This window comes from Salarias fasciatus, assembly GCF_902148845.1.
Source record: "Salarias fasciatus chromosome 7 unlocalized genomic scaffold, fSalaFa1.1 super_scaffold_4, whole genome shotgun sequence".
Taxonomy (NCBI): domain Eukaryota; kingdom Metazoa; phylum Chordata; class Actinopteri; order Blenniiformes; family Blenniidae; genus Salarias; species Salarias fasciatus.
This window is the reverse complement of record NW_021941229.1, coordinates 4,711,787-4,772,295: the sequence shown is the minus strand read 5'-3', so window position 1 is coordinate 4,772,295 and position 60,509 is coordinate 4,711,787. Positions and strand designations below refer to the sequence as shown.

The 60,509-nt window shown below is 46.8% G+C and overlaps 3 protein-coding genes and 6 non-coding genes across 10 annotated transcripts; 4 read left to right on the top strand and 5 right to left on the bottom strand.

Moving 5' to 3' along the window:
- Positions 1-7,483: 7,483 nt before the first annotated feature.
- On the bottom strand, positions 7,484-10,337 carry LOC115383117 (piggyBac transposable element-derived protein 4-like). 2 transcript variants are annotated; one of them, XM_030085177.1, is made up of 3 exons: positions 10,029-10,337; positions 9,628-9,720; positions 7,484-9,482 (listed from the first exon to the last, which is right to left on the bottom strand). In XM_030085177.1, the coding sequence occupies exons 1-3, from the start codon at positions 10,126-10,128 to the stop codon at positions 7,702-7,704; spliced, it is 1,974 nt and encodes a 657-aa protein (XP_029941037.1). In that variant the 5' UTR covers positions 10,129-10,337; the 3' UTR covers positions 7,484-7,701. The 2 variants fall into 2 exon arrangements, with proteins under 2 accessions (XP_029941037.1, XP_029941039.1); XM_030085179.1 differs by lacking the exon at positions 10,029-10,337 and having other exon boundaries at positions 9,628-9,724.
- Positions 10,338-11,960: 1,623 nt separating this feature from the next.
- Positions 11,961-12,032, top strand: trnag-ucc (transfer RNA glycine (anticodon UCC)). Its single transcript has one exon. It is a non-coding gene; the product is annotated as a tRNA-Gly (tRNA).
- Positions 12,033-15,073: 3,041 nt separating this feature from the next.
- Positions 15,074-15,145, bottom strand: trnag-ucc (transfer RNA glycine (anticodon UCC)). The gene has a single exon. It is a non-coding gene; the product is annotated as a tRNA-Gly (tRNA).
- A 5,211-nt stretch (positions 15,146-20,356) lies between these two features.
- Positions 20,357-20,428, top strand: trnar-ucu (transfer RNA arginine (anticodon UCU)). Its single transcript has one exon. It is a non-coding gene; the product is annotated as a tRNA-Arg (tRNA).
- Positions 20,429-26,812: 6,384 nt separating this feature from the next.
- On the top strand, positions 26,813-26,884 carry trnag-ucc (transfer RNA glycine (anticodon UCC)). The gene has a single exon. It is a non-coding gene; the product is annotated as a tRNA-Gly (tRNA).
- Positions 26,885-30,913: 4,029 nt separating this feature from the next.
- Positions 30,914-30,985, bottom strand: trnag-ucc (transfer RNA glycine (anticodon UCC)). Its single transcript has one exon. It is a non-coding gene; the product is annotated as a tRNA-Gly (tRNA).
- A 1,134-nt stretch (positions 30,986-32,119) lies between these two features.
- trnag-ucc (transfer RNA glycine (anticodon UCC)) lies at positions 32,120-32,191 on the bottom strand. The gene has a single exon. It is a non-coding gene; the product is annotated as a tRNA-Gly (tRNA).
- Positions 32,192-32,920: 729 nt separating this feature from the next.
- Positions 32,921-40,694, bottom strand: fpgs (folylpolyglutamate synthase). The gene is made up of 15 exons (XM_030085664.1): positions 40,529-40,694; positions 37,571-37,699; positions 37,351-37,404; positions 37,041-37,105; positions 36,790-36,904; positions 36,401-36,478; positions 36,222-36,283; positions 35,976-36,078; positions 35,817-35,894; positions 35,586-35,733; positions 35,400-35,483; positions 35,132-35,282; positions 34,684-34,759; positions 34,551-34,617; positions 32,921-34,463 (listed from the first exon to the last, which is right to left on the bottom strand). The coding sequence occupies exons 1-15, from the start codon at positions 40,685-40,687 to the stop codon at positions 34,102-34,104; spliced, it is 1,731 nt and encodes a 576-aa protein (XP_029941524.1). The 5' UTR covers positions 40,688-40,694; the 3' UTR covers positions 32,921-34,101.
- Positions 40,695-43,252: 2,558 nt separating this feature from the next.
- cdk9 (cyclin-dependent kinase 9 (CDC2-related kinase)) lies at positions 43,253-47,685 on the top strand. The gene is made up of 8 exons (XM_030085539.1): positions 43,253-43,316; positions 43,455-43,568; positions 44,271-44,352; positions 45,242-45,332; positions 45,421-45,587; positions 45,960-46,131; positions 46,239-46,387; positions 46,465-47,685. Exons 1-8 carry the CDS (start codon positions 43,279-43,281, stop codon positions 46,825-46,827), a joined length of 1,176 nt encoding a protein of 391 aa, XP_029941399.1. The 5' UTR covers positions 43,253-43,278; the 3' UTR covers positions 46,828-47,685.
- The last annotated feature ends 12,824 nt before the right edge of the window (positions 47,686-60,509 follow it).

Genomic DNA, 60,509 nt, shown 5'->3' with positions numbered 1-60,509 from the left:
AAACAGCACAGTTCTGTTAAATTTGGAACCATTGGAGCCTACACAATAAATTGGTTTATTAACCAAGAGGAGGCATCCTTTGCAGAAGAGGAAGCAGACCTCCTGCTCTCCCCTGCCTGCATGCTGCTTCGGGAGCCGAGGGTGGGGTGCTGGATTCTCAGTCACCTTTTCTCGCTGCTCTTTGTTTATTTCTGTTGAGTTTTGCTCCTGGACAAATAAAAGAATGGAAAACACACCTGAGATTGATGGTTATCTGTCTGACACACCTCGGATGTTCAGTAATGTTTGTTATTGTGTCGATGGTACAGTTGATTTACTAGCTGATTTCAACATGAAGTTCAACATTGTTGGGTTTGTAATTCATATAAAAGTGTCAGGCCACAGGTTTTTATTCAACACGTGACAATTGCCCACAATATGAAATAATTCTGAGCATCTTAAAGGTGCCTTAAGGAGTTTGCACGTTTTATGCGAAACAGCGCCCCCTGCAGGCCTTGGGCGTAATGCAGCTTAGTGAAAAACACGTCCCTGCGGCTCGCGTGCACGGAAGAGGGGGACTCCGTCTTCGCTCGTTTAGAAGCGCTCAAGTAAGATTTAAGTTTCTTTTACCTGGTGGAGTCTGTGCTGGAGCTGTGGCAGTGCTAGAAGCTGGTCTTTTCTTACTTTCTGGAAGCTCCTGCTCAGTTGTTGCTCACTAAGCATCTGGCGGAGTAATGGCGGACATAACGAAACCTAACCAGCCGGAGCGAGCATTACGTCATTCCTTTCAAATTCTCCCCAAAAAAATGCTGGTGCCGGACCGGCACTGCAACTTTGAAGTGACAATTTAGCGCTGTTAGAGGTACTTGTAATGAATATATCAGGGCACATTGTACACATCATCAAATATGTGTAACATATTTATGGTGGAAAATAAGTATTTTTAAGGTTGTAAAACTCCTTAATGCACCTTTAAGGTAGCCATACCAAAAGTAAAATCAATTGTAGTCATCATCTCAAGCACTTCTGTGAAGCAGTGGTGACTGGTCATTAGGGGCAGGTGGAGCACAGCGCCACCAGGAGTCAACAGAAATGACTGCAGGCAAACTATGATATGAATTCTTTAAGATTGTCTCAGGGCTCAGACTGCAGCTTCATTTCCAAACTGAGAGCTGATTGGCTGCCACTGATGTAGGCGGGTCCTGATTAGTGATTGACAGATTGAGAGAGACGTGACAGTTCGATGCTGCTAAAGCCAACAGTCGGAAATCAAGATAAACGAATGAAAGTCGCTTGAACGAATGAAAGTCATTTCAAAGCTTATCCAGAAGAAGAACTGCCGTGCGCCTTTCTTTTAAAGTGAGTCCTCAGCAGTTGGTGATTGAAAGCATATTTTGTCAGTCTTGTGCTCAGTCTTGCTCAGGCGCACACAGCTCCAAAGTCACTTTTGCCTGCAGGTGCAGAACTGCCACAGTGAAGAAATAAATTTCTGAGCTGTATCTCGTAATAACGAGATAGTTAATAGTTAATTGCACTTTAAGACTCGTGTAATTACACAACACATGTAATTACACTTCAAAATGCATGTAATTACAATTTAAAACGCATGTAATTACACAATGCATGTAATTACACTTTGAAACACATGTAATTATACTGTAACATGCATATAATTACACTGTAAAATGCATTTAATTACACTTCATAGCTTGATATAGCACTTTTACAAGAAACCCACCTTACTGATGAGGAACACAAAAAGCTCCAAAGAGAATGGGTTGGGCAAGTTTATCTATCTTTCATCTTTTTCATGTAGCAAAAGAGGTTTGGTAATTTTAATTCTTAAAAAAATACTCCATTTACCGTACAACAGCATTTCAGATGATCAGGGCAGATATGTTATTATCAAGGGTTATTTATACGGTGAAAATATTTCAATCGCTTGTGTTTATGCCCCAAATATCGAAGGATTTTTATTCCAAACTCTTGTCTGACAGCTCTTTTATTATGACTGTGTAACCCCCTGGGTTATAAGTGCATGAGTGCACACATAATTTCTAATAAACCTCTCAGAAATACGAAACACAATGCATTGTAATACTGTTCACTTATCCACAGATGTATTACTACATTAGCATCTTTTATTTTATGTTCACACATAGTGTAACATTTATTTATTTATTTATTTATTTATTTGAAATAGGCTTTACATAGTGTATTAAGTTTTACTCATAATTTACCAGTGCAAGTAAATGGGTCATTTCCTCCCCGCTTCCTATTCGCTGTCATTTGGTGCAATGCGGATGTGAAATGATTGTGATTGATTGTTGCCGGTTGGGGGCGGGACTTGGGCGTGGCAACAGAGTGTCGCAGTCTGGTTACTTTTGGGTGACAGTCCGCTCCGGGGAGAACGGTGCTGCCCGTGGATGTCGCGTTTTGGAACCTGCTAAACTAACGGTGTGTTATTTTGCTAAACTTTTGTTTACTTCTAAAACTTGTGGATCGTCCTGCGTTTCGGAGCAGCTTGTTCAGGAGAACTTTTGTGGGATCTCTACTTTTGTGAACTGTTCGGTGGGTGCCGTGTTCCCACGAGCCAACGTTTCCTCTGGCGCCACTGCGGCCTGGATATATATTGATTGCTTTCACTCGCTGAGGACGTCGATGGATGTTTTTTTGATTTGTTTCACTCACTGAGGACATCGTGGGACTTCTTCAAGAGCCGTTTTGCCCCCCCCACCCCCCCCCACCCCCCCCCACCCCACCCCACCCCACCCCCCCGATCGTTTACACGCCACCTTCTTCGTCCGCCCGCCATGACAGACGGTGACGCTGGTATAGAGGTGAGTACGTGCTCCGTTCCCGGTGTGGTTAGCGGCGGCCACCATTTTGAAGCAATCCATTAGGTGGCGCTCCAGGATAAATACAGGCCTGCAACGGTCGGAGATTGCAGTATCACTCGGTACCGAGTAGGGACGAATTAAGTCATTAAATATGCCAGCTTAGGTTTTTTTTGAGAGCTCTCTGTGTTTTGTGGCTCCACTGATGATGTGAATTATTTCCTGTTCACTTTTGAGCGTTTTCAGCTGTGTCATTTTCTTCAATAGTGTGTTTGATATTTGAAGCATTGATATTTGCAGTTTCATACATAGCTACTGCTATTTTGTGTTGTGGTAGCCCTTGGTTCATTTGCTGACCAGTTTGTTAAATACTGGCTATTTGAAATGAACACATCCTTCCACAGCCTTCGGCCGGCCCCCGGATAGGTCGCCCATTTCGGCTGTATTTTTTTTCCTCCATCGCCAGTGTTTTCATAAAGTCAGCTCATCCGCCGTCTTCAGGTGGGTCAGCTGACGAGCTGACAGTTTTTGCTAACTTAGCCACAGTTAGCTCGGATGGGAACATAGCAGCAGAGAGGCACTTTGAGTCGGCCGCGGCTGTGACGGCGCCTGGGGGTCTGACTTCGAGTTGGGGCCGATTGGGTAAACGGCCCGGAGCTTCTCCACGGAAGCTGGTCCCGAAGCCGGCAGAGACGCACGGCCCGCGCGCGGCCGCTCCTCTCCTTGCCGGGAGGCTGTTGAGCTGCGGAGCCCAGCGGAGGCGCACTGCGCGCGGGGTGCAAAGTCACCACACACCGGCAGCGCCGTCCGGATGAAGAGGGCTGCTCCTGTGAGAGGCTCTCTGCTCTCGATGTCACACGAACAACACATGATATAAACAGAAAATAAAAAAAACACACCTCATTTCACTTCTGCAAGGTTGCTCTGCTCATCCAGCCACATTGATCTGTAATTTATACTACCACCAAGGATGAGTACATGGTTTATGTTTTGATCTCAAATGAGTGCTTTTCTTTATCCAATAGTTCCTTTTGTATGGTTCATTTTATATAAAAACGATAATTTCCGCATTTGCTACTGTCTGGGACCCTGTTCAGCTGATTCTCGTGCCTCCCGAGGCAGCGTAATAACAACACATAGGAAAAAGTTTACGTCCGTGAGGTCATGCATTGTGTTTTATTTTGAAACTTCCGATGTAACTTCCTGTAAGGTGCTTTCTTAATGACAGTGAATTTACGAGGTGGGCGTGGCCAGATGCGTTCAAGTTCATCATGGAAAATAGGCTGTCAAAAACAGGCTGTTCTGAAGAAGGCTCCTCAGAGCCAGTTTTTAGACCACTCAAACTCCGAACATAGGACGAATTTGGGGCAAACAAACTTATATACTATGTTTTTGGGCGTCCGTGACCTATATGACGTGACTGAAAAATAGCATAATATGACTCCTTTAAAGTAGCTTATCACGCACTCTGCAGTCACTAGGCTATTTAGTTGTGTTACTGTGGTTTAGTCTGGCCTAGCCTAGGATTTTAGAGTGCAAGTACATGAACTGGGGCACTGTTCATAGCAGTAAAGCAGAACAGCGTTACAACTGCATACATAACTTTATGCTGGTGATTTCAATTGTACTGTGGATTCGGATTTGGATCAGAATCCTCCAGCTAAAAATACAACGTTTAGAATGAGAGACGCAACTAAAAAACTATGCTGTGAGCTACAGCCGTTTGATGTATGGCAAATTGCCCATCCTCTTGAAAAACATTACATATTTTTTTCAAATCCACATCACAGTTTCTCCCATACTGATCATTTTTTTGCGTCGAGGCATATTTTGGATGGAGTTAAAGAATGTTGTATCTGCTCACGTTTTTTACGTGATCATGCAGATGTTTCCATGTTGGTGCTCCCACCTCAGCCACTACAAAAGTCACACAATTAGCGGCTCAATCGTCACTTCTAAACAATCCATTTTGTGTTACTTTTATTAAAAACGAGATTGAACTTTTTATGCCAAGAAATGATAATGAAGATACAAACCCATCAACTCCTTGGGAGGCCTGAAAGGCTTTTTTGCGTTTAGCCATAATTTCTTACAGCACAGCCAGGAAATATGAAGCGGCCAAACAACAATTACACCTTGAAAAAGAGTGGAATAAATTGGAAGCTCAACTTCAGACTGGTTTTACGCCAGATTGTATAAAAAGACAGAAGCTACACGTTCAGCCTTAAACTCAGAAACTGAGGCAAGTATTTTCTATGCTCCACACAGGCTCTTTGAAATGGGAGATAAACCTGGTCGGCTGTTGGCCCATCCAGCAGCCGGTAGACAAGTCAAGGCCTCAGTATGCTCCCCCGTCGCCGCCACGGCGTTCCTACGCCGACAACCCTACACCGCTACTGAACATATCTTGCTCCTGCGTCAAGGGAACGCCCTCCTCTGCCAAGCCGCTGGCAGTCACAACAACAATGCGGCTTCCGTAGCTCCGGCTTTACCTAGACATAGATCTATAGAAATAGATTTCTAGACGTACGTATCTAGACACGCGTGCATTTACCGAACATATATCTGCATATATGACATATCTGGCGACACCGAGCTGTCGTGGAGGAGAGGCTGAGCGGACCGTGATGAAATATTGGTGAAACTAATGAGCTTTTGGACGATTAAAGCCGTTTGAGGAGCGGCTATACACATAGCCCCGTCTGCTAACAGTGCTAACACTAACAGTATAGGGATGTGCACTGCTCAATTTTGGATCTATATTTCTCCCGAAGCACTGTTCGGGCCAGAACAGTTTTCCGGGTGAGTTCTACTTTATTCTATAAACAACGCGAAAGCGGACCAATCACAGCCCTCGACGTTCACGTCACCACGCGTCGAAACGACGCGAAGTCACAATTTTCGGGAGGCGCACGTCAAGCCCCGACGTAGCCCGACGTAGCCCGTCGTAGGGCTACGACGTCTACGTCGTAGGAACGACGTAGCGGCGACGGGGAAGTATACTGAGGCCTTTACTCATTCTCACTGAAAGACAAACAGCCAAACCCATTATGAAAGTAGGAAGCTATTAAAAATAATGGAAGACTTTTATCAAAAAATATATTCATCAGAAGTTTCTGTGTTTTTTTCTCATTAATGGAAATTCATCATTTTTATTTTGTAGTTGCCATGGAGAGGTATTTCTTTTATTGTATTTTTTTTTATGTGTACAGTGCAAAAGACCTATTTTGAAGTTCAACTAGCACTGCGTGGTTAAAGAGTTATGATTGGTTGTGAAGCTGTCAAGTCAGTTGTGAGGTTTTCTGATTGGCTGGGGGGCGGGATCAAGGTGGTGTGAGAGGAGGCCGCAGCTGCACTCATGGAGGAGTTACGGTGAAAAACACGGCTTCAGCCCAAAGATATTGGGCTGAAAAGTGACCACACTCTAGCTGCAACCGTGAAAAGACTGTAGCAGTTTAGAAAACTTTGGAACAGACGTCCAGAGAGGACTACAGTGCTGAGTTAGCAGGCTATGCTAACGGCTACAGCTAACTACAGAGAGCACACGTGGAACCCAGATAGCGCTCCAGGTGACCGGAAAGCCTGGTCGCTCCTCTGGGCGAGGGAGTTGGCTTGATTCCCATTGTGAACATCTCTCCTCCTCATCTCATTTCTGCTTCTTCAACCAAAATCTCCACTCCAAGCTGTCTGGAGGTGAAAACAAGGACACTGACATTGACTCTTCAGAGACTATGAGTACTGCAACCTCTCTCTTTGCTCAAGTTGATAAAGGGCCTCTACATTTTCTTTGGCTCCCACGTGCTCCAGCGTCGTTCAGGCCTGCAACGGGATTTTGTTTTGCTGTTATTTTGTTTATTAATCAGCTGGTGTTTAACTTGTTGCCCCCGAGGGTTTTTTGAGGCAAGGTTCGCCTAAGAACACCGATCCATATTAAATCAACAATATCTCCACAATTATTAGGACAATATGCATAATCTCAGTCTCAATTTATAGCTGAGACCTTACAGAATATAATTACAGTGTAAGGAACACTGTAAATCTTAACATTCCTGAGCAAATTTTGATAAAGTTAAGGAAAAAAGTTAAATTTTTACCCTTGCCTAATTTTTTTTTTAATTCTACACATTGAAAAACACCATGATAACAAAGAAGCCAGCCATAATGATGCCACTGTCTGCATTCAGCAACTCCCTGACTACAACTGTACCAAGTTTCATGGGAATAGCACAAAGCACATAGATTTCATGAAGCGTTTAGTTGGGATAGTACCAGGCAAACCCTCCATTTGGCCACTTGGATACCCAAATTGTGCCAAACAGTGCCAAATAGGTTTCTTACCTCTCTGAAGTGAATCTGACAGTAAAATACTTGTGATTTCCCTTATAGGAGTCTGTGTGTATACAATGCACCCTTTGGTCTTGGCATTTAGCAATGATATTATCAGTTTCTACCATTGTGCACAGCATACAATAAAATAACTGAACTGCAACATATAGTTTCTTCTTGAAATGTATTTATTTCAGCAATAAATGCTGTAATATGTCAAATAGAAATGTAAAAAACACACAAAATATGCAATGTGTATTAGAAAAACACAAAATGTGTATTTTTTAATGTACGAAAAGAACATTGACAAATAACTCCCAATATGTAATAACTAAATAATAACTAATGAATGTACTACCAATATGTAAACACTCAGAACATGTGCATAAACTGTATAAATCAAACAATAAAAAAAATTGAACAAAGTGAACAAGTAATGAGCAATAACAAAAAATGGTCAAATATGCTGGGATGTCAGACGAAAGTAAAGTCTGTGCAATATGTAAAAAAAAAATAAGTGACATCCCAACGAGCGCGCTAGTGTATGCTGAAATACAGCTCAGTAACTTAGCTGAGGACAATGTTTCAGGTGGAACTCACGAAAGCAGTTCCTCGCTGAGGTGAGACAGAGGGCCACATTGCACTTGCTGCAACACATCGGTGTCTTCATCTTCCTCCCCTCGGATTTGCACCACACGCAAACTCTCCGATCCTCTGTTGCTGTTCCCCCAAAGTATATTGGGAGGCAGATGGTGCTGGGGGTGGGTTGGGGGGAAGAAGAAGCAGCTATGGCTTCACCTTCTTCCATCAGCTCCTTCATCAGGACTTCCCTGAATCTTTTTTGAGTTATGGGAGTCTCGCCCCTGCCGATGACCAGCTGCTTGTGGAGGATGAAGGAGTTCACAATGGCGATGTGCAGGAAATGGTGAAAAAAAAAAAAAAAAGTTTTGTACCACTTCATTGTCTTTCCATGGACAGAGTAATACTGGATTAGGACATCGGAAAGGTCCACTCCACCCATGTGTATATTGTAGTCCCTCACAGCATCAGGGATAGGGATGTTCTTCACTTGCCACTGTCCAGCCTCCTTCACCCTCCTTTGTGCGGTGTGCCCAGTGAAAGCCTTGTGGAAAGAGCTGCACACAGTTACCTCCTTGGTGTCTTTCCATTTCACGAAGAGGAGGTTGTCTTTCCTCATCAACCTCATGTCTCTCCTCTCAGCTTTCTTTGGCAAGTCATTCACAGTTGTTGTTGGGAATCCTATCCTTGTTTGTCTGATGGTGCCGCAGGCCACTGTGTTGTGGGCAGAGAGCTTGTTGAATAGTGCAGAGCTTAAATAAAAGTTGTCAGCATAAAGATGATAGCCATCTCCCAGCAGGTTGAAGTTCATCAGGTCCATTACAGATGTGTAAGTGAGGCCCTCACCCTGTGGATTTGTTGTTTTTCCTTGATAGATGAAAAAGTTCCAAGTATAACCGGTGCTGGAATCTGCAAGCACAAAAAGTTTGTAGCCAAACCTGGTCGGCTTGTCTTTCATATATTGTCTGAAACCAATTCTGGCTTTGCTTGCCACCATCCTCTCGTTGATTGTGATTTCCCTCCCTGGTTGGTATAGTGACGTGCATGCAGTAATGATCTGATTGTAGAGTGGTTTTATTTTGACAAGCCGGTCATGAGCTGATGTTCCTTTTCTTCGTTTATTGGCTTCATCCTCTTCAATGCTGCAAAGATGAAGAGACCAAAAAATGGCCTCAAATCTGTCCCTGGTCATGCTGCTTCCAGGAAAGCCAAAGTTGTATGGCCACTCTTTACACCACATATCTGATCTTGCATGCACCTGTACCAAACCAGAAAAAATGATGATTGCCAGAAACACACACATTTCTTGTGCTGAGAGGGGAGACCACCTAAATTTAATTCCTGCTGCATTTCTTTTCTCTGCATTGGCATTTGTATTGTTCATGATGGTGTGCAACACACTGGAGCTGAAAAAAAGCTTGAACAGGCTCAGCGGTGACCATGATGTTGTGGTGTTGATTCTGGGCCCCACTGGATGCTTCGGCTGAAATTTGGGTGACGTCGGCTCCACATCAGGCTCCTCTGCAGTATGCCACATTTCCAGTGAATCAGAAGATCTGGTTGCAGCCTGTTTTGACCGTTTACTTGCAGCTCCACGTCCTCCCTGCCGGGTCCTCTTGGCCTGTTTTGATGTTCCTGGAATGGGGGATGGAGACCTTGACGTTTGTCCTGTCACGGAGGCTCCCCGTGAGAGGCGTGTCAGACCTCGAGGTGGATGAGCTTCTGGAGGTTTGGCTTCGAGTTGGAACAAACTCTTCATCACTACAGAAACAAATAATATGGAGAAGAGTCAGTTTGCATTTGATCATTAAAATAACTGGCCCAAAATCAACTGCATAAAAACTTCATAACATATTTCTGAAATGTCCCGGTGTTTCAAACAAAAAGGATAACCCAATATGAAAACCTTGAAGGAGATGTTTCAGCTGGATGCCGGGCGGCTGCTGCACTTTTGGGATGGGCTCCACCAGGGGTCTCATCTGTGTAACTGGCTTCATGACAATGATAAATGCAAAAAAAAAAAACAGAGTTATATAAATGGCATAATAAAATGAATACACAATCAGTCAGAATACACAAATATATTTACCATGTAAAAAATATATGTACCAATGCCAAAATGTAAAACTAAAAATCTGTAAATATTAGAGTAAATTATATATGTGTGTGTATGTATATATATATATATATATATATATATATATATATATATATGTGTGTGTGTGTGTGTGTGTAACTGGGAAACTAGGAAAACTATACAGCAAATGATTCAAAATGATTCAAAATACAGGAAAGTTTTATACTTACTCATAAACAGGGTCAACGTTGGACCGAAAGTTTTCCTCCTCCTCTGAGTCATAATTTGCAATGGAGTTGCTGCTGTCCTCGGATGTTGAAATCTCCACATCACTTCGTCTGAGTATTTCCTCCAGAGCCTCCGTGACGGCGTGTTTAGTTTTCTGTGGTCTCTTGGACGTCCCAATAGTTTTTTCTATCCGTTATGGATGGAAAAACAATGTTTTTATCCATGCGATTTTCTCCGTATACTTTCCTTTGCTCATCCGCATGCGTCTTTCTATGCAGTGCGCCCCCGTGCGTAACTGCTCTAAAATGGTGGAGGCGCTCCTTTGTTTACGTAGGTTGCTAGCATGGCCGGTCCATCCTACAGGCGAAACAATACCCTGCCTGGGGCGCCACGTACTGGGGGGGGCACCGTGGCCGTCCAAGGGGCGCCCCGACGCTCCGTGTGAGCAGCGCACTTCTCGGCATCTCTCGGCATCGCTCGGGGCTGAAAGAAACGAGCTGCGGTGAGAACGGTGGCAAGCCGAGGAGACGGTGGCGGCCTGACCTCCACTGGGACGCTATCAGCTCCCCAGCAGCAGCTTGAACAAGGCGACCGAGTCCCGCTCTTCTGTGGCATTAAACAGCAGGACCCTGCACACGGGGCCACTGCAACACAAACACACACATCAACACACACCTCTGCAACAACACACACTTTAAAAAGAGGTTTGCTGTCTCTACAGTAGCTTTGAATGTGTGTGTTGAAGTGTGTAAGTGTGTAAATGATGCTTTGGTTTGTTATGAACCGCTCGTGCTGAGCTGCCATCTCCCTGAACCACTGCACACAGGCTTGCATGCTGCGCATGGTGTGAGCGCCGTCCAGGAAGTAGGTGACCGCTCCGTGTTTCAGGGTCTGATTCCTGCCGGACCACTCCGTGTCCGCCAGGCCTGAGGAGACAGATCAGCTCAGACTCATCCGGACAACAACGGGCCGGCTTTGGCCCACAAACTAGCAATACCTCAGGTCAAGTGTGTTGGTGAACCAGACTCACCTTTCACCATGATGGGGCTGGATTTGAGGGAAGCTGCCTGAAGGACGCTGCTGCCATCCACACTGTCGGCAGGAAATCCTTTATCTGCAGCAGAACGCATCAAACACACAGCTGCTACTCAATGACTGAGCACTCAGCACCCCACTCTCAGCTCCCGAAGCAGCATGCAGGCACCGCGCTGCCCCCTCCGAATGATCTGCAGCTTCGTCCTCTGAATGAGTCTGGACTCGCTGCTCGGAGTGTCTGCTGATGAAGATTGCGGTGATCTTCCTCTCATCAACACGCCGAGTTCTCCCGACTCGTTCCTCCCCACGGCCACAACACGTCCTGGATCCTGGACCGGTGCTCGTTTAAAACCTTCTGCGCTCCAGAGAGTTGCGGAGGAAGTTTAATTTCCAGTAACGCCGCCTTGTTCTTCACGTCAGTTCGTCTTTTTTTCAGAGACGTTTAATTTAAAAACGTGATAAACGGCTGTGATCCTGAAATCTGTCAACTCGGAGAAATGGTGGGAAGAAGATGTTTGGATTGAAGCTGCAGTGTGTGAGGGGGTGGAGTTCCGCGTTACGGGTGGAGGTGGTGCATGCCGAGTGTTGTGGCTGCAGACGGGCTGAAAGGCCTCCCGGTGCCGCCGGTGTGTCTCCGGAACACCGGCACTGCTGTTGGAGCCGTGAGCTCCACTGGGCCCCGGGTCTCCAGGCTCCCAGGTGTTGAGTGGTAAACAGGTTCAGTCAGAGCCCGTTTTCTCTGCGGCGGCTTCCTGCTGGCAGAACGGGAGGAAACACCGCGGCTGCCTTAATCATGTTCTCTTGTTGAGCTGCCCCCCCTGCAGGGCGGCGCCATATTTATTCTGCTCGAGTTGCCAGATGTCATTATTTCACGTAGGGACGACATCAAGATGAGCACAGCGATGGTGGTATAGTGGTGAGCATAGCTGCCTTCCAAGCAGTTGACCCGGGTTCGATTCCCAGCCATCGCAGTGAACTGTAATTATGAAGAATTTCCCTCATGAGTTTATGTAGCATCTTCTACCCGTGTATATTAAAGAATAAATGTTAATGATGTCGCTTACATCTCCGAAATCTTGTCTGTGTGGGACTTGTGACACTGTTACCCCAGTTTGTGGCCCCTTGTTCAGTTCCGTCTGGTCTCTGTGCGACCGAAACAGGAGTCTGGTCTGCGTTGCCAGCAGTGAGTCCGATCGGGCTGCCCGCTTTCACCGCTACTGTTCATAATATTTGCGGATCTTTTTTTGAGGACTTTTTCTATGCTGGTAGTTTAACTTCTGACTGAGCAGAACAGAGAAATGTGGAACCGTTCAGAGACTAGGACATTTAGTTGAAGTGAGTTTATACATTTCATGCTGCACGACCAGAAAATAGGCTACTGTTCTGTGTGAGGAAACAGTGTTGACTGTTAGTGTGATTTCAGTCTGCTTTACTGACATTTAAAGAGGTTTCATTGGTGTTTTGTGTCCCAATCTACACGTAAAGCAGCTTTTATCAGCATGTCAGGGGAGATGAACTTTGACCTTTGCTGCTGTGAAAATATTTAATGTGGAGGATCAGAGGGGAGACGGCGATCCTTTTGTTTCAGCCTGTGACAAGTGTTACAGAGTCAAGACAAAAAGTCATTATGAATTAGGTATAAACAATGAAGAGACTGTTTGAGTTTCTTTGTCTCCATCTTTGTCTCCATCCTCTATCTTTGTTTCCAGTGATGAAGGCAAACTCAATATTGGCAGTCCCAAATCAGACTGATGTCTTGATCAGTGACAGTTTTGAAGGTGCAACACAGATGAGCTTGCTGTTAGGTGTTTAACAGCAAATACTCTTCCATGTTTTTTTTTTTTAATTTCACAGATGAGAGATGCTTCCTGAAGGAAATTTCTTTAAAGATGTAGTGGACTGCGATGGCCGGGAAACAAATCCAGGTCAACTGCTTGTAGAGCCATATGAAATCCGTGTTAACGGAATCGCGGACGGAATCGTGGAAATGACCAATAAAAGCGGAATATTGCGGAATTCGTCCTAATCTGGCCTGAAATTCAGTTTTCGGGAGAAAATGGAACCTTATAGTGCAAAGCAAACATGCCGGGGGACCGCCGGAGCTGCTGCAACGTGTACGTCACTTCCACAGCGCTGCTAACATGCTAAAGGTGCGTTCACAACGCCAAATGCTTTCCACGATTTTGCGTCAAAATACAGTTGAAAACAAATGTGAACCACGACGAGACGCGACGCAACAACACGATGTCCAAGCGAGCTGCTCCCTCCCCTCTCACACATTCAAAAAAGTTATGAAACTCCACGCTAAGCGCTAAATACAGAGCAGAACAGGACACGGACTGTTATGCCTCAGGGGAGAAGCTTTTTTGTAAATCCTGTCAATGTACTGTGGACTGGACTCGCAAAGACACATGCGACTAATTGAAAAGTATTTCTTTGTTGCAGGACTTTAAACATTAAATGGACTGTTATATCCTATTAAATTGTGGACATTTATTCATTTCCACTGACCAGACACCTTTTTTTATGGTAAAAATGAGCATAAAAAACAAAATACCAAATTCAGAAATATTAAAACGGAAAAAACGGAATTTGGGAAAAAATAAAACGGATTTCATATACCTCTAACTGCTTGGAAGGCAGCTGTGCTCACATTGCTGCTCCAGGGATGAACCAACACTGTGATCCCAGCTTCTTTACACTCTGCTTCACTGTTAAAACTGGTTTTCAGAAGCAGGTACATTCTTGATCAGTCTGCGTAAAGCTACGTTCACACCGCCAAGTGCTGTCTGCGATTTTGCGTCAAAGACAAGTGAAAACAAATGGGAACGCGCGTTCCAGCTGCGATGAGATGCAACGCGTCGGACGCGGCGCGTCGTCACGACGCGTCACGATGCGTTGTGCGGCGCGTCGGGGCGTTGGCGCTACGCGTCGCGATTTTGCGTCCGACGCTGAAGTTGGGAAATCTGAACTTTGGCGCGTCGCGATTTTGCGGCAAACCAATCATAGAGCGTGTCCATGGTGACGTCGGCCAGGGAGCTGGAACCGGTCCGAAGAGAAGCACTACGACCATGGAGGAGCGTGTTAAGGCTCGTCCATGCTTCACATGTACGCGTTTCCGCGTCCGCTTTGGAAGGTCCGCGCACCACCGATGCGGACGCGCTTTCTCCCATGCTACATTTTGAGCTCAGCTGTGTGCGTCTCATGCAGGCGCGGTGATCCACGCAGCCTCGAGAAGCTTTTCCGGCTCTACAGACTGTTTATCTGCTCCTTTATTACGGTTTATTTAGAGAAAATTAAGCACATACATTGTCAGTCCATTATCTTTAAGTATTAAAGTTTATTTAGCCTTTTTTTTCTGTTTCTGAATCGCGGGGCAGCGCCGGAGCGATTAGTTACTTTTTCACTTCTGTCTGCAGACCTTCTCCTCCCTCCAGACAGTCTCTCTCTCTTTCCACGAGTTTTTCACTCTTTCGGTGTCTTTAAGTGGAGCCATCAGGCTGGAGCTCCGTCTACTTTCACTTTTACCGTCATGTTTTGTTCGCTATGGCGCTCTGGCGCAGGCGCGGACGTCCGCGGATTGGTCCGCGCGGACCCTAGCGGACAGGAATTCATGACGATTCACGTCACGCGGACCAACGCGCACCCATGCGGACATGTGAAGCATGGACGGGCCTTTGTAACGGCCGTTTACGCTCGCCCAGAGCTCTGGGACAAAACTTCTTTATTTTACAGGGAGCCCCGCCTCCCCACCAGACACGACGCGTCGCGTCTGGTGGGGAGGCGGCTTTTGGCCCCGCGTTGTTCAGCGTCGGACCTCAGAATTGACACGCGTTCAGCTTCTCGCGTTGACGCGCTTTTTGACGCAAAATCGCGTTCGGTGTGAACGTAGCTGAAACTGCACCACCAGCTCACTGATGTCTCTTTCTGTCGTTGGAAGAGACTCATTCAAGTTCTTTTAATCGACCAGAGAAGCTTCATAAATTCCAAAGAATGTAAGGAGACAGTTCACTGCGATGGCCGGGAATCGAACCCGGGTCAACTGCTTGGAAGGCAGCTATGCTCACCACTATACCACCATCGCCACACTGCTGCGCTTCCACAGTCACCGTTTTCACTCCTGATGTCCCTGACGTTCCAGGTCCAGACATCCTGACCCTGACCCTGCCCCTGTCGGTCGATACCAGGCGTCTGCAACCTTCATGACCAAAACAGCCATTTGTTTCACTTTCTGTCCAGTGAAGTTGTTCTGGAGCCACAAAGCACGTTTAACCTTCAAAATGAGTCGAATGCAGTTCAAGAAGGTTCTTATGTAGTTCTGATGCACAAACCATGTCATATTATACATTCATGAAGTTTCAGCGACAGTTCAAAATAGAGAAAATTTTATTACATTTAAAGTATTTTTATACCCGATTTTAACAGTTTTGTTCCTCTCTCCAGGCTTTCTTTAATTGACAATTTTGATATTTTAGCTGTTTCGATCATTTCTCGTCTTTTTAAGCAGTTTGGCATGTGTTTTCCAAACATATTTAATTTTCCTCTTTCAGAAATTCTAGACATCTCAGGATTTTTTTTTAAGCTGATCCATTTCTTGTGGTTTGAGCTATTTTTCTCAATTGTGGTTGTACCTCTTTTTTAATGTCTTTTCAACCAACAGTGATGAACCATTTTGAATAATACTGTGTTTCACTCTGTAATTCAGGTATTTCATTTAGGCCAGTGGTTCTCAAAGTTTTTCTGTTACGCCCCCCCTAGCAAGACGAAAACAATTCTGAGAAGACAGATCAGCTCAGACTCATTCTGACAACAGCGGGCCGGCTTTGGCCCAAAAACTACCAAAACCTCAAGGTCTGCTAGTAGAAGTGAAGTGTGTCGGTGAACCGGACTCACCTTTCACCGGGGTCCCAACACGCCCCGTCCTGCATGTTGGGGTTACCTCCACAAGGGGACGCAGAGCGGCCTCATCAAAGGCTGGAGGAAGAGGTGGTTTGTTCTCAGACACCACTTCTGCCTTTACCACTACAGACACAAGCGGGTGAGCGGAGGACAAGAGGAGGACGAGCATCACTCTGAGAACTAACCCTGACTCTGACCCTGACCTGGCACCGGTTCATTCTCAGGTGTCTCAGACATGTTCTCTTATCAGCACAAGTGAGAGTGCATTTAAGCAGGTTAAGCATTTAAAGAGGTTTGGTTGAAGTTTTGCGTCCCAAGCTGCAGGTAACGTAGCTTTATCATCATATCAGAGGAGATGAACTTTGACCATCTCTGGGGCTCCTCAGGCATCCGGATCAGAAGCCCGAGCCACCTCAGCTGCTCCTCTGGATGTGGAGGGGTAGCGGCTCGACTCTGAGCTCCTCCCTGGTGACTGAGCTCTTCCTCCTATCTCAAAGGTGTTGGAGCACTCTGACCACCATGTGCAGACTGCCGGTGACCAGGACGTGGATGTGCGCCGCCTGGCGGAGCGGCGCCGCCTTGTCCTTCACGCCGGGCTTGACGGGCGGGACGGCCCGGTCCAGCGTGGGGTCCCGGTTCTGTGTTATCCACTGCAGCCTGCTAAGGATGCAGGGGAACACCAGCGTGTCGACCCTCTTCTCCGGAAGCCGGGGCAGCTTCACCTGCGTTACAACGCCACCGGAGAGCGGGACTCGGCCGCCATGTTCAAGCTGCTGCTGGTGAGCTGACGGCGTCCCGGTGGAGGTCAGGCCGCCGCCGTTCTCACCGCAGCTCGTTTCGTTCAGCCGTGTCAGTTCGACTTTGCCGTGTTCTGTCCGAACATCACCGAGGCCATCGCTTCGTGAAACAGCAGAACCCTGCACACGGGGCCACTGCAACGCAAAACACACACATCAACACACACCTCTGCAACAACACGCACTTTAAAAACAGGTTTGCTGTCTCTACAGTAGCTTTGAATGTGTGTGTTGAAGTGTGTAAGTGTCCAGAACAGGTAGAAGATGAAGAAATGATGCTTTGGTTTGTTATGAACCAGTCTGGATGAGAGTAACAGAAGCGCCATCTAGTGGACGACAAAGTGGAAGACTACTGGCTGCAGCTCAGCATCTGTTCCTACAGTTGTGACATCTGAAGATGCAGAGTTTTTACACGGGGGGTGTTAGAGGGAGCTGCGGTTCGGTGAAAGCTGAGAGGAGACGAATCGAGGCCTGACGGAGCTGCAGCAGTCACATGACCGCACCAACCTGGCGCTCCGCTCGTGCTGAGCCGCCATCTCCCTGAACCACTGCACACAGGCCTGCGTGCTGCGCATGGTGTGAGCGCCGTCCAGGAAGTAGGTGACCGCTCCGTGTTTCAGGGTCTGATTCCTGCCAGGCCACTCCGTGTCCGCCAGGCCTGAGGAGACAGATCAGCTCAGACTCATCCGGCCAACAACGGGCCGGCTTTGGCCCACGAACGAGCAAAACCTCAAGTGAAGTGCGTTGGTGAACCAGACTCACCTTTCACCGTGATGGGGCTGGGTTTGAAGGAAGCTGCCTGAAGGACGCTGCTGCCGTCCACACTGTCGGCAGGAAATCCTTTATCTGGAGCAGAATGCATCAAACACACAGCTGCTATTCAATGACTGAGCACTGAACTACTGGAAGCCGAGGAGAAGCCGTCCTCCGTCTCGGTCTGTGCTCCACTCACCCGGCAGACACCTCCTCTGCAGCCAGCTGTGGCTCAGCTGCAGGGCCAGGGAGGCGTTGGCCTGCTGGTGCTGGCCGGCCAGGCCCAGGCGCAGCGGCCCGCAGTCCACCTGGTAGTCATCAAGCTCAGGACACACCTTCCAAGGACACTGCAACACCCCGCACCGCGTTAGAACCCGGAGCGGCTTCCTGCTGCGTGGGGACAGACCTCCGGCGGGAGGCCGGCTCTCACCTGGATCTCCTTCGCCCGGTCTCTGAGCACCGCCATCGCATCTTCTGGCTGCCGGACGGTGAAAGCTGGAACACCCGGCTGCACACACACACACAGACGCCTCCTCTGCAGCCAGCTGTGGTTCAGCTGCAGGGCCAGAGGGCGACAAACGGGTCTGTGCAGCCAGGTGAAGGTTTCCCTTCATCTTGTGGCTCTCAAAGTGGACGTGCTTGTCTGTAATTTTATTTGCAGCATGCAGTCCATCTTTTTTTTTTTTTTTTGCACATCATTCAGCTGATCGATGTCCCTCCAATTTATCTGTCCACTGGTGGATGCAATCGGACTGTAGGACTGCAGAGAAAGAATAGGTCACTGTTCAAACAAGTACAAACAGCACAATTTTGATCTTCACAGCCAGTAATAAATGTGCAAGTGTATACACAAAAATATTAAGGATTATTTTTTAGTAGCAGAGACGTAACTTGTACAAATAGGTATACAACAATAATAATGTACCTGCAACATATTGCGCACCAACTTCAGCATGTGACATGTGTCCATCGTGATAAATACTTGGTCACCAGTCGACGGATGCGGGAAACTGATTTTAAGTGGTTCTTGTGGGTCACCCCTCAGCTCACAACCAAGTTGATTGCACATGCTGATATTTGTAGCATGGCCATCCATTGTGACACATACCGCCTGAATCCCCCGTGCATGCAGCTCCTCCAAAGCATGAGTGAGAAGGTGTGTCTGGAGACAGAGTCTTCGTCAGGTAATATGCAATTGGAGCCTTCCAATGTCCTTGAAGGCCGACCTCCAGGAACACAAGCGCCTCAGTAGCAACATCAGTCTCATTGTTTCCATCACCCATGTCTACAAAGCCAGACATTGACTGGTTGTGCGGATTATATTGCACTTGTTTTCTTATGGCTTTGAGTCTAACATGACTGCAACACGCCCATATTTGGCCTGGTCATCCTTCCGTCTTTTCTCCAGCATGTCAAGCATCATTTTGTTCAGGCCAGGCTTGTAATCCACAGAACAAAGCTACCTGTAACAAAAATATTGAGAAATAGCAGTTTAACATGTAGAATATGCTCCTGTATTTAACTTCCCGGAACTGAATTTGATAACATTGACTACCTTTGTAATGTATGTGGATGGGGGAGGTGGAAATTCATGGTGTCTCTGAGGTACTTGTCATCTTTCAGTCATCTTTATTTATTTGACAGGCTCTTGGCCCACTACAAGAAAGAAAAACAGACAGTACACAAACAATCATAAAAGGCACTTGTACCAGTGCTTCCACAGAGCTGACTGATAATGCACAGCACTAATGGTGGGGGTCACCAGAGCCTGGACAAGAGTGTTGTTACAGTCATTCAGACGGCACATGAAAAAATACATCAGATTCCTCATGAGAGCATGGAAAGAATTCACGTGAGTCTGACAGAACAACAGGCTTGCACTGCTTGACCTGGGCTTCTTCAGTAAAATACGAAAAGCATCGTTATGGGCCACCTTAAGCTTTTGTAGTGCACTCTTCTTATAATTGCGCCACAAAGGGGCTGTATACAGGGGTGTACAGTAAGTCCTAAACAGTTTGATTTTTACGGTTTCTGTGCACATGTGAAATCTCCGAACCAATGTATTGGCCTGGGAGTACAGTACACGTCTTTGGCGAGCGATGTCATCATCATCATCACAGAGCCGGTCTGTTATGAAATGACCCAGATATTTTGTTTGACTGCATACACTCAGGAAAGCAAAGGTTCTTGTCTGCTTTAGTCCGGCAGATTAGTACAACAGCCTTATGTAAGCCTTAGGACTATGAAGATGGAGTGTCTGGGCGAATTCTCTGTGCTCCTTTGAGTACTCATGACCCCGCCTAGCCAGGAAGTCTAGTTTAAGATCTGAAATAGTATGAGGCAGAATTCACAAGTCACCTTCAATTATGACTAAAAGTTTTAGCGAATAAATACATTTCACAGTGGTAATTTCATCTTCCCCAAGTAGAACTCAAGTCTGTCTTTGAGCTCTTCAGCACCCTACCCTCGGCTCCCCAAGCAGCATGTGAGGGGCTGGAGTTCCGCGTTACGGGTGGAGGTGGTGCATGCCGAGTGTTGTGGCTGCACATGGGCTGAAAGGCCTCCCGGTGCCACCGGTGTGTCTCCGGAACACCGGCACTGCTGTTGGAGCCGTGAGCTCCACTGGGCCCCGGCTCTCCAGGCTCCCAGGTGTTGAGTGGTAAACAGGTTCAGTCAGAGCCCGTTTTCTCGGCGGCTTCCTGCTGGCAGAACGGGAGGAAACACCACGGCTGCTTTAATCGTGTTATCTTGTTGAGCTGCCCCCCCTGCAGGGCGGTGCCATATTTATTCTGCTCAAGTTGCCAGATATCATTATTTCACGTAGGGACAACATCAACATGAGCACAGCGATGGTGGTATAGTGGTGAGCATAGCTGCCTTCTAAGCAGTTGACCTGTGTTCGATTCCCAGCCATCGCAGTGAACTGTAATTATAAAGAATTTACCTTGTGAGTTTATGTAGCATCTATTACCTGTGCATATTAAAGAATAAATGTTAATGATGTCGCTTACATGACCGGAATCTTGTCTGTGTGGGACTTGTGACACTGTTACCCCAGTTTGTGGCCCCTTGTTAAGTTCCATCTGGTCTCTGTGCGACCGAAACAGGAGTCTGGTCTGCATTGCCAGCAGTGAGTCCGACAGGGCTGCCCGTTTTCACCGCTACTGTTCATAGTATTTGTGGATCTTTTTTTGGGGACTTTTTCTGTGCTGGTAGTTTAACTTCTGACTGAGCAGAACAGAGAAAAGTGGAACAGTTCAGAGACTCGGACATTTAGTTGAAGTGAGTTTATACATTTCATGCCGTTCGACCAGAAAATAGGCTACTGTTCTGTGTGAGGAAACAGTGTTGACTGTGAGCGTGATTTCAGTCTGCTTTACTGACATTTAAAGTGCTTTCATTGGTGTTTTGTGTCCCAATCTACACGTAAAGCAGCTTTTATCGGTATGTCAGGGGAAATGAACTAACATGGTGGAGGCGCTCCTTTGTTTACGCAGGTTGCTAGAGAGTTGACCGGTGAAGTCTCGCCCAGGTGTGACACATCGTTTGAAAGCTCGCGACATGTAGAATTTGAACCGTTATTTCAATTACAAAGAGTTGAGGAGGAGGGAATGCGATGGCCACAAGGGGGAGCACACCAAAAAATGGAGCATGACGCACTTTCACTATTTCAAAGGATTACTCCGTGAATTTTGGTCGGATAATAGCGTGGATAGTCGGGAAATTACCACAAGACGGTAAGGAAATAAAATATATTGCTCTTGCTGTTGTTTGCACATGTGATCAGACTGATTACCGTAATTCCCGCAAAAAAGGCGAATCGGATTATAAGGCGCTCTGTTGGGTTTTGAGAAAATTACAGGCTTTTACGTGCACCTTACGGTGCAGAAAATACGGTTTTCTGATTCCTGCACGCGTGTTAGCACCTTGACAACATCACACACACTCACCTGCTGGCAATTCCGTTTACTCATTACAAACAACATGCACTTCAGCTTACTGCGTTATGCTTTCATCTATACTGACAACTTACTGATGACTTTTGTGTTTGCTGCTTTTAGACTATTTAAAGAGAAGAGACTTAATTATTGATTAAATAAAGTATTTAAACTTTTGCCGTTGTCCTGTCCCCTCCTTGTTTTTGTTGCGGTCTTAAGCCAGGCTGTAACAAAGTGGGGGTTCGTCCTAATAATTGTTTTCAATTTAGCTTTGGTTGTTCTCCTGGACATAATTATCAGTATTTTTTTGTTTGTTTTTTTCCTCCTGCGTGCCGTCTCTGTGCCTGCTTCACACGCTGGATTAATTGACCTACTTTTTGTGAATGGACTGTGACGTCAGCAGCCTGCTGGTGCTGGTGCAGTTCAGTGGCGGGGAGGACACGGCGTTTCTTGCTCTTTTTTGTTGAATTAGGCGGTTTTTGGCACGTTTTTGCAAGGAATAGAGGTGAGTGAAATGTTTTTTTTTTTTTGTGGTGTGCTTGAACTCTATGGGTGTTGTCGTACGACGTTGTCTCCTGGTAGGCTTAGAGGACCGGTGTCTCATCCGGACTCCTGGGGGGTGGTTTAGTGTCGTGGTGGTTGGCGGCTAGCGTTCAGTCGTTTTAACGACGATCTCGGGGGCACTTTCAGGAGACCTTGGTCTCGCTGAGCTCTGTGCTTAATCCATCCCACTGCCCGATCCACGTGAAGAGTTAGGGGGTCTTAATTTAGGTGAGATTCGGGTAGGTAGGCGTAAGACTAGCGGAGGCACGGTCGTTTGACCTATGTACTGTGCACCTGCATTTTGCTGGCACTTCACTTTACAATGTATTTCCTCGTTGTTGCCTTTAGTGCATTTTTTGTGGCTTTCTGGTAAAACGTGACGTGTAGTGGCGCGCGTGCATTTTTTTTGCGTGGCGAAGGTTTTGTGTCACTGCCTGGTTGTGACAAAAAGGTGCACGTTGAAATACTCACAGATACAGGGCATTTGACTCTTTTATCCACGCTGACATTTTGCTGTTTTCTGAGGAGTCGGAAGCGGGCACATGTGTTCCAGTTCGTGGAAATGAAGTGTGTGTGTGTGTGTGAGTGTGTGTGTGTGTGTGTCTTTGTCACAACATCCAGACAAATGACAAAGAACACATACAATTAAGGACAAACCCACAAAAATATTTCAGATAATTCTGAGATTCAAGTCACTATTTTCCTGGTAAGAGAGTGTGTGAGTGTGTGTGTGTGTGTGTGTGTTGTAAGGCTCTGAGTGAAGCTGCCTGGGTCCTCACACTCGTCTGGTGTTCAGACTGGTCACGTGTCCATTGTGGTGAAGGTCACTTGGAGGATGCCAGGCCCAGGTGTTTGAGCGGTCCGCCCACCAGGTGCAGGCTGCCGGTGACCAGGACGTGGATGTGCGCCGCCTGGCGGAGCGGCGCCGCCTTGTCCTTCACGCAGGGCTTGACGGGCAGGATGGCCTGGCCTGCCCTGCCAGAAAAACCAGCATCGACCAGCAAGGTTGGTCACCAGCAAAACCAGCATACGTGACCAGTCTGAACACGAGACACTCTTCAAAGTGCAGGCTCCGGTAGATGGCGCTCTCTTTAGAAAGTGGTCCAAACTTGCCGGAAGTGTAGGGTCGTATTCGTGCGGGTCGTATTCGTGCGGGTCGGGTGGTATTCGTGCAGCATCCGGTTGCAGACACATAATATTGCCCAGTTCAGGAAAGGAGCTTCTTTGACTGAAAGTATGTAGGATGCCACCCTGATCCAGCTGAGACTAAGAGGTGTTTTCATGGTTGCTATGCTGTTGCAAAAGTGAAGGCTTGGAGGTAGAGATGTTGGCCCTTTCTGCTGTTAGTCCTCATGGGAAATGCAAGCTCTGTGCCCAGCAAGAGCGATGAACTGGGGATATTGGTGAAGACTCAGAAAATCTACATTTTTCATCAAAACACTTGTGTACATCCCATCCATGGCTACTGCTGAAGATCCATGTGAAATTCTCTCTGAAGTTGTTGCTGGGCTATAGACTAAAAATCCTGAGGAGTTTTTTGTTTGTACAATAAAAATATCAGAAGGATTCACTGGAGGATGTGGTGAAGACATGCACAGTGAGGATGAGAGAGGCCATTCTAACAGCTCAAATCATCTACTTCATAACAAACACCTTGATGGACCAAAAACAGTCATGGTGGATGGCTCCTCTCTCTTTAGTTCAGGATGGAAAATTCAGAAGATTCTTCATATGTACAGCCATCAGGCTTTTTAATTTAATTCATCTGCAAATGGTAAACAAATTAACTTCCCTTTGAATGCCCAACAGGGAAAAAAAAGTAATTTTTATGTTGCGTCATATCAGACCACTGAACAGGAATGGTTTTGTACTGTTCCCCAGACCTGAGCTTTGATACAGTCCTGTCTCTAACCTCTGCCACAGCTCCTTCCTCTCTCTGCTCTAATCTGAACAAAGAGTCGGAACACTCAAACTTTTCAGTTGAAGCAATCTGACACACACACCCAAAAAATCTTGCTGAAAACAGTGACGTGTGAATGCAAAAAAGTTGTTCCACAACAGAGCACAGACTACTTGAATGCTCCTTAGCATATAACAAATAAGTCAGTCCTTTGTTCCCTACAAATACCTTTGGCTACTGATGTTCAGAATGCAATACCTTTCAATGTTTGTAGCTTCTGTGGGGTCAGAGGCTGCCTGTTGGTCTTTGTGGTGGGACAGGTCTTCCCCGTGAGGCTCTTGTTAGCGAGGGTCTTTGTGCCCCATGGCCACTGCCAACTCTTAAATAAACAAGGAGTCTCTGGCATTTCTCTGAATTTTCGCCCAGACGTCTTTCCGGATGATAATGCCTCCTCCCAAATCAATCTGTCAAAATATCCACAATAGAAATAATCAAAGACAACAGATTATAAATGTATTATGGAATATACATGCAGATCTCACACTCGTCTGGTGTTCAGACTGGTCACGTGTCCGTTGTGGTGAAGGTCACTTGGAGGACGCCGGGCCCAGGTGTTTGAGCCCACCAGGTGCAGGCTGCCGGTGACCAGGACGAGGATGTGCGCCACCTGGCGGAGCGCCGCCGCCGAGTCCTTCATGCCGGGCTTGACAGAGGGGACCGTCCGGTGCAGCATGGGGTCCCAGTTCTGCGTGATCCACTGCAGCGCGCTAAGGATGCAGGGGAACACCAGCGTGTCGGCCCTCTTCTCCGGGAGCCGCAGCAGGATGAGCAGCCGCCCGTCGTCCCCGTCCTCGGCACCGCCCTGGTGGAGCCAACAGCTGCGCTAGTTGTCCAGGCAGCGGGTCAGCATGTTCTCCAGCGACACGTTTAGGTTCTGCTGGTCTGCGGGGAACCGGGTTTAACCTCAGGTCAGAGCCTCACACAATAAACACAGTATTTCACTCCATCTGAAACGGCGAGGGGCTTCACCTGCGTTACAACGCCACCGGAGAGCAGGACTCGTCCGCCACGTTCAAGCTGCTGCTGGTGAGTTGACGGCGTCCCGGTGGAGCTCTGGCCGCCGCAGCTCGTTTCTTTCAGCCGTGTCAGTTGGACTTTGCCGTGTTCTGTCCAAACATCACCGAGGCCATCCCTTCCTGTTAAACAGCAGAACCCTGCACACGGGGCCACTGCAACACAAACACACACATCAACACACACCTCTGCAACAACACGCACTTTAAAAACAGGTTTGCTGTCTCTACAGTAGCTCTGAATGTGTGTGTTGAAATGTGTAAATGTCCAGAGCAGCAGGTACAACATGAAGAAATGAAGCTTTTGTTTGTTATGAACCAGTCTGGATGAGAGTAACAGAAGCGCCATCTAGTGGACGACAAAGTGGAAGACTACTGGCTGCAGCTCAACATCTGTTCCTACAGTTGTGACATTTGAAGATGCAGAGTTTTTAAATGGGGGGTGTTAGAGGGAGCTGCTGACAGCTGAGAGGAAACGAATTGACGCCTGACGGAGGTGCTGCAGTCACATGACCGCACTGACCTGGCGCTCCGCTCGTGCTGAGCTGCCGTCTCCCTGAACCACTGCACACAGGCCTGCGTGTTGCGCATGGTGTGAGCGCCGTCCAGGAAGTAGGTAACCGCTCCGTGTTTCAGGGTCTGATTCCTGCCGGGCCACTCGGTGTCTCCGAGGAGACAGATCAGCTCAGACTCATCCGGACAACAACGGGCCGGCTTTGGCCCACAAACTAGCAAAACTTCAAGTGAAGTGCATTGGTGAACCAGACTCACCTTTCACCATGATGGGGCTGGGTTTGAAGGAAGCTGCCTGAAGGACGCTGCTGCCGTCCACACTGCTGGCAGGAAATCCTTTATCTGCAGCAGAACGCATCAAACACACAGCTGCTACTCAATGACTGAGCTCTGAACTACTGGAAGTGTGGAAATGCGAAAGCCTTTCTCTCTCTGTCAGTTCCTGTGCGTCTGTTCCTCTCACCTGGCAGACACCTTTTCTGCAGCCAGCAGTGGCTCAGCTGCAGGGTCAGGGGGGGACAAACGGGTCTGCTGTCCCGTGCCCCGGGTTGGGCGGGGGGTGCATCCAGCACCCCACCCTCAGCTCCCGAAGCAGCATGCAGGCACCGTGCTGCCCCCCCCTGAATGTTCTGCAGCTTCGTCCTCTGAATGAGTCTGAACTCGCTGCTCGGAGCATCTGCTGATGAAGATTGCGGTAATCTTCCTCTCATCAACACGGCGAGTTCTCCCGACTCGTTCCTCCCCACGGCCACAACACGTCCTGGATCCTGGACCAGTGCTTGTTTTAAAAACTTCTGCGCTCCAGAAAGTTGCAGGAAGTTTAATTTCCAGTAACGCCGCCTTGTTCTTCACGTCAGTCTTTTGTTTTTTTCAGATGTTTAATTTAAAAACGTGATGAACAGGTGTGATCCTGAAATCTGTCAACTCAGAGAAATGGTGGGAGGAAGATGTTTGGACTGAAGCTGCAGTGTGTGAGGGGGTGGAGTTCCGCGTTACGGGTGGAGGTGGTGCATGCCGAGTGTTGTGGCTGCAGATGGGCTGAAAGGCCTCCCGGTGCCACCGGTGTGTCTCCGGAACACCGGCAGTGCTGTTGGAGCTGTGAGCTCCACTGGGCCCCAGCTCTCCAGGCTCCCAGGTGTTGAGTGGTAAACAGGTTCAGTCAGAGCCTGTTTTCTCGGCGGCGGCTTCCTGCTGGCAGAACGGGAGGAAACACCGCGGCTGCTTTAATCATGTTCTCTTGTTGAGCTGCCCCTCCTGCAGGGCGGCACCATATTTATTCTGCTCAAGTTGCCAGATGTCATTATTTTACATAGGGACGACATCAAGATGAGCACAGCGATGGTGGTATAGTGGTGAGCATAGCTGCCTTCCAAGCAGTTGACCCGGGTTCGATTCCCGGCCATCGCAAATGATTGTAATTATAAAGAATTTCCCTCGTGAGTTTATGTAGCATCTCTTACCTGTGCATATTAAAAAATAAATATTCATTCGTCCTTGATGTCGCTTACATGACCGGAATCTTGTCTGTGTGGGACTTGTGACACTGTTACCCCAGTTTGTGGCCCCTTGTTCAGTTCCGTCTGGTCTCTGTGCGACCGAAACAGTAGTCTGGTCTGCATTACCAGCAGTGAGTCCGACAGGGCTGCCCGTTTTCACCGCTACTGTCCATAGTATTTGTGGATCTTTTTTTGAGGACTTTTTCTGTGCTGGTAGTTTAACTTCTGACTGAGCAGAACAGAGAAAAGTGGAACAGTTCAGAGACTAGGACATTTAGTTGAAATGAGTTTATACATTTCATGCCGTACGACCAGAATATAGGCTGCTGTTCTGTGTTAGGACACAGTGTTGACTGTGAGCGTGATTTCAGTCTGCTTTACTGACATTTAAATAGGTTTCATTGGTGTTTTGTGTCCCAATCTACACGTAAAGCAGCTTTTATCAGCATGTCAGGTAGGGTTGGGTTTCTTTAAGAATCTGGCGATACGATACATACCTCGATACACAGGTCATGATACCAGCATTCAATCCTGCCCCGCATCCTGTGGCCCCTGCAAATTTATGCAGTCCCAATGACAGCAGTGGAGACCCTAGAGAGGAAGATCAGTGGCTTTCTTCGAAAGTGGCTGGGCCTTCCCCGCAGCCTTACCAGCGCTGCCCTGTATGGGACAAGTGACATCCTGCAGCTTCCTCTCAGTGGCCTCACAGAAGAGTTCAAGGTGGCACGCACTAGAGAAGCCTTACAATACAGGGACTCAAAGGACTGCAAGGTTTCAGCAGCCGGGATCGAGGTGAGGACAGGAAGGAAGTGGAAGGCATGGGAAGCAGTGGAGCTGGCAGAGTCACGCCTAAGACAGAAGGCGTTGGTGGGCACTGTGGCGACAGGCAGAATGGGCTTGGGTTTCTTCCCAAAGATCCCCATTAGCCAGACCTACGGGAAGGGAAGGCACCATCTGATCCAGGAGGAAGTCAGAGCAGGGGTGGAGGAAGAACGAGTGAGCAGGGCAGTAGGACTGCGGTGACAGGGAGCGTGGACAAGGTGGGAGAGCGCACTGCAGCGCAGGATCACCTGGACAAACATCTTGCAGCCAGATTTCCAGCGGGTCCGCTTCCTGGTGCAAGCGGTCTATGATGCCCTGCCAAGCCCAGCGAACCTCCATGTGTGGGGGAAAAGTGAGACACCCTCCTGCCCGCTGTGTTCTGGTAGAGGCTCTTTAGAACACCTCCTCAGCGGCTGCCCGAAGGCCCTGGCCGAGGGTCGCTATCGCTGGCGCCATGACCAGGTGCTTAAGGCAGTCGCAGAGAGCGTAGCCTCAGCCATCAGCTCCAGCAAGAACCATCAAGCTCCAAAGAAGGCAATCTCTTTCGTCAAAGCTGGAGAAAAACCCAAATCAAACCACCAGAAGACAACTGGCCTACTCCACACAGCATCCGACTGGCAGCTGCAGGTCGACCTGGGGAAGCAGCTGAGGTTCCCCCAGCACATCGCAACAACTACCCTCCGCCCAGATATGATCATGACCTCTCAGTCTACAAAACAGCTGATCATACTGGAGTTGACAGTGCCCTGGGAAGAAAACATGGAGGAAGCAAATGAGAGGAAGAGGGCCAAGTACCAGGAACTGGTGGAGGAGTGCAGGGGGGGAGGCTGGAGGACCTTCTATGAGCCCATAGAGGTAGGCTGCAGGGGTTTTGCAGGACGGTCTTTGTGCAAGGTCCTGAGCCGCCTGGGCATCGCAGGAGTGGCAAAGAAGAGGGCCATCAAGTCCGCAAGTGAAGCCGCCGAAAAGGCCACTCGGTGGCTTTGGATGAAGAGGGCAGATCCGTGGGCTGCGACTGGGACGCAAGTCGGGGCTTGATCACCCCCGGCTGGGTCGCCTGGGTGTATGATGTTGAGAGACCCGAAACACCCAATGACCCCAGGAAACATCACTGATGATGCGTCCCAGTGCATCCATGAGGTGTTTCTTCGAATACGATACGTACCTCGATATGATTTGGTATGATTTGATGCAGTTTGAAGCAATGATACAGTACAGTAATATACTGTTTGGATCTACTGCTCATAAGTTTATGCTGACCACGTTCATTTACTCAGTAAAGTAGAACTCTGTGCATTTCTCTTCAATTTATTGAAGAATCAAGACTATAACAAAATGCTTTCTTGAAGCTTGAAAAAGTGCATTGAACGACTTATTGCTAATTAAGGTGCACACTTCTTTCTCCGTCTTCCTCACCTCGCTGGACAGAAGTGCAGCGGATACAGCTGGTTGTTGTTCAAGAAAGTGCTCGAGCATATCGTGCGCTATTCCAACGAGTGACAACATCGGTGATCAGTTTGTGTTCAGGCAACTCAAGCAGCTTTTGCTTTTGACGAAGTACGTGGCTGGCTGTGGTGCTGCGCCTGAAAAAAGTGGAGATGCTTCTGACACGTCCCAGGAGACGAGCGACCAGGGGGAGCTTAAGTGCACGCTGTGAGGCCAAGTTGAGGGTGTGTGCAAAGCACTTGAAATGCGACATACCAGCCAGCTCCGCCGCAACACTCATATTAGCAGCATTGTCAGTGACAATGGCTGGGTCTTTTGATCCGAGGTCCCACTCCTCCAGTGCTGCTTTCAGTAGCTCCGCAATGTTAGTCCCCGTATGGCTTTCGTGCATGGCTCATGTTTGCAAAACGTGCGACGTGATCTCCCACTCCTCATTCACGTAATGACATGATGGTTACGAAGGATTCCGTGGCTCTCGAGGTCCAGCCATCGCAAGTGAGTGCCACTCTTGGAGCCGAAGCCAAAGCTGATTTAACACTCTCTTTAATTTTAGCGTACATCCTCGGTACAGCTATGTCAGTCATGTTCCTTCGGGTGGGGATCACGTAACACGGGTCCAATGTATTTAACATTAGGCGGAAGCCTGGGTTCTCCACGACGCTGTAGGGACACAAACCTCTGGAAATAAAATGCACCACGGAGTCGGTAATCATCTGTGCACGGAGTGAGTTAGGTGGATGCTGGGTCATCATGCTGTCCAAAGTTAATTGCTTCGGGTCCTCCCGGGTCTTCTTTAGCTGCGGTGGCGAAGTTAGCTTTTCAGCATGGTGTCTTTGCAAGTGAAAACGCAAGTTGGTAGTATTACCTGTGTAGCGTACAGAAGCCTGGCAATGTTTGCAGACTGCGTTTGATTTATCAAGTCCTTGCTTTCCTTCGTGAGCTTTAAAGCCAAAATGAGTCCAAACATCTGACTTTAGGGATGACGGCGCTTCAAAAATCTTCGACATTTTATCCATGAACTCTTCCTCGTTTGTCCGCTTTCGTCTGCTGAGCGTTGCGGGCGCTGCAGCGCCCCCTAATGTCATGGAGAAATATCAACACTGAGGACGTGAATATCGATAGTATATCTTTTTTATTTGTATCGATATTTACCTAAGAATCGATATTTTGGACACATCCCTAATGTCAGGGGAGATGAACTTTGACCTGTGCTACTGTGAAAATATTTCATGTGAAGGATCAGAGGGGTGATGGCAGTCCTCCATTATTCCCTTTGTTACAGCCTGTGACAAGCGTTACCAAATAAAAAAAGAAAACAAGTCATTTTTATTAAAAAATAAAGAGTAAAGATACTTACATAGGTGAGGGTAGGAACGTAGATTGACTGATAAATCAAGAGCGACGGCTTTGAGCTCAGCTCCCTCTTCACCATGATCCGCCTCTCCATCTCACTTTCCATCCTTCCCCGACTCGTGAACAAGATCCTGAGACCTTTGAGCTCCTCCACTCAGGCCAGGGTCTCTCCACCTTCTTCCAAGAGAGAAATCACTCAAACTCACTACATCCAGTGATGGCCTGTCGACACCAAGAACTCATTCAAGTTATTTTTACTTTAATTGACAAGAGGGGTTTCATGAATTCCGAAGGGGCATTTTGTAAAGAGGCAGTCCTCTGCGATGGCCGGGATTCGAACCTGGGTCAACTGCTTGGAAGGCAGCTATGCTCACCACTATACCACCATCGCTGTGTCTCTGTACTTCCAGCCATGTGGTCACATCCAATCTGCAGTAACGTAGCTTTATCATCATGTCAGGGGAGATGAACTTTAACCATCTCTGGGGCTCCTCGAGCATCCGGATCAGAAGCCCAAGCCACCTCAGCTGGCTCCTCTGGATGTGGAGGAGTAGCGGCTCTACTCCGAACTCCTCCCTGGTGACTGAGCTCTTCCCTCTATCTAAGGGAACACCCAGCCATCCTACGAAGGAAGGTCAGCCACTTGCATCCAGGATCTTGTCCTTTCAGTCATGACCCAAAGCTCATGACCGCAGGTGATGATAGGAGCGTAGATTGACCAGTAAATCAAGAGCTTCGCCTTTTGGTTTAACTCCCTCTTCACCACGACCTGCCTCTCAATCTCACTCTCCATCCTTTCCAACAAGGGGCCCAGACTCCGTAGTCTCGAAGCATCCCCCACAAGACACCATGAGGACGTGGTTCAATGCCTTCTCCAAATCCACAAAACACATGTGGACTCAATTACCTTATGTGGAGGATCAGAGGGGAGATGGCGATCCTTTTGTTTCAGCCTGTGACAAGTGTTACAGAGTAAAGACAAAAAGTCATTATGACTTAGGTATAAACAATGAAGAGACTGTTTGAGTTTATCTTTGTCTCATCATGTTTGAAGTGATGAAGGCAAACTCAATATTGGCAGTCCCAAATCAGACTGATGTCTTGATCAGTGACAGTTTTGAAGGTGCAACACAGATGAGCTTGCTGTTAAGTATTTAACAGAAAATACTCTCCCATGTTTTTTTTTAATTTCACAGATGAGAGATGCTTCCTGAAGGAAATTTCTTTAAAGATGTAGTGGACTGCGATGGCTGGGAAACAAATCCAGGTCAACGTCTTGGAAGGCAGCTGTGCTCACATTGCTGCTCCAGGGATGAACCGACACTGTGATCCCAGCTTCTTCACACTCTGCTTCACTGCTTAAGCTGGTTTTCAGAAGCAGGTACATTCTTGATCAGTCTGCGTAAACTGCACCACCAGCTCACTGATGTCTCTTTCTGTAGTTGCAAGAGACTCATTCAAGCTCTTTTAATGGACGAGAAGCTTCATAAATTCCAAAGGGATATTCTGTAAAGAGGCAGTCCTCTGCGATGGCCGGGAATCGAACCCGGGTCAACTGCTTGGAAGGCAGCTATGCTCACCACTATACCACCATTGCCACACTGCTGCAATTCCACAGTCACCGTTTTCACTCCTGATGTCCCTGACGTTCCAGGTCCAGACATCCTGACCCTGACCCTGTCGGTCAATACCAGGCGTCTGCAACCTTCATGACCAAAACAGCCATTTGTTTCACTTTCTGTCGAGTGAAGTTGTTTGTGAGCCACAAAGCACATTTAACCTTCAAAATGAGTCGAATGCAGTTCAAGAAGTTTCTTATGTAGTTCTGACGCACAAACCACATCATATGATACATTCATGAAGTTTCAGCTACAGTTCAAAATAGAGAAAATTTTATTACATTTAAAGTGTTTTCGTACCAGATTTTAACAGTTTCGTTCCTCTCTCCAGGCTTTCTTTAATTGACAATTTTGATATTTTAGCTGTTTTGATAATTTCTCGTCTTTTTAAGCAGCTTGGCATGTGTTTTCCAACCATATTTAATTTTCCTCTTTCAGAAATTTTAGAAATTTCAGTGGGGTTTTTTTTTAAGCTGATCCATTTCTTGTGGTTTGAGCTATTTTTCTCAATTGTGGTTGTACCTCTTTTTTAATGTCTTTTCAACCAAGAGTGATGAACCATTTTGAATAATACTGTGGTTCAGTCTGTAATTCAGGTATTTCATTTAGGCCAAGGTTTTTTCTGGTCTTTCTTCTTTCTGCTGACTGACGCCTGAACACCTTCAAACCGAGAAGCTGGATTCAACATGAAGAACGCGACACGTTCACACAGCTTTTATTACAACTTTAATTTAGTGTCATTTCAACCAGACAGATCACACCTCATGTGAGGAGATGAAGTATTTACATCAGCACCAAAGAGTCTGTGTGTTGTGTGTGTGTGTTTGTGAGAGAGAGAAATAAAGACACAGTTAAAACACAAAGCAAACATTCAATTCTTAAGTGCTGCCAACAGAAACAGTAAAAAGCACAGGATGTGTTATTAATGTGCAGCTTTTCTAAATAAATTAGGTAAAAATCATCCATACACATGTGTGCACACACACCCGCCATTAAGACTTATTGTACCACTTTCCAACAGATAAAATTCCCATGGAGCCACAAAACCCCTTTAAATGATGAAAACAGTGCATAAAGCTGTTTATACGTGCAGTTTTGTTACTTAACAAAACGGTTTCAGTGATTTTAACTTTCTAGCAGTTTAACCCAAACTCTCCGTCATTTGATGGTTTCGTGGTTTTAGTTTTTTTTTTTTTTTTGTTAAAAAATGCAGTTAGTCATTTAACAATCTACAGCATTTCAGTTATTTAATAAAATTAAGACAATTGAACCTCTTCTCGCCACTTATTCAGGGTTTCTTTGACACTGGCTGAAAGGCAGTGAGCAGGCGAAGCACACCAGACTGGAAGACGAAAGGCTGAAGCTCACAACACTTATTCTGACACAGAAAAGTAACATTAAACTAAAAAACAGACCAACAAGAACAAAACTGGCCTCTGAGCAACAGAGATAAGATCAAGTAGAAAAATGGTGTGTGCGTGTGTGTGTGTGACAAAATCCAGACGAAGGACAAAGAACACCTACAATTAAGGACAAACCTACAAAAATATTTCAGATAATTCTGAGATTCAAGTCACTATTTTCCTCGTAACATCTGTGTTTGAGATGCTGTAAAGATGTCAGCTGACGTGATGAAAATAACCATTAGAGAGGCGTCTGCATGTATTTCCTGTTCCTGAACATATACAGAATATCTCACATGTTCAGTGTTGTTTGATGGTCTTCGTTTCATGAGGATAAAGCCACTCTGAGATTAACCCATGTAAACGTGAGAGTGTGTGAGTGTGTGTGTGTGTGTATGTGTGTGTGTTAAGGCTCTGGGTGAAGCTGCCTGGGTCCTCACACTTGTCTGGTGTTCAGACTGGTCATGTGTCCGTTGTGGAGAAGGTCACTTGGAGGACGCCGGGTCCAGGTGTTTGAGCACTCCGCCCACCAGGTGCAGGCTGCCGGTGACCAGGACGTGGATGTGCGCTGCCTGGCGGAGCGGCGCCGCCTTGTCCTTCAAGCCGGGCTTGACGGGCGGGACGGCCCGGTCCAACGTGGGGTCTCGGTTCTGCGTGATCCACTGCAGCGCGCTGAGGATGCAGGGGAACACCAGCGTGTCGGCCCTCTTCTCCGGGAGCCGCGGCAGGATGAGCAGCCGCCCGTCGTCCCCGTGCTCCTCCCCGCCCTGGTGGAGCCGCCAGCTGCGCTCGTTGTCCAGGCAGCGGGTCAGCATGTTCTCCAGCGACACGTTGAAGTTCTGCTGGTCTGTGGGGAACCGGGTTTAACCTCAGGTCAGAGCCTCACACAACAAGCACAGTATTTCACTCCATCTGAAGCGGCGAGGAGCTTCACCTGCGTTACAGGAAGCGATGGCCTCGGTGATGTTCGGACAGAACACGGCAAAGTCGAACTGGCACGGCTGAAAGAAACGAGCTGCGGTGAGAACGGTGGCGGCCTGACCTCCACCGGGACGCCGTCAACTCACCAGCAGCAGCTTGAACATGGCGGCCGAGTCCCGCTCTCCGGTGGCGTTAAACAGCAGAACCCTGCACACGGGGCCACTGCAACGCAAAACACACACATCAACACACACCTCTGCAACAACACGCACTTTAAAAACAGGTTTGCTGTCTCTACAGTAGCTCTGAATGTGTGTGTTGAAGTGTGTAAATGTCCAGAACAGGTAGAAGATGAAGAAATGATGCTTTGGTTTGTTATGAACCAGTCTAGATGAGAGTAACAGAAGCGCCATCTAGTGGACGACAAAGTGGAAGACTACTGGCTGCAGCTCAACATCTGTTCCTGCAGTTGAGACATTTGAAGATGCAGAGTTTTTACACGGGGGGTGTTAGAGGGAGATGCGGTTCTGTGGAAGCAGAGAGGAGACGAATCGACGCCTGACGGAGCTGCAGCAGTCACATGACCGGACCGACCTGGCGCTCCGCTCGTGCTGAGCCGCCGTCTCCCTGAACCACTGCACACAGGCCTGCATGCTGCGCATGGTGTGAGCGCCGTCCAGGAAGTAGGTGACCGCTCCGTGTTTCAGGGTCTGATTCCTGCCGGGCCACTCCGTGTCCGCCAGGCCTGAGGAGACAGGTCAGCTCAGACTCATCCGGACAACAACGGGCCGGCTTTGGCCCTAAAAACTAAAACCTCAAGGTCTGCTGGGAGAAGTGATGTGCGTTGGTGAACCGGACTTACCTTTCACCATGATGGGGCTGGGTTTGAAGGAAGCTGCCTGAAGGACGCTGCTGCCGTCCACACTGTCGGCAGGAAATCCTTTATCTGGAGCGGAACGCATCAAACACACAGCTGCTACTCAATGACTGAGCTCTGAACTACTGGAAGACGAGGAGAAGCCGTCCTCACAGTCTGTGCTCCACTCACCCGGCAGACACCTCCTCTGCAGCCAGCTGTGGCTCAGCTGCAGGGCCAAGGAGGCGTTGGCCCGCTGGTGCTGGCCGGCCAGGCCCAGGCGCAGCAGCCCGCAGTCCACCTGGTAGTCGTCCAGCTCGGGACACACCCTCAGAGGACACTGCAACACGCCACACCGCGTCAGAACCCGGAGCGGCTTCCTGCTGCGTGGGGACGGACATCCGGCGGGAGGCCGGCTCTCACCTGGATCTCCTTCGCCCGGTCTCTGAGCACCGCCATCGCGTCTTCTGGTTGCCGGACGGTGAAAGCTGGAACACCCGGCTGCACACACACCAACACACACACATATCAGCGAGGACGATGGTGGAGGACGACTGGCTCCCTTTGGTGGAGACAACGTACCTTGAAGATGCCTCCTTTCTGCCAGGCGATCTGCTCGATGGTGTCTCCCAGAATCTGAGTGTGGTCTATTCCCAGAGAGGAGATACCGCACACCCAGGGCGACCTGCTCACACCGCCGCAGCAGGAAGTAAAGAGGTTTTCTTCAGGTAAAGCATCGTACAGTAAACCGGCAGACTTCCTCAGCAGTGACGGACCAACATGTAGGAAGTGTTTTTTTGAACCCGGTGTTTTTATGATCAGTCTCACCTGATGATGTTGGTGCAGTCATAAGCTCCACCGATCCCGACTTCAATCACAGCCAAATCCACCTGCACAGAAACGACGGCTCACATGAAATAAAACCTTTCCTCCACGTTGGCTGCTGATTTCTTCCTCTGCAGCAGGAGGACAGATCACAGCAAACGCTCAGAGAGAAAGCCTCGAACCTTTTCCTGGAGGAAGACGTGGAAGGCCAAGATGGTGAGGAAGCGGAAGTAGGCCGGCATCGTTCCTCCGTGAGCCTCCTGTGGAGACAGAGAGACCAGAGACTGGAGGACAACTTCCTGAACACCTGAGGCCTGCTCAGTCCGGCAGCTGATTCACTGCAGCATTTTATCGCTATTCTAAATGCCTTCTATTAGCTTCATTTAAAATAAATGAGGTAACAGGACACTGAAAGTGGATAATCGGGGATGTATGAGCGCAGTCACATGACGATCAGCACCATCCAGACGTGTGGCTTCTCATTTAGCTCCTAATTCACTTTGAGGCTGTTCAAACAGGACTGAGGACACTTATAGCCGCTGAGCTTCGTCTCCGCTCCATTCAAACCCACCTTGGTCTCATCCAGCCGTCCGTAAACCTGCCAGAAGTATTTCGTGAAGAGCTCCTTCCCGATTGGCTGCCCGTTGATTCGAATCCGCTCCCTGACTTGGACCAGATGTGGAGAACTGCGACGAGACAAGAACATGAGTCTGGCTTCAGCGATCAGGCTGGAGAAGAACATCTCTGGAGACAGCAAGTTTCACAGCGTTTTATCCACCAAACAACAGAGCGATCATTCTCATAGGTCTCAGACACGTTTACCTGTAAAATCCAGTGCGGAAGCCATAACTTCTCAGCACCTGCTCGGTGAAGGCGCACGTGGAGCCCTGAGGAGCAAACAGAGCTCAGCATCTGAAGGAAGCAAGACCGCCTCCATCCGGAATTAAACATTATTTGATTCCACTTTAAAATGACAATAAACTGAACACTTTCTTCGGAAAGAACATTTCATTCTGAAGTAGGTGTTTGCATTGTTCATTTTAAAGGTGAATTAAAAGTAAACGTTTCCACACACTCCGCAGAATTGGATTGATCGAGCTGAGTGTGGGTTATAAGTCAGAGTTCAGCTCACCTTCCCCTTTGTCCCCGTCACATGGATGATATTCAGATGGTCCAGTTCCTCCACCTTTCAAAACACACACAGGTTGAATGAGGAAAAAGACTGTGTGTGTGTGGAAGTCAGACAACAGGTGTTCTTTGTACTGGTTATGTAACACACACGTGCGATCAATAGTTCACAGACATGGGGTTTATCAGAGCGTGTGTGTGTGTGTGTGTGTGTGTGGCGTCACCGTGATGCCAGCCCGGTTCAGGAAGGCCCTCATGGCGTGCAGCTGCAGCTCGGGGCGGCCCCGCTCCCTCCGGACCTGCTCCAGGGCGCTGGCGTTGGTCTGCAGGGTGTTCAACGTGCAAATGGCATCCTGCAGCAGAACACACACAGACAGGACACTGAGAGCCAAAACAAGCTGTCTGAATACACACACACACACACACACACGCACACACACTGAGTGTGTGGCTGAGGCCAAGTCCGACGTCATGCCCACAGGGTGAGAACTCCGCACCTGATTCTGCCCCGATGGCTTCACGCCAGCTTCTCTGTGTTTTATCATGAATCCGAAATGCTCTGAAACCAACAGTAATCCGATTACTGAGGCCTCCTCTCTCTCACCCGTCACCAGAGGTCCTGAGCTCGGAGAACCCCAGGCCGGCTCATCCTCCGGGACTTCAACCTCTGCGTGTGTTTCAGTCCAGCTCAGAGTAAATGTTTGCCTGTTCTGTAAATCACTGACGGAGGAACATGAATGGATCATATCACGGCATTAAATCGCCGCTTGGAACAGCTGGAAACACCAGCGAGGCTCAGCCGCTCAGATGATGCTGCGTTGGCATTTCACAAACACACACACTGAATCACACTCCAGCCGTCTGTGTGTGTGTCCAGAGGAACCAGGATCACACACTTTAAAAGCTTTCCTGCTCCTGCAAACCTCAGTATGACAATTGTTCCTAAAAAAAACAAAACAAAAACAAACAAAACAAAAAAAAAGCCATACTATTAAACCACCTGATGCAACCCAGAACTGGAAACCTCTTGTTCTACACAGTCCCTCAAAACAACAAACTAGATTTATGAAGTTTTAAACATGAAGTCAAACACTGAATTAAAAACAACCTGAGACCATTTTACAGGATCTATTAACTGCAAGTTATAGTTCTTATGTAATCACATGTACGATAGTACTTAAGTATTTGTAAAAAGCTGTGAAAACATTATTAGTTTGCAAACATGAGACCAGGAGTGTGAAACATAAGGCCTGCGGACCAAAACTGGCCAGCAAGAGGCTCCAATCCAGCAGTTGTAATTTTCCTAGAGTAACTTTATTTGGTTTTATAAAATTATAGACATTTTCATCACATATACTCTGCGACGCTACAACAAAGGAAAACTTTAAAGTTTCAATTTAAAGATTATTGTAAATGAACGGTCCGGAACGCTCAGGACGAAAATAGGCTGCATGAACTGAAGCGTGTTTGACAATCCTGCATTAGACTATAATGACTACCACTTTGAAGCAGAGAACATTCCTTTATTGTGATCTCTGGCTGTTTCCTGCTGAGTAAAAACACTGCCAGTCTGAGAGACAACCGGAGTCACATGGGTTCATGTCTCTGCTTTACTGCTCTTTCAGTTCAATAAAGTCAGAGTAGCAAATCACCAGGGAAACATCTGAAAACATGATTCCAATGTTTCAATATTACACCAAAGCAAGGAGTGGTGACAGAGGTTCAAAAGCTAAAACTGCTTCTGAAGAAACAGCAGTGATTTGATCACTGTGGTCCGCTGAGCAGTTCCACTGATGTGACCTGGAATGACCCTGTTCCATGATTATAATCCATAATGTGTGAGAGAAGAACAGATAGTCCTGGAGGGAGCGCTTCATTTCAACATGTTCACTGCTGACACTGTACTGAGCTGCAACTCGTCCCTCCAGTTTTTGCTGATTTGTTTTTTTATTAAGCTTTGGTATCTGCTTTGGCAAAGCATCCCTCCCATCAACAGCGTTTCAAAATATGGCCAAATTCCAGTCCATTGCTCTTAAAAAAAAAAAAAAAAACATTCAAACTGGACCAACTCCGTCAACAAGTCAAAACTGTTAACGGACGTCTTCCATGCTCACCGACATATAAAACTTGATTCTTCACTCAGTAAAAACTTGTCTCAAATATATCGTCCAGTTTTAATCTACCTGCATACATAATGTCCTGATGGCGTGCCAACCGCCTCAACTTTGAACTCTGCTCAGTTGCTTCCGTTTAACCAGGCTATAAACATAAATGCACCAATAACAAGAGTAACTATTCCGGCTTTGAAGATAAAAGATATCACAAATTTCTCATGTTCATTAAACGTCACAATACACTCACTGTTCTGTGCAACAATGCAATTTAAAAATGACAACATTTTAAACTGAAAAGTCTGATGAATCCACACAAAAACATGACCTCCCCGATTCTTTCTATACAAAGTAGCTTTAAGCTTACTTTTCCTTGCAATTTATCTTTAAGTTTGGGTAATCTTTAATAAAGAAACCTTTCTGATTGTTATTGTACCCGGTGTTTAATGAAAGTAAAGATTATTCATTCATTCAAATGAATGGAAATGACAACATGAAGAGAAATTGCTCTTCTTCTGAAACATAATGAAAAAACAAAAACAAAACAAAAAGAGACATTTATACAGATGATGGAAATGTGGGGCAAGAAATAAAAGCACTGTTATTAAGAACAAATCTCAAGGCACAAACGTTTGTTATTATGCAGCACTGAACGACATTCCCACATTTTCTGACAGATTACACAGGAGGAGATGAGCACCTTTGAATCCCAGAGGTAAAGTTTGTTGAGCTGAGTTTGAACTGTGGCTTCGAGCTGATGTTGACACCACGTGTTTGTTTAGTAGAACAGGACCGGGCAGTTTACAGTCTGCTCACAGATCCATCATCATCATCCACACCTCGGCTGCAGCACTCGGCTAAACTGCCCCTAACAGCCGGCTAACAGCCCACTGGCAGCCCGCCGTCCCCGCTGCCTCCGCCCCGGAGTTTCTCCCCCATTCCCTCCGCTGTGATCTGACAGCCATGTTTTATAAACCGCTGCCAACTCAGAAAAACTTCTGCAACGCGGCACACCGGCGGCTAGCTAGCCGGCTAGCAAGCCGTATGGTGCGGGGAGGCTCCGGCGCCTACCTGGTACTCCATTCCCGGGATGTGTGGGGCCGTCTTGGTGCTGTAGTAGCGGGCAGAGAGGCTGACAGCGAGACCGGCCGACCTGCATGCACCGTCCGTCCCGCCAAGCCGCGCCGCTGGAACCCAGTTCCTCCACAACACGCGCCACAGCCACACCATGGTGAGCTGTCACAGGAAGCCGCTGCCAAATATGGGAGGACCCGTTCTTAAGCGTCTTGATGTCACGACCCTCCCTCTTTCACGCCTCCTTGACGTAACACTGCCGCCATATTGGACCGGGCATGAACTATCGAACTATTGTTCAGTTGAAAAGTGCCGAAAGTTTTCAAAACTGGAGTGTTGTTTCTGTTTTTTTTTTTAAAATTGTTTAGCATTAATCAACCATTTACATAGCATTAATCAACCATTTACATTTAGTCTTATCATATACAACTAATCAGTACATGATCAGACTTCAATCCGCACCACTTTGAAAAGTTTGTGTCATCATATGTGGAGTAAAGTTAAGCACAAACATTAACAGTAAACATTTTTGGCTACTATATGGGCATTATCAGTTGTATATAATGATATTCACTCGCAAAATGTGACGAGCGACTGCCTGTTTTCATCTCTGCATTGCCTTGATCAAACATGGTATGTTGTTACCATAATGTTAATCTTTGTTATTGTTGTTGGTGATGGAGATAACTTAGATGTTGCCTGTTACTCACATTATTGCAATATTAAATACTGATGATAGTGACTTGTAATGTTGTGTTTGGACAGTTTTGTTTTCTGTCAGTTAATTGCTTTTGTGTAATTGTCTTGACTTGAACATTGCTGACCTGATTGATTGTGTTTGTGATTGATTGATTGTGAGAACTTTGGTCATAAAAATGAGTTTGAGAAAACTAATAAGAGCTTTTTAGTTTGACAATGCCAATGTGCAAACTATAAAAAAAGTGTGGCCTGGACTCTACGGATGTCAGGCGCCATCTGGTGGCGAAACTGTGGTATTACAAAACAACAGCGACAGAGCCCGCCAATCAGTTCTCTGTGGAACACCTGACTACCATCGCTGCTCTGTATTTGGCGTGGAGGAGAAGTCAGCTTCGGCTGCGGGCAAGGCGCAGGCATTACTTCTGGAAGAACAAACAAGACAGGTAAGGTTATGCCAGTAAAGCCAGCCATGCTGGAGTTATACTAGTACTATCTTCAACTGGGCAACAGACAATCAATGTAAAAATACAATACAATGCAATACAAACAAGACAAAAAACTTACTTGGCATCCCAATATTTTGACTGATGCTCACCCAGGCCTGTTCCTTCTTGTTCCAGGTCACATCATACACGGCAACAATTAGCCTCTCCTCCATCTTCGGGCTCTCTCATCAAAACGTGCCAACAGCTGTTTGGTGTGGTCGGAGACCTGCATGGCCTACCACCTCAACTAGGTCGTCCTGGCGCGTCACCAAGCGAATTCGCTTGAAAAGTTCAATTACTTCAACTCCAGCGGCGAGGAATATTAACTGGAAACGCTCGCCGCTCAAGATTGTGCGACAATCGTGTAATTTCTTTGACTTTGTGTGCAATCTCATCGCGCTAAAAATTCGCGTGGCGTCTGGTGTAAACACGGGGTTAGATTGAGTAGCGCAGACTTGGAGGATATTATTGACAAATTTGACAGTAGAGAGTGTAAAAACCGGAATGGGCTTCCACTGCACAAATTAATCAACTGAGTAAACAGAATAATTGTGTCAGGAGAAATTCTGCAATCAAAGCCAGTTTTAACAATGGATTATAGGACTATATTAGGCGCGTGAGATAAATATGAAGTTCTTAAACTGAAAGCAAGATCATATTATCTGAAAATGTTAAACCTGCAACTGAAAAAAAAGAATGATTTCATCAATTAAACTCCAGGCCTGAGCAAAATAATGTTTTGGTTAAAAAAAAAAAAACTTTCATAGATTATGCATTTTGAATACAAGGAATAATTGTTTTGTTTAAATTATAGGTCAATCCTCTACTTTCAAATTTAAGTTTTTCTTTCACTTTTTTTTAATGCACAAACCTTTGGCCTTGATTTAGCAGTGTAACAGAAACAGATTGCAATATTTTGGAGGCACTTTTTCCCAGAAAGGGTTGCCTTGGCCGGCCTTGAGCTTGCAGGAGGCGTCCCAAGGCGAAAATATGTTTTTGTTTTGTGTAATTTAGACCAGCCGGCTCCATCTGTTATCACTGCCTGGTATAAAAGTATCTGGTCTGAACACCCTGGCTGGGGGTGAGAGACACTGACGCCGCCTGCATGCAACAATTCATCTTGTCTGGTCTTCAGCTCTCCGGAAAGTTTCCTTTTAATAAGCCACTTTTTGACACTCGCTGATTTCTCAGAAATTCTTTATTCCAACAACAGAAGAATTTCCTCCACACCGGTAATCCCTTCATTGCTTTGGTCCTCCGGTCCGCGCGGTAGCGCTGTTTGTCTCTTTCATTTTACCAGATGAAAGATGTTGCATTCAAAGGATTGCTTAGTTTCGGGTTAACCACACGTTTGGATATCGTGCTATTTGTCCAGTCTACACATACATTGTTTTAAGTAAAATGCATTTATTATAACAAAATTCAGAATACTTGGATGATTTCTGCGAGTTTTCATAAACCACAGTGACATTTGTTGAAATCGACGCGCTGTGGCATTTCAGATTAACGAGTTTCACCCAAATGCAACACGGTGACGTCACGGACCCGGAACAGCACAGCAAGATGCAGCGGGACAAAACAAGCAATGCCGCGGCTGAAAAGTAAGAAGATAACTCATGTTTTATCTGAAATACTTTAGAAAAAAAGAGTTCCTGAGTGTGTTGAGTAACCTCTGGCAATGTTGTGTATAACCCCGAGCAGATTTGAAGCCATTAATCGGTATAATGCCTTCTGTGTAGGCCTGACCGGGAGGCCGCCATCATGTCCAAATACTACGACGGAGTGGAGTTTCCGTTCTGCGACGAGTTCTCCAAGTACGAGAAGATGGCTAAGATCGGCCAGGGCACATTTGGGTGAGTACACCAAAAGGTGGCCAAGATTTAACATTGGAAAGCTTGGGTGAGGACAGAGGACTGGTGTGAACGGTGCGACTAGCTGTATGCTAAATGCTAAGCTACATGAAACTTTATTACAGACAAGTAAATTATAACATGATTGACTTAAAAAATGATGTTTTCTTTTCCCACGAGTTTTTCAACTACGTAAGTCTAACTTTAGTGATCAGATAATGACTAAAGGATCTGTTTCACATAACTCCATCCAAACACACCACTCAGACGCATCCATCACTGTGTGCCTTGTACAACAGTTACGCCCAGGACTTACTTTTTCCTTTTAGCATTGTAAAATTACTTGTTTTATTCCTTCAAATCAAGAGGGCTGCATGACTCGACATGGATCTATGCTTTCCTTACAGTCAGTTCACCTCATTGACGATGTCAACTTTCAATAATTGCATAATCATGGCATGAAACACAAATCCTGTGCTTTCATAGTCATATTAAAGGTTGATTATTTGGTGTGAATCACACTGAACGGTGCCAAATAACATGTAGCTAATCCTTAATCCAATTTAGTCTACAAATGTGTCAGTAGTCTGTCATGTGTCGGTAGCTCATCATTGCGTTTTGAGCACTTCATAACCTCCGATAACCATGGCTCCTGTGATATTTCACTGAATGCTCTCCAGAAAGTAACGTCTCTGTTCTTCACAGGGAGGTGTTTAAAGCCAAGCACCGGCAGTCGGGGAAGAAGGTCGCCCTCAAGAAAGTGTTGATGGAGAATGAGAAAGAAGGGGTAAGGAACCAACATCCTTTCAAACCGCTTCAGAGGGTGGACCTTGGTGGCTCTTTTTTGTTTTTTATTATTATTGTAACACTCATGTAGTTGTGGATGTGGTGTTAAAATCCATGTCAAGTAGATGCAAAACTTTCAAGAGCTTCCATTAGATCGCCGGCCTCCATGACCAAAATAAGTCGTTTTTACCTTCTTTTTACCAAATAAATTTCATCTGAAGAATTTCTTTGATGGGGATACACTCTTTTACCACGATAAAGTAAGGGGAACCGCTATATTAACATGTTCCGGAGATAACGGCTCACGCATTGTTGTCTCAAACATCCTTGAAAACGATATCAGCTCTCGGTTGGCGTCAGTACCTAACTGTGTTAAAAGTCCAACCTATCTGTGGAGGCAGGCCCAGCCCAGAAGAACATGGAATAAAAGGTCTGATATATGAACGATCAGGATCCTTCCGGGGAGAGATCCCCAGGAAACTGTCCTGCGTGTTTTTCTCCATTAGGTCCAGCGCTGACTGTACTTAAATCAACAGTAATAACCTCAAGTCAGTCGATTGGCATTTTTCACACCAAGTATAGAGTCAAAGAAGTGGTGGAAGATGGACAAAAGGTTCCAAGCTCCAACATCTTTGAATATTTTATTTGACAAACTGTTGAAGCAGTTTTTAATTTAAGAATCTCATTTGTCAGTTAACGTGAGATGAGAGGAAAGAGAAACCTGATATCTGAGCGACATGTTTCCACACACATCACCGTCTGTACGCGTGTGATTGAGTTCATGATGCTTTTTAAATCAAAGACTTGTTTTCAGTCTCGTGTTGTGACATAAAAGCGTGTCCTTCTGTTCTTGACTGTCACTTTTTCTGTCGCACTGTTACTTTCTTTAGTTCCCAATCACGGCTCTGAGAGAGATAAAGATCCTTCAGCTGCTCAAACACGAGAATGTGGTCAATCTAATAGAGATCTGCAGAACCAAAGGTGAGTGGCGCACACACACACACACACACGCTCACACTCTTTGTTGGTGAACGTTTTGTTTATTTTTCTTCTGCGCTTGTCTTTGCAGCCACTCAGTTCAACAGGTACAAAGGAAGCATCTACCTGGTGTTTGACTTCTGCGAGCACGACCTGGCCGGACTGCTGAGCAACGCCAACGTGAAGTTCACGCTGGCAGAGATCAAGAAGGTCATGCAGATGCTGCTCAACGGGCTCTACTACATCCACAGGAACAAGGTGAGCGTCCTCAGCACACACAGCTCTGTGTGTGGTGTGTGTGTGTGTGTGTGTGTCCTGCCATCTGTTGTTCTTTCTAGATTTATTTGCTCTGGTTCTTCTTTTCCCTCCTGTTTGTCATTACTTTTAAAAGTTGGATTACTTTTTTTTTTTTTTTAACAAATATGAGCCTGAAGCTTGAAGTACTGACAGTGTTGGTTAATATGAGTAGACACATTTTTTTTTCCCCTTGGATTTCAATGTTCAGGGCAGAAGTTTCCACACAGGCTCAATAATTTAACCATAATGAACTGTGTAATCAGTTTTATGAAAATGCTTTATGTACAGAGTTCTTGTTAGTAATTGTGTGTGTGCGTGCGCATGCGTGTGCAGATCCTCCACAGAGACATGAAGGCAGCCAACGTGCTGATCACCAGAGACGGCGTCCTGAAGCTGGCCGACTTCGGTCTGGCTCGAGCCTTCAGCCTGGCGAAGAACAGCCAAGGGAACCGCTACACCAACCGGGTGGTGACGCTGTGGTACCGCCCCCCCGAGCTGCTGCTGGGTGAGGAACTCGCTTCACGCGGGCGCCGCGACGCCATCAAACCGTCTCACACCACATACGTCAATAAATTCACACGAAGTGAGCCGGCACTCTCTCGTTTCGCTCAGGTGAGCGGGATTACGGCCCTCCCATCGACCTGTGGGGGGCGGGCTGCATCATGGCTGAAATGTGGACCAGAAGTCCCATCATGCAAGGCAACACGGAGCAGCACCAGCTGACGCTCATCAGCCAGCTGTGCGGCTCCATCACTGCGGAGGTGACGCCCCGGTCCAGACGTCCAGCGTCACGGTGAAAGGAAGCATCTGTTAGATGGTGTGTTTCTCTGATCTGCAGGTGTGGCCCGGCGTGGATAAGTACGAGCTGTACCAGAAGATGGAGCTGCCCAAAGGCCAGAAGAGGAAGGTGAAGGACCGGCTGAAGGCGTACGTCAAGGACCCGTACGCCCTGGACCTCATCGACAAGCTGCTGGTCCTGGACCCCTCGCAGCGCACCGACAGCGACGACGCGCTCAACCACGACTTCTTCTGGTCCGACCCCATGCCCTCCGACCTGAAGAACATGCTCTCCACGCACAACACGTCCATGTTCGAGTACCTGGCGCCGCCCAGGCGGCGAGGCCACATGCCGCAGCAGCAGCCCAACCAGAACAGGAACCCGGCCACCACCAGCCAGACCGAGTTCGACCGCGTCTTCTAGACACACGGACCTCCCGCCTCTGATGGCCAGACTTTGACGCTCGCTCACTCATTCACGAACTGCTGGGGAGCTTCACCTTCACCCTTTGATTGTTAATCAAATGTGTCGGGGTTTTTTTTTTTTTTTTTTTTTGCATTTGTCACAACAGTATTCTTCGATAAACGCCGGTTAAGCTCTGTTCTCAAGTCTTTATTTATCATCCATGTGTGCATCTTGTATTTAAACCCTTCACTCATTTCTTTACGTAGGTCTGAAAGCGACATTCTCGGAATTAAAGGCTTATTTTTTCTTACTCTGGGTGCATGTGTCTTCTGGGACCAGCAGGGGGCGCCGCAGACACAAACATCAGATCCCTGTGTTCACTGTGATTCATCACTTCATCAGCAGCTGTGAGCATCCACAGCCAGGGAAATGTGACTCCTCTTCTGCACATGAGAGAACAGGGATGTCAAACATATGGCCTGTGGGCCCAAACCGGTCCCCACGAGGCTCCAAACCACAAATGGCAAATAGTATTGATTTCAAAGAAAACACTGAACTCTGAGGGTTTTATTATTAAAACTGGCTTTATGTTGAGCTTCTAATAATTTCCAGGAGTATTTGTTTGGTTTTGTGAAAATAGATTTTTTTTCATCATATTGATCATATTGATATATATATACATATATATGTACTCTGCATCACAGCAAAGAACACATGTAAAATGGTTATTTTGACCTGAAGACCAGCTGAACAGGAAACGACAGGAATCAGTGTGAAGAGTCTGAATCACTGCTGCTTCCTTCACATCAGGGTTTTCCATCGTCTCCTTCTTTCAGTAAAGTCGGAAAGCTTGAAGAAAACAGAGGATGATTCAGACACTCAGTTATTTTATTTCTAAGTGAAGATAATAAAAAGACCTTCCTTACCTTTCATCAATCTCTGTGCGTCAATGCTTCAACTGCTTTTTAACAAATGTTTTTTTTTACGCTATAATGAAGTTTTTAACATTTATTCAGCGTTAGTGAGTTACATGAATTGAGCCACAATTTCTATTTACCACTGTGGATATATTCATTCCAGACTAATATGACTCCCTGAAAGTCCGGTGGCACAGCGAGGCTTTCATACATGTTCCCTGTGATCTGTTTTAAGTAAAGTCTCACACTTTTCTAAAGCATGCCCTGTGCAGATGTGACAGGTCAACAACGAGGGAAACGGGAAACGGGAAACTACAGGGGGTCGAAATTAAAACACTATCACACCTTTGGACAGTGATTTTACTTGTTTTTTTTTTTTTAATCATAGATATTTTCCCTGAACACCACAAGCAGATAGAAGAAGAGCTAAATTAATATGTGTGTATTTACCATGTCAGAGAAGACCTGGGGCTCAGTGTGACAGCAGTCTGTGAGTGTGTCAAAGTCTCATGATGGATTACTGCGTTCCTTCCAGTGTGTGTGTGTGTGTGTGTGTGTGTGTGTGTGGACAGATGGTCCTGCACGTGCTGCGGTCCTGTGCAGGAGCTGCTGATCAGAGTGACGTTGTGAAGAGTTCCACACGTGGACCGCCTCCTCGCCCTGCAGGGCTGATCACGATCTTCTCACTGACGTTTTGCTTTCATGAAGCCTCAGCTGTCCTTCACTTTCTGCAAAATAAAGACAACAGCCTCCATTTCATCTTGTAAAAGATCCACAGGGTCTGCAGCAGTGTGTCACAGAAAGAGGATGCTTACACATGCACAGGGAGAACATGCAGCCAGAAAGACCAGAACAGACGAGTTGAAGATGGTGAAATTCCTAAATCTTAATTCATCACTCATTGCATGTCTCTTCATTTACTTTAATAGAAAGTACATAAAAACTCTCCTCAATGATCCATTTCTCAGCTATTTTTTTTAAATGTACGTTTATCAGCTGAGCCAATCAGACGAGGCCCCGTGCCAAAGCCAGCCAGCGGCGGCTGCATGAGGCTGATGGCATCCGGCGTGCGGGGCAACGCGCACGAAAGGGGTCCTGTCACTCACTTGAGGCGGCCATATGTGTGCCTGCGTGAGCTCGGTGCCAGTGGCAGGCCGCCGCTGCCAGCAGACATTAGGGAAGCAGCAGGGCGTCATTAAGGCGGCACCATGATTGATTAACCGTAAATCTGGAGCGCGAGTCTCACACACACACACACACACACACACACACACACACACGCTCAGTCTTGTATTTCTATCCTTGTGGGGACCGTCCATTGACTCCCATTCATGTCTAGCCCCTAACCCTGACCCTTACCCTAACCCTAACCCACACCACAACAAAGCCTAACCCTAAAGAAATGTTTTTGCACTTTTACTTTTTTCAGTAACAACAACATGGTCAAGAAAACACTGTTTCTCCTACTTAGGACCGGAAAAAGGTCCCCACAAGGCACGTCGTTCCACGTTTTGCTATCCTTGTGGGGACATTTGGCCCCAACAAGGATAGAAATACGAGAACGCACACACACGCACACACACGCACACACACGCATACACACATCATGAAGCCCATCTGCTCCTCCATCTCCCTCCTCAACCAGTCCCTCCCTTCACACCTTCCACCCTCAGCTCCCCACAGAGTTCCCTCAGGTCATCGAACATCTCATCTTCCCCTTCCCTGCTCCTCCTCCTCTCCCCACCTCAGGGTCCCTCCACCTTCGGCCTCCGATCCTCGATACTACGCTACTCCAGCTCCACCTTGAAGAACCAGGTGCCAGTTCGCTGCTGCTGCGAGAACCAGTGTTTGGTTGGTTCCACTGGTTGCTTTTCCACTGGAAGGAAGCCAAGTCAGAACCACGTCATACGTACCTGTTTAAAACAAGGGTGGCGCCATCCGGACGCCCAAACAGCGCCGATGGAGGAGGCCATCTCGTCCATGTGGATGCTGTTCCTGGCTTTGCAAGCCGACTCTGAGATCCAGAGCTGATAAAACCAACTGTTGGTGTCTTCATCGTAGAGAACGACACATGCGCCCAGCTGTTGTTTTAAAAAATGGCGCTTCTGCGTCACAGTAACTCTGCCGCCCATGACAGACTAGCCAAGCAAAGACTTGGTACTTGTTAAGCAATAGTTCTGAGAGGGTGGAGCCAGTGCCGAGGTGGTGGAAACACAAAGACCTGGTGCAAAGAACTGGTACTGGAACCAGCAGGTTAGAAATTCTGACAGTACTAATGTGGCGTACTGAGTTTTTCTGAGGAAAAGCTGCACACATTGGAGTTCAGCAGTACTGATGAAGATCCTTGAAGAGGCGTTTTGTGATCCATCCATCCATCCATCCATTTTCTACCGCTTATCCGGGGCCGGGTCGTGGATGCAGCAGTCTCAGCAGGGATGCCCAGACTTCCCTGTCCCTAGACACTTCCTCCAGCTCTACTGGGGGGATTCCAATGTGTTCCCAGGCCAGCCGAGAGACATATAGTCTCTCCAGCGTGTCCTGGGTCTTCCCCGGGGTCTCCTCCCGGTGGGACATGCCCGGAACACCTCCCTAAGGAGGCGTCCAGGAGGCATCCTGAACAGATGCCCGAGCCTCCTCAGCTGGCTCCTCTCGATGTGGAGGAGAAGCGGCTCTACTCCGAGCTCCTCCCTGGTGACTGAGCTCCTCACCCTATCGCTAAGGGAGCGCCCAGCCACCCTATGGAGGAAGCTCATTTCAGCCGCTTGTATCCGGGATCTTGTCCTTTCGGTCGTGAGCCAAAGCTCATGACCATAGGTGAGGGTGGGAACGTAGATTGACCAGTAAATCGAGAGCTTCGCCTTTCGGCTCAGCTCCCTCTTCACCATGACGGACTGATACAACGACTGCATCACTGCAGCCGCTGCACCGATCCGCCTGTCAATGTCACGCTCCATCCGTCCCCCACTCGTGAACAAGACCCCAAGATACTTAAACTCCTCCACCTGGGCCAGAGTCTCTCCACTGACCTGGAGAGGGCAAGCCACCTTCTTCCAGTCGAGGACCATGGCCTCGGATTTGGAGGTGCTGATCCTCATCCCTGTCACTTCACACTCAGCTGTGAACCGTCCCAGTGCATGCTGCAGGTCTGGGTTCGATGAAGCCAACAGGACAACATCATCTGCAAAAAGCAGAGATGAACTCCTGTGGTTCCCAAACCGGACCCCCTCCGGCCCCTGGCTGCACCTAGAAATTCTGTCCATAAAAATGATGAACAGAACCGATGACAAAGGGCAGCCCTGCCGGAGTCCAACATGCACCGGGAACAGGTCCGACTTACTGCCGGCAATGCGGACCAGACTCCTACTCTGGTCATACAGAGACCGGACGGCCCTTAACAAGGGGCCCCGGACTCCGTATTCCCGGAGCACCCCCCACAAGACACCACGAGGGACACGGTCGAACGCCTTCTCCAAATCAACAAAACACATGTGGACTGGTTGGGCAAACTCCCACGAACCCTCGAGCACCCTATGGAGGGTATAGAGCTGGTCCAGTGTTCCACGACCAGGACGAAAACCGCATTGTTCCTCCTGAATCCGAGGTTCGACTATCGGTCGAATCGTCCTCTCCAGTACCCTGGAATAGACTTTCCCAGGGAGGCTGAGGAGTGTGATCCCCCTATAGTTGGATCCCTCCCTGGGAAAGTCTATTCCAGGGTACTGGAGTTTTGCGTTTTGTGACAGAAGAATTAGATTTTTTTAATCATATCCCTTGTGATAATTCTTTTTGTCCCTCGCCAATCATTGAGCAATCCTGTTTCGAGGATGTAGATGTCACCCCTTGAGACTGAGTAGTCCGGAAAAACAACTGGTCTTCATCAGAAAACTTCAAAATGCCGTGACTCGACTCTATTCGGGTTCAGTTAGGTTTGCAAAGGAAACAGCAGTGGGAGCTCAACTCTGAGGAGAGGCGAAAAAAGAAACCTCCAACCAGCATGAGACACTGGCAGCAACTGAAGAAAAGGTTGGATAATATAGACCCATTACATTTTTACCTGATTCACATCAATTTTTCAACTTTTGCTGTATTTCAGTACCGCCCCTTCAAGTGTCCATAAGTGCACCAAGAAACAACATCCACTTCAGCTGAGTGAACCTAATGTATATTATATTTAAACACACACAAAACACACCCACATCAATACAAAGTGTGTTCTCCTTCCCAACCACACAGAAACAAAGTCACTTTCAGAACCTCAGTGGATTCTGATGCCTTCAGGACGGTTAAGACGTCGCCCTGAAGGCAGGAGTGGCTTTAACGCTGAGGAACGTATGAGGAACACAAACACACACACACACACACACACACACACACACACACACACACACACACACACACACACACACACACACACACACACACACATCTTTCAACTGTTCTGAGGACATGCATTGACAAAATGTAATTCCTAGAACCTTACCCTAACCTTTATCATCAAAAATAAATGCCTAACCTCAACCCATACCCTAAACCTATTTCTAACCCCTAACTGAAAAGACAAGTCTTAACCCTCAAAAAGGTCTGTCAAAAAGTGAAAAACGTCAAAAATGTCCTCACTTTGCAAAAATGTCTCCACTCTGTTGGTTTAAAACTCATTCTGGTCCTCACAATTAACTATCTACAAGAACACACACACACACACACACACACACACACACACACACACACACGCACAGTCTTGTATTTCTATCCTTGTGGGGACCATCCATTGACTCCCATTCATGTCTAGCCCCTAACCCTGACCCTTACCCTAACCCTAACCCACACCACAACAAAGCCTAACCCTAAAGAAATGTTTTTGCACTTTTACTTTTTTCAGTAACAACAACATGGTCAAGAAAACACTGTTTCTCCTACTTAGGACCGGAAAAAGGTCCCCACAAGGCACGTCGTTTCACGTTTTGCTATCCTTGTGGGGACATTTGGCCCCAACAAGGATAGAAATACGAGAACACACACACACACACACACACACACACACACACACACACACACACACACACACACACACACACACACACAGCGAGAGGGCTCGTCAGATGGAGCCCCCTGCAGATGTGAGGGTGTAATTGCATTAGGGGCTCAGTAGGCAGAGGATGAGCTTGGATTGCTCTGAAATGAACGCAGTCAGGGGGCCACATCCAGCCATCAGCAGCCTGCAGCTCCTCCGGCTGCAGCTCCTCTCCCGGGGCAGCGCTCTGCAGCAGTGGGGAGTTAATGTCGAGTGTTCTGGATGGCGGTCGCACTCGCGGCTTCCAGCCATGTGTGATTCAGCTGCAGAGCCTGATATGAAATCTCAGAGAGGGAGATCCATTTTTTAAGCTTTTTCATCAAATTGTAAAGAACCGTAGTATTGCCACGAATCACAACTTCAGTCTGGAGAACTTCTGAAAAGTTGCACATCATTTCAGTGGATGCAGATGTTCTTATTCTGCTGAAACCAGGAGAACTGAAGCTCGGCTGATGCTGTGTTTAGTGTCTAATGCTGTGCTGTTGTAATTATACTTCCTTTAGAGAAGAGTCGCTGTGTGGTGGAGGAGAAGAGTAAGTGGAATTTGGAGTTACATTCTGGTGAATAAAGTTGATGAAAGATACTATAGGTACTAAAGATATTAATACTGCACGCTGCGTTTCACTTCAGCTGAGAAATGTTGAGTTCGCAGTATTAGAAATTGTGAGGTGAAGTTAAAACTGCTTTTAAAATAGTCGCAAAATAAGTTAGTATAACTGGAATGTTGCTAACTTAAAAAGGTTCTTAAACTTAAAAGTTAACATACAGATTATAAATAAAATTATAGCACATTTAAACTTTATGATGTGATATCTCAGTTGAAAAGATTAGACTTCTTTGTGTCCATTTGGGTCGTAAAGTACACGGGAACACTTGGGGATTCCAAAGATTTAAGGTGTTTTGTTGTACAATCCTTAAATGTTAATATCAATCGGCTCACTTGTTATTTTTTTCTTTATTTTTTTTTTTTTTTTTTTTGCCAGCTTGCTTTGCATTTCCACATGCTGCAGGAATCACTGCTGGAAACACAGCTCTATGTTCAGTGTCCAAACAGCCTGAGAAGTGTCTGAATTTATTTTTCAGGACATTTATTTCCCATTCAGCAATAATAATGGAAGAATATTTAAAACAGAGAGAGACAGAATATGAATTCAAAGAGACAGCCTCCGTCCAAGTTATGAAACTCTCTTCCCAGCGTGTGTGTGAGTGTAATGGCGTCCGCCCTCCTCTCCAGCCCGCCGCCGGTGGAGTCGTGTGGAGCAGCGAGGGATGAGCGATGAAAGCGGCGGAGAGCGAGTCGGCGCTGGCACCGCTCGGGCTAATGTTGTGTTTGGTATTAACATGCATGAGACACTTAAACTCCCACTGACATGGATGGAAAAACATTTGGAATAAGGCTCATCAATCAAAGGGCACACACACAGGGGCTGTCACAGCCCGGGGAGAGCGGTGTGTGTGTGTGTGTGTGTGTGTGTGTGTGTGTGTGTGTGTGTGTGTGTGTGTGTGTGTGTGGGTGTGGGTGTGGGTGTGTGTGTGTCACACTGCCCCAGGGAACTGGCATTTTAAAGCTGGAGACCGTCTCTCTCCCCACAACTCAAATAATCAATTAAAACCAGGAAAAGTCCTGTGAGAGCAGAACGTGAGCTGCACCTGGATAGACCTCTGGAATGAGATATTAAATTGATTTTCTATATACATATTATAATAGTTATGTAATGTGACTGGGTGAAATGATTTTCTTACCTACAGAATTTGAACCATAGACTTTCAATGTAACCTAATTTTTTTGACTCTACCCCTTCAAAATAAAGTAAAACAGAACTTCATAGAGTCCAGTACAAATGATCTTCATTCAGATTCACTATGCTGTGTTGAAGAACAACCCTATTGATCTGAATTTAGTCAATTAAAGTTTTGAAATAATCTCTACAACATGTAACAGTTTCTAAGAAAATGCTTGAAATGCCTTACATATTTGTTTCAGGTTATTTACTACAGAATGCTTATGTTGTGTTTTATTGTGTGTGATATATTTATATAAATACACTGCAGTTTTAAAAACCCTTACTCTGAATTTCAAACCTGGCATAACAAAGTTTGAAGTTTTACTTTCCGCTCTTTTCAGAGGACGTTTCAAACATTTGATGTGTTATTGCAAAATTATAATATACCTGCTTCTCATAGGTTTTGTTATTTACTAATATGCAGTTTCTCAAAGACATTGTTCCCTTCTTTTCCTTATCTACCCTCAAAAAAATCAAGTTGATTTGATTTTGGAACTGGACCCTTTCCGCCAAAAATGCATTTCTATAATAATAATAATAATAATAATAATAATAATAATAATAATAATAATAATAATAATAATAATAAACTTTATTTGTATAGCACCTTTCAAGATCACTGAGTCACAAAGTGCTTTACACATCATAAACTACAAAGGATAAAAAACAGAACGAAAAACAACACAAAACGGGAAAAGAAACAACAGAATCACAGAAAAGTAAAACTATAGAGATGCGTCTTGAGCTGCTTTTTAAAGGAGTCGACAGTGTCCGCTGATCTTAGATTAGCTGGGAGGGAGTTCCAGAGAGTGGGAGCCACTACCTCAAACGCGCCGTCACCTTTAGTTTTCAGTCTGGAGCGAGGGACTACCAGCAGGCCCTGATCGGAGGACCTCAGGGACCTGCTGGTAACATAAGGCTGTAACAGATCTGTGATGTAGAGCGGTGCCTGGCCGTGCAGAGCTCTGGACGTGACCACAAGGATTTCATATTGTATTCGAGACTTAATGGGGAGCCAGTGAAGAGCAGATAAGATTGGAGTTATGTGGGACCTCCTGGGGGTCCTGGTCAGCAGTCTGACAGCTGCGTTTTGGACCACTTGCAGGCGATCCAAAGATGTTTTGCTGACACAGGTAAACAGCGAGTTACAGTAATCCAGGCGTGAGGATACAAACGCATGGATAAGGATCTCCATCTCAGCTTGAGACACAATGGGCCTCAGTTTGGCTGTTCCTCAACTGGAAAAAGCAAGAACGGATCAGAAGTTTCAGATGTTGATCCAGAGTCAGAGCGTGGTCTACAGTGACACCTAGAATTTTAACGGAGGGTTTAATCATGGAGGTATGGAGACATAAACTATCTTTGATCCTAGGCACAAGACTGGGAGGAGCAGAGATAAGAAATTCAGTTTTATCAGACTACATCATACAAACTGATGCAACAGATCAAACCTACACATTGGGAGAAGCCAAGAAAGGCCTGGGAAGATGACATGAGTTCTGTTCTGTCTGATGAGGAGTGGAAATCCTGTCTGATTCAAATCCAGCCCAGCGAATTCAGCCAATTCAGTGAATGACAGTCCAGCTGCTGAAGGTCATATGCTCTGGGCCTGCCCCTGTCTGGACAGTTACTGGAGAAATATTTTTCAGATATTGTCTCACATCACTGGGCAAAATTTACCCCCTGATTTTAAAACTGGTGTTTTCGGAATCCTATCTTCACACTTACAATACACTCGGTTACAGAAAAATGCCATTGCATTCGCTACTTTACTTGCACGCAGGCCAAGGCGCTCTCATTCTCACAGTGGTTAAAAGAGGTGCTTTCTTTCTTACCAATGGAAAAGCTAAGGTGCAGATTTGGATTTAGTTTCACTGTGTTATGATGTACAAAATGACTGTCGTAATCTGACAATTGAGTGTTAAAAAAAAAAAGAAGAAGGAGCTTCAGATTGACATGGAGGGACGTGGAGCGCGTTCAGACGGCGGCGTTCACTGTCACTGGTCACTCATGGCAGAAATACAGGAACGTGATTTTTATGGAATGAAAAGTGCCGGAGCCGTGTGAACGGCCACTGATTTGAAAGGTATACAGAAAAGATCATTCAAAACATGGGGTAATGTAAAGCCCAAATCACGAGAAAATCATGAAGAGAATTGTGAGATTTCTTGATACAGAGGAAGAAAGACGACCTGGCAACAGAAACATGAGGGAAGTGGGTTTAAACACACTGGAGAGACGCAGGTGAGTCACGTTAGGGAGGAGTCAGGCGGTCACACTCTGAGGTAAGGCAGGAAGACAAGTGAACTGAAAGAGAGACGAGACATGACGTTCCAAATGAAAGAGGAGGAAATGAAACAGGTACGACACACAAACCTAGCTGAGACCGAACGTGAGCTGACAGAACCAAGACAAGGACAAAGCCACTGCTGGAATGTCAATCGCTCAATTTTAAACAGAAGAGGGCCTTTTTTTGTTTACTGTTAGCCACTTTTTTTTTTTTTAACCATGTTAAACCTGAGAGCACAATAGTTTTACCTCCAGTTTCTCTTCGGAAGCAAGAGTCCCCAACTTGTGCCCGACCTCGTTCATTTTGATTTTCAGCTGTTAGCTTTAGCGGAGCTTCAGCTGGCATTTTTCACCAGTTTCTATCAATCACTGCCTGCACAGCACTGGCAGCAGCCAATCAGCTCTGAGCTTCAGCATGTGGCTGTACTAGACGTGTGATCTCGGTGAGTGTAGCCTGAGCAGGAACTAAGCAGATGCACTGAAGCTCCATTCGAGCAGCCACAGATGTGTGGATGAGAAGAACGGCCTGAAGCAGCAAGATGGAGACCGGCAACCATGAACTGAGGTCCTGACGCACAAATTATGAGCAATTTAGGAGGAAGCTAAAATCACAGACGGTAGATATGTTGGAGATCATCTTAAAGAAATAACAGCTTACTTGCAGTCCTTTCTGGTGCCAGCAGGTGGAGCTGGTCCCCACCTGGCCCAGTCAGGTCTTACCAGAAGAGAAAGAAAACAGTCACTGTGTCTATCTTTTATTTGATTTTACTGTAATTTTTTTTTCATTTTTGTAAAATATCCAATAATTCTGTGTGTAAAATCCAGAGGTAACAGTGATCCTGCAGACAGTATTTTAAACAGCGAAAGGTTTTTCATGCACCAGAGTAAAAAGCAGCTGCTGTCTGATCTCTGGGTTGATACGGTGCAGAGTCTCCTCCTCGCTTTGTTGAAACGAGTCTATTTCTCCGATAGTCCGCCTCATACCTTCCCTCCATCTGATCCCCTGAACCCGATCCGTGTGTGTGTGTGTGTGTGTGTGTGTGTGTGTGTGTGTGTGTGTGTGTGTGTGTGTGTGTGTGTGTGTGTGTGTGTGTGTGTGTGTGTGTGTGTGTGTGTGTGTGTGTGTGCATCTGCTGGGCTCTTTCAGATAGGAAACAGAGGGAAATGTCACAGCCGATGTCTATCAGCCCTCTGCTGCTCCTGTTAAAGAAGGACTGCACTCCTTTTTATCACCTGGGTCCTCACATCTTTCACTCGGGGTTAGAGATGCTTTTTAACATTCAAACAGCAGGTCTCACCCCCAGAGACAAAACCCAGAGCCCAGCCAAACAAAAAAACCCTGAACTTCTTATCTGGAGTGTGTCTGTGCACAGGAGCGGCACATCAGACGTTCGCCACCACGTCTGAAGAGTCTTTTCCAGGCAGTTAGCAGGTTAGCATACGACGCATTTCAGTTCTCATCTGGAGGTTTCAGACATGCAGACTTACATCTACATCGATTTTGATCATTTACTTTCATTTTATTATAATTACTGTACTTTCTTGCTCTGTCTGGACCTTATTTCTATCATTATAACAGAAGAATTTTAGTCTTGTGTCTCATAAATCCACAGAGTAGGAACTGTGGGCGAAGCGATAGTAGGAAATGTGACACAGACCGCGCCGCTCGCCCCCATAATGCCGCTCCGCTTTTCATGTTCACAAGCAATTTCCTAGATGACGATCGCATTACATCAAATGAGGCTGCATCACCTCACACCAGTGCAGCCGTTTATTTACTCAGCAGATGGAGGCCTGATCCTGGGGAAATATGAAACGTGTCTCTGTGGATCCCGCAGGTTTGCTCAGTTTAATGAATATATTGAGGAATTAAGGGCCCGGCCAGCTCATATAGATTCGCTTCATATGAATAATTAAAAAATGGATGTTAAGCAGTGGTAATTATATGTCATGGTGGAACAAGGACAGTGTTTCAGCGGCTTTATTGAGAGGAAAACAGCTGTGATGCAGGATGAAGTTATTTCCTCTGTGGGATCAGCTGTGTCAGCGCCAATGCTCAATCCAATAAATCACCTAAACCTGATATGTGCTGCTACGTCCTCCTGCATGGAAACCAGACGAGGATGAACCCATTTCTTTGTCTTCTGTTAAAAATGTAAAGTCGATTGTTGTCTGAACAAAGGCTGTTTTTTCCTGACCTATCTGCAGTGAAGACAATCGAGGGACGACGGTGACTGACTTCTGCCCCCTGATGCACAAAAACACTTCTCCTTCGGTGAATTGAAGAGCTGGGCTCCTTCGCAGGGTTCATATGCAAACACAATGAGGTTCAGTCCAGGAGTGGAGGCAGAACAGGCTCGGCGAGGAAGCCAGAGGCATGGCTGTTTCCTGTTTTTCTCCCGTCAATGAGCTCTTTGTTCGCCTCTCGCAGGTCTCGGAGGTGTCCGAGGCCTCCGAGCTGAGACCCGGACCGCGTCTGACAGGCGGCTGACACCCCGGCAGATAAAGATGGAGGCGGAACGGGCCAGAGGGGGAAATGGAAATATTGACCTCCGCTGAGGAGCTCAGCGTCTCATCAGATATGAGAGGAAGAGCAGGAAGAGAGCGAAGAGAGTGACAGGACAGGTCACCTGTTCGCACAGAAATACAGCCAAGTCAGGGTGTGTGTGTGTGTGTGTGTATGTGTGTGTGTGTGTGTGTGTGTGTGTGTGTGTGTGTGTGTCCTCATTAAGACATTCCCAGAGTTCCCCTCCGTCCATCAGACATGGTTTCATGTTCGGGCCTCGGCCTCCGTCAGACTTTAATGAGGCGACGAAGCGTGTTTCTGATATTGTGTCCGGAGGTTTTTGGGGAGCTGAGGAGTGTGGAGGGGCAGTCGGGGGCAGTAGGGGCAGTGGGGGCAGTAGGGGCAGGAGCTGGGCAGGCTGGAACTGACCTTCAGCATGAGAATGCATCATCAGCCAGAGGCCGACAGCTCTGGGTTCATGGACAGCTGCAGGCAGGACTCACTCTGACTCAGCATGAACCTTCTGGATTAACTCTGCTCCACAGCAGGAGGCTTTATGAAAGAATCTGCTTCTGATGTGAAACTCATCACATTTCATCATGAAGAGTCACTGAAATTCTTGGAAACTTCGTGTCAAATGACTTACTAAGCTGCGAAGACCAAAACATTTCTTCACATATCAACTGTTTGTCTTTTTAGCATTTAGTCCAATTACTGAGCCATATATGAGGAAAACATTCAGATATAAACGTGTATTCTGGGATGGAGAAGGAAGTGTGTGAGTGGACGATGTCGGCGCACCCCTATGACTCTGTGTGTGTGTGTGTGTGAGTGTGTGTGTGAGAGCATGTGTGTCTTTGAAAGCTGCATCTGTTCCTAATTACAAAGTGCTAATGAAAGTCTGCAGTCCTGGTGAGTCGAGCTGAGGACGCAGAAACCCGCTGAAAAGCATTGCGGGGCGAGGAAGAGGACGGTGATGAAGAATACAGTGATGAAGAACTTGGTGAAGAGGAGCCCGTGTTTGAACGGCCTCTGTTAGCCTGCTCCTGGCTACATGCTAGCGCGCCTCATCATTCATGTGATCACATTATGAACTGTTATGCTAAATGAGCAACTCACTGCTCGTAAATACT

Excerpts from the sequence above, each read along its gene's own strand:
- LOC115383117 (XM_030085177.1), bottom strand. The coding sequence starts at position 10,128 with ATGTGGAGATTTCAACATCCGAGGACAGCAGCAACTCCATTGCAAATT. Across the intron at positions 9,721-10,028 it reads AACGTTGACCCTGTTTATGA|TCATGAAGCCAGTTACACAG; the intron begins GTAAGTATAAAA and ends CATTTATCATTG. Across the intron at positions 9,483-9,627 it reads GCTGAAACATCTCCTTCAAG|TGATGAAGAGTTTGTTCCAA; the intron begins GTTTTCATATTG and ends TTGTTTCTGTAG.
- cdk9 (XM_030085539.1), top strand. The coding sequence starts at position 43,279 with ATGCAGCGGGACAAAACAAGCAATGCCGCGGCTGAAAA. Across the intron at positions 44,353-45,241 it reads TGGAGAATGAGAAAGAAGGG|TTCCCAATCACGGCTCTGAG; the intron begins GTAAGGAACCAA and ends TACTTTCTTTAG. Across the intron at positions 46,388-46,464 it reads GCGGCTCCATCACTGCGGAG|GTGTGGCCCGGCGTGGATAA; the intron begins GTGACGCCCCGG and ends TCTGATCTGCAG.
- fpgs (XM_030085664.1), bottom strand. The coding sequence starts at position 40,687 with ATGGTGTGGCTGTGGCGCGTGTTGTGGAGGAACTGGGTTCCAGCGGCG. Across the intron at positions 35,484-35,585 it reads GCAGAGGAGGTGTCTGCCGG|ATAAAGGATTTCCTGCCGAC; the intron begins GTGAGTGGAGCA and ends GTTCCGCTCCAG. Across the intron at positions 34,618-34,683 it reads CCATGTTCAAGCTGCTGCTG|CCGTGCCAGTTCGACTTTGC; the intron begins GTGAGTTGACGG and ends CGTTTCTTTCAG.